The 72,089-nt window shown below is 40.7% G+C and overlaps 2 protein-coding genes across 5 annotated transcripts; both read right to left on the bottom strand.

Moving 5' to 3' along the window:
- Positions 1-12,670: 12,670 nt before the first annotated feature.
- LOC130714163 (formin-like protein 4) lies at positions 12,671-15,977 on the bottom strand. Its single transcript, XM_057564056.1, has 2 exons — positions 14,631-15,977; positions 12,671-14,368 (listed from the first exon to the last, which is right to left on the bottom strand). The coding sequence occupies exons 1-2, from the start codon at positions 15,740-15,742 to the stop codon at positions 13,162-13,164; spliced, it is 2,319 nt and encodes a 772-aa protein (XP_057420039.1). The 5' UTR covers positions 15,743-15,977; the 3' UTR covers positions 12,671-13,161.
- Positions 15,978-21,237: 5,260 nt separating this feature from the next.
- LOC130713767 (probable serine/threonine-protein kinase At1g54610) lies at positions 21,238-47,652 on the bottom strand. Of its 4 annotated transcripts, none has more exons than XM_057563563.1 (9): positions 47,356-47,652; positions 46,560-47,095; positions 40,376-40,660; positions 36,229-36,546; positions 35,701-35,928; positions 35,134-35,234; positions 34,316-34,427; positions 21,960-22,427; positions 21,238-21,802 (listed from the first exon to the last, which is right to left on the bottom strand). In XM_057563563.1, exons 2-9 carry the CDS (start codon positions 46,971-46,973, stop codon positions 21,614-21,616), a joined length of 2,115 nt encoding a protein of 704 aa, XP_057419546.1. In that variant the 5' UTR covers positions 46,974-47,095; positions 47,356-47,652; the 3' UTR covers positions 21,238-21,613. The 4 variants fall into 4 exon arrangements, with proteins under 4 accessions (XP_057419546.1, XP_057419547.1, XP_057419549.1 ...); XM_057563564.1 differs by having other exon boundaries at positions 47,450-47,652; XM_057563566.1 differs by lacking the exon at positions 46,560-47,095 and having other exon boundaries at positions 47,404-47,651.
- Between the last annotated feature and the right edge of the window lie 24,437 nt (positions 47,653-72,089).

Here is a 72,089-nt window from a genome sequence, read left to right as displayed (position 1 = left end):
TCTGAAGACCCACGGTTGGATCGTTCTAGTGCCTCGGCCGGGTCGAGAACGGCTTGCTCCTTATCAGGTTGGCTTCGAATCTTACTTGGCCCGCCGGTACTTCCGGGTCGTCGTTCACCCTGGTTACCCCTCGTCATTCACACAGAGGGATGGGAGAGCCCTTTTTCCATTTTATTGGACACACTGTCCCAAATCCATATCCGATTCTCCCAAAACGTCTCCCTCCTTTAGAGAAAGTTTCGTCATTGGGGTCTTATCCCGACTTCCCCTTTTCAGTTGCGCTGAACTACTTGGCGCTCCTCCGGGCTCCAAACTGTCCCCCCGATTAGGTTTTCCCCTTTACCGCCTTCTTCACACCTTCCTCTGAATCTTTTCGTTTCTGATGATTTTCCCCTTTTGCTTTTCAGGAAATATGAAGTTCTCTACTGCCGATCTGCTAGAAGCCTTCCTCTCTGGGAACGTTAAGGCGCCCTCTCCGGTCCAGGTGGGGGAGAAAAGGCGAAGCTCACCGATGGGTGATGGTTCTCCCAAGAAGAGGAAGCTAGGCGAGCCAAGCTCCCAGTTGCACCTTTGACCGTCCCGGGCGATGGGTCCATTGCGCCCGACCCCATTGTTCTGGATAGCGCACACAACTCCTTGGTGCCCGATCAGCACGACGAGGTGAACGCTTCCCCAGCTGTGGGTATCTCTCGCCCCCTAACCTCAACGGCGAGCCAGCAGCCACCGTCCTCTGTCCGCCCGCCGTCTTCCCTGCCCGTCCAGATTACTCATGGCTCATCAGCCCCTAGCTCTCCTAGGGTTGGTGGCGGGGAAGAAAATCTTTCCTCGGACCGCCCAAAGGACCCTTCCAGCAGCTCCTCTACCGACCCTTTCTCCTTCCTGCTTTCTCACCCTTATCTTGAAAAATTGAGGGAAGTGCCGAGCCAAAACCCGCAGGACGTTGCCCAAGAAGCAGTGTCAAATCTTCTCCGCGCCGGCTGTCTGTTCGCCCAAGTGGCTTGGCAAGCTCGGCCCCTTACCGGAATTGCAGAGCTTCGCCGGGAGGTGGAAAAACTGCATGCCATCAACCTTCAGGCCAACAAGACCTGCTCAAGTTTGTCCAACCAGTTGGCGTATGAGGTGGATAAGACAAAGAAAATGCAGAAGAAACTCGCGGAAGCAAAGCTTGCTCAGATAGCGGCGGACGAGAAAGAGAGGAAGCTTGAAGTCCAGGTCGAGGAGCTCCGTAAGGACCTTGGCACCAAGGAGACCATCATTGTTTCTCAGGAGGAAACCCTTGTTGCTAAGGACAAGGAGATTGTTGATTTGCGCGAAAAACTGGCGGACAAAGGTAAGATACTTGCTGAGACCCAGTCGGATTTGGAATCGAAATGCAACCTCTTGGCTGAGAAGGATGTCCAGGCCATCGCATTGGAGAAGCAGATAAGGAAGGAGGCTGCTCACGCGGCGGCTAATGAGCGCATCCGCGGCTTCCTAATTGCCAAGGCTCAAGTCAAGTACCTTCATCCTACTATTAATCTTGACCTCCTGGAGCTTTCAAGAAGGTTACCCCCACCGGACTGGTGGGTCCAGAAGATCCGCCGGAAGTTGTATGCGTTGACCTTGGAGACGCTGTGGAATAAGAGAAAAAGATATAATGTTAATGTATTTCGAGTTATTGTAACGCTTAGTACTTTTTTTCTTCGTTCAAACTTTTTATTTGTAGTTTTCTTTCAAGTTATTCGATTCAGCTTTACTTCTTTATGTTTTATGCTTGTTTTAGCGCTTTTTAGAGTTTTTCTCTCTCGCACCCCCATAGTTCCCTTGTTCCTGAATTACGTCTGACGACATTGATGGTGTGCCTTGTTTAACTAGGACTTTTGCTCAGTTTTTTAACCGAGGCTTTGTCCACCCCATATTTCCCGTAAGAGCAGGTGCGGCCTCGCCAGTTTTGTCTTGTCGAGGACTTATTGCTGCTAGGGACCCAATGGCCATATAGGTTTACCCAGACTTATGCCTAGTTAGGTTCGCTCGCTCATATTTCGGGGAGGTTTTTAGGATAAGAAGCTTATCCGCACACATCGCCAACGAGTGACGGCGAGCTACGTCGGCTTTTCCGGAGCGATCCCCAGACATCAAGGTCGTGTTGGGATCGCCACCTTCAGAGAATTTTTCCCACCTAGCTCTCGCCGCAATTCAGTGTGATTGAAATTGCTGGATACAATTTTTGTATTTTCAATCAGACGTGATAGTCAACAAACTCCCGAGATGGAGAACAAGAACGTGTCTTTGTTTTTACCATTTAGGCGCTTTGGCCAACAAACTCTCGAAATGGAGAACAAGAACATGTCTTTGTTTTTACACCTTCAATCTTCGCGAGACGCACCTAGCTGTTCATCCTCGCGCCAAAACCAGCTCCTTGTCAATCCTTTAGCTGTAATAGTATTTCAGGCTCGCCGCGTTCCAGGAACGGGGCACTCGCCTTCCGTCCAAGCTCTCCAGGTGATAAGCCCCCTTCCCTAAGGCCTTTAAAATTCTGTAGGGGCCTTCCCAGATTGGACTCAACTTATTCCCAGTGCTCCCGGTTCGTTTCTTTAGCACCAGGTCCCCCTCCTGCATCGCCCTCGGTCGCACTTTCGAGTCATACTTCACCGCAGCTCGCTGCTTCATCGCCGCCTCTCTGATGCGAGCCTCATCGTGTGTTTTCGACAACAAATCTAATTCCATCGCCATGTTGGAAGAATTCTCTCCCTCAAACCGCGGCGCTGTTCGCCAAGAACTGTTGTCTATTTCTACAGGCAACATGGCGTCCGCCTCATAGGCTATCCTGAATGGAGTTTCCCAGTGGTTGAGTGTTGCGTTGTGTTGTAGGACCAGATTACAACTGGGAGTTCATCCAACCAGGCTCCCTTCGCCTCCGAGAGCCGGCGCTTCAAACCCCGCAAGATTACCTTATTCGCCGACTCTGCTTGCCCGTTAGTTTGAGGATGTTCCACTGAAGAGAACCTTCTCTGAATACCCATCTCTTCGCAGAATTCGCTTGTTTAGTTACTTGCAAACAACGTCCCATTATCTGAAACGATCTCCCTTGATACCCCGAATCGGCATACGATTCTTTTCCAGTAAAAACTTACGATCTTGGCTGCAGTAATGCTTGCGAGGGGCTCGGCTTCCACCCATTTGGTGAAGTAATCCACCGCTACGAGGATGAACTTCATTTGTGACCTGGCGGTGGGGAAATGCCCGACGAGGTCAACTCCCCACATGGCGAAGGGCCATGGGGAGCTAATCGTGGCCACCTGTTCCAGCGGGGCCTTGGGCAAGTCTGCAAATACCTGACACTTTTCGCATTTCTTCACGAACTCTGCACAGCCTTTTCTTATTGTGGGCCAATAAAACCCTGCCCTGAGGACTTTGCTTGCCAAAGACCTTCCTCCGATGTGACTAGCGCAAACCCCCCCGTGAACCTCTGCCATAACGGCCTCATATTTCCCGGGTGGAAGATACCTCAGGAGGGTCGAACTAAATCCTCGTCGAAAGAGTATCCCATCGAGTAATGTGTAGTGTCCCGCCTCTCTCCTTTGTTCCTTTGAGTACTTCACTACCTCACTAGGCTCTCCCGCCAAGATGTCTACGAAGGGATCCATCCAAGTTTCTTGGCGGTCAACTGAGGCTACCAACTCTCCTTCTATGCTAGGATTGGCTAGCGTCTCTTGGATCACACTTCGATTATTTCCTGACTTCCGAGTGCTTGCCAATTTCGCTAAGGCGCCCGCCCTTTGATTCTGTGCCCTTGGCACGAACTCAACTACGACCTCTTGCAATCGACCCATCAATAGCCGTACGCATTCTAGATATTTTATCAAGGCCGGTTCCTTCACCTGGAATTCCCCATTTACTTGGTTCGCTACTAACAGCGAATCCGTTCTAACCAGCAAACTATCGATTTACACCTCAATTGCTAGCTTCAGACCTGCGACCAATACTCTGCCTGATTATTGCTGGCTTTAAACTGGAATCTGAGGGACTGCTCTAACACTAACTCCCCAGACCCTTGTAGCGTGACCCCTGCTCCACTTCCGTTGTCGTTCGATGACCCATCAACAAACAGCGTCTATTGCGTGCTTACCTTCTCACCGTCTTCTGGCGTTAGCTCTACCACAAAATCAGCTAAAGTCTGCGCACCGACCTTCCCCCTTTTGTCATATTGCAAACCGTATTCCGATAACTCAACCGACCACGCGACGAGTCTTCCTGACAAATCTAGCTTCTGCAACACCTGTCTCAGAAGAAGATCAGTCCTTATTTTTACCTGAAAGCTTTGAAAGTAAGTTCTTAAGCGTCTGGCGGTAATGAGGACGGCGAGCGCCGCCTTCTCTATCTTCTGATACCTGATTTCCGCCCCTTGGAGTGTATGGCTTACAAAGTAAACTTGTTCTGTCCTAAGGTAAGCTTACGTAAGAAGAGGAATGAAAAGCAAACCCTAGAAGAGCACTAAAATAGTCAAGATGTAATAAAAAGGGTATATTCTCATTAATTGTTCAAAAGTCTCCAGTACAAGGTGATGACCTTCCCTTTTATAGAGGGTATGGTCATGATATGGACTTTTCCTACATTTGGGCCTGACAACTAGGGCCCAAATCCCTATGCATATAAGACAAATCCAACAGAATCTTCCAGCTGGTTTGCGGGTCCGCTTAAAGGAGAGGGCGAGAATCCTTGGTGTTCCACCAGTTCCCGCCATGTCTTCCTTCGTCCGACTGATTGCTCGTTTTGGGCGGGAATGGAGGTCTTTATGCCCCGCCCGGTCCACAACTATTTTTTGTTCTGCCAATTATCATGTTGTAAGATCCCTCCGCTCCTAGGATTAAGTATCTCACCTTCAGCGTCTTAGCGTTCTCACGCTCACAAAATGTGGTGTCAAGGTCAAGGACGCCTCTCACCCATACTTGCTCGCCTGCAAATCCCACCAGAGTCCCTGCATAAGGAGTGAGGTCTCCCTCATTCAAACCAAGCCGATTAAATGCTTCGCCGTAAATGATGTCCGCTGAACTCCCCTGGTCCAAAAGTACTCGTTGTACATTGAGTTGGTTAATGCGAAGTAGAATTACAATCGGATCGTCCAGATGCGGCTTTACTCCGAAGAAGTCATTGGATGAAAAAGTAATGTCTAGGAACCTCCGTGACTGCGTTCACGGCCCTGGCGTGGCGCTTTCTGGCTGCACTAGTGACTCCTCCTCCTCCAAACCCTCCAGCGATCGTGTTTATTCCTTTAGGTGTCAAAGCATTTCCGCCCTGTATTCTAATAGGTTTTCCTGCCTTTATCAGCTTTCTCACCTCGCGCTGCAACATGCGGCATTCCTCCGTGACGTGGCCTATGGCCTGGTGATAAGCACACCATTCACCTCCCGGTTTGCCGCTCATTCGCGTCGCTCGCGGTTCCCGTAGATTTTCTGCTTCGCGCTATTTGTCCAAGCACGCTAGCTTTCCGTTTGGAGACGAATTCTTCCCCTCCTTCAAGGACTTCCAATAACTTTTCCTTTGCAGTGCCCAAGGCTCCGCTTCTGCATTCGCCCTTCGGACCTCCGTGTCCTGCTGCTTCAGGCGACTATTGACATCACGAATCAGCTATCTCCAATCCTTGCAAGCGTCCACCGGCTGAGATGAGGGCAGTCCTTTTCCTGAAGGTTCCATCAAGGAGACCGAGGACTCTGCTTCTTCACCTCGCCGCCTTCCATACGCGCGGCGCGAATCACACATGTGTTTCATCCTTCTCTTACTTCGTCGACGTTGTGCTTCCATCAAGTGTCACTAGCGAATCAAGAATTTGAATCGAAAATCAAGAAACCAAAAAGGAATTGCACGGAAAATCGAACTTCTCTCAGCCAAATCACAATCCACATAGTCCGGGAATCGAAATCTACCGCTCCCCACAGGCGGCGCCAAATGTTCTATCCATGAACATTGAGATGAGGTATAGTACCTAGAGTGTAAGGAACGTGATGTGAGATTCCTAGAGAGAATGAGAGCGTAACCGCTTTAGAGAGAGAAAGTAACTGAATTCAAATCTTGTTATTTCTCAAATGAGTTAAGATTCCTTTACAATTGGTTTTCATCCCCTATTTATAGATGTGGGGATGGGCTTGGCGCCTCTAACCCTTCCTATTGGGCCGGTTGGGCCTCTAGGAGGAGGGACCCTGGGGTCTCGCCCAGTCCACCCATGAGATAGTGTGTTTTATCTTCTAAACTAATCTTTTAAACATTTGTCTCCAAGGTCTATTATTTCTCCATATACAATTTTTTTCAATTCCAATACCATGAACGATTTCAAGATTATAATATTATACTTTAGGATTTAATTTAATTTATAGATGTGGTTTCAAAAATTTTTTTTTATAGATGTGATCTATGTCTCATACAAACATCATAATCATTCACTTTAAAAAATCTATGTTTTTGAGTTTTTTGGTATTTGTTAAATAATACTTAAAAATTATATGAAATGATTTAAATATACTATCAATTTTTTTATAAATGACAAAATATATGAGATTACTTAATTCAATTCTTCAATAATTATTAAAAAAAATAGATTCAAGTGTTAATATTAGACAAAATATATTATGTATTTTGCTGGTTTCCGCCTAATTATAATTGATTATTAGAGTTAGATCATGGCTTTAGCGTGATATGACTTACGTTAGATCCTATGCTAGCCGAGAGCCTATTCTTGGAATGGGATGTTCATATTTGCTATCCACGGGATTTTCATCTCTGGTTTTTGAAACAGGTAGTCTTTTGTTGAAGGATGGGCGGAAGTCACCAGTGGCATCACGCTCCTACTCGCGGATGATTGTGGAGGATTTTTTGGACCTTAGTTGAGTTTTTGCCTCCTGCAGTTTGGTTCATGTGAAGTTGTTCGCTAACGTGGTGGCAAACTGTATATCAAAGTTAGCTTTATGTAATTATGTTCATGCATGGGTTGAGGAGAGTCCTCCGATTTATTTTCTGATTAAAGAAGTCTTACTATACCCTAATAAAATTTATTTCTAAAAATCATGTCTATTAGAAAGAAATATGAAAGGTTTTACGATTAAATGCATATTTAAACTCTTATATACTATTCATTTCAAAAAAAACTCTTATATACTATATTTTAAATAAAATTTATAAAAGTTAATCTAAAAAGATATTGAAAAAACTTACGAAGAACATAAAAATTATAATGTTTTTAAAACTTTTAACAACAAATGTTACCTTTAAAAAAATAACAAATGTTATTATTAAAAAAAATTATTAAAAATTCGAATTTGAAGTCCTATAATTATTTTCTTTGCCAAAAAGTAATTTTATACAATAAGCTCTACCTTATTTTAGAAATAGTCAAGTAACCTAGAATCTTGGTTTCTTTGGTATGCATAGCTGGCTTAGATCTATTTTGCAGTTGTCGTGTGGCTTGATAGGATCCCATCCGGTTGAACCTGTTGCGGTTTACAATTTCAAATGGGGACTCTCCTAGAGGTGTAGACGTTTACATTAGGGGTTGTTGATTTGGGTGTTAAAGCATGGTTGCATGCTTGTGGGTTTTTTAGTGGTGAAGGGTTTTGTTGTAGTAGCTGGATTTTTAGTCGGCTTTCTGTTGACTTGGTTACTTTACCCATGTTGAGAGGGGTTATTTCCCAACATTATATATATATATATATGTATGTATATATATTTCATTTTCGAAAATAAACTTTATCCTAGAAAATCAAAAAACAACTTACTTTTTAATTTATTTTATTTTAATTTTTCATCATATTATGTTAGCTTAAGTGGTAAGTGCTAAAAAGGTTCCGGGATCAATCTCTCGCAAGTGTAATTTATCTTTCTGATGTACCATAAAATACTATAAATTCAACAAAAGAAATGTATATATATTTTTAAAAGTTCACACTAGCAAATCAAGCTCATGTTCGTCATCTACGGAACTTAAATGCAGGTCACACCAATTTTATATATTGATAATTATGAAAATAATTACCAAGCAAGTTTATCATTCTAACCCCTTAATTTTATTTCTTTTATTATTATGATATAAAATTGAAATATCATACGTAAAATTATCATCCTAAAGATCTTTCCAAATTAACATTAACATCTATTATTTTTAAGAAAATATTAATATACTAGTGTTTTTTACCCGCGCGTTGCACGGGGAATACATCTATTATATTTGATAGGTCAATTAATATCTTGATCATTAAAAATATAATAAACAACTGATGAAATATTGAGTATGAAATGATGAGCAAAGTGGACAAAAAGTCTTAAATTAAAACCCTTGTTGCATAGATTGAACTTCGTACAATTGAATAACTAATAAAAAAATTGGTTAACCAAATCTCAAATTATGCAAAACATATTAGGGGATGTGGTTTAATGATGGCTAATAAACAATAGCTGATTTAATCTACAATGAAAAAAAGAGAAAATATTCTTTATGTACGTGATTATGCGAGTTCATTTTTTACACAATAAAATAAACTAAGTTTGACCCATATCAACATGAAGTCGTTTCACATTCTTCATGAGCCTAAAAACAATAACACAAATTATAGATATGAAGAATCACCAATAAAGCATTCAGAACACATTTTAATCTTAGAAAAAAAAAAGAATGTACCGCGAAATTTGTTATTGTATTTTATACATTAATTAATACTTAATGAAGGTACTTTCTTGTTAAAATATATTTCTTCCCGTAGGAGAATTTAACTCCTATAATAATTTGTACAAAAAAATTAAAGTGGATTATATTATTATGTAGTAAAAAATTAACATCAAACTATATTATATTATGTTTTTCTTGTAACAAAAAAAAATTTCGATGAAATCTTATTAACATTTATTTTTATGTAGAAGTATTTTCATGTAAAATATTCTTCCTGTATATAAAAGCTTTTAGGCTCTTTCTAATACATTTAGATCCAGCTTCTCCTTACTCTCAGGATGCCTGAAAGTCTTTTCTCAAGTCTATCTGGTGGGTAATATCGATGAAGATGATGACACCCACCATACCTTGCTTGCTTCAAGGTCGATCTCTTGTATCCTCCTCCTGCCGAAGACTTTAAGAGTAAACCTTGCTATTCCAACTTTCATCGATCGAGTTTCAGTTGCTTTTTCTGTTGATCCAGGTGAGAAAGCTTACTAAGGCAACCTCTGCTTTTGTCTATCTCCCAATATAAGAAGCATGTTGCTTTGCTCTTATAGTAGTACTAATAGGCGTACTTTAGAACAAATTTCTAGCGAAGGTCTTGACAGTTTGGAATTGAAAGGTTTGGTTCATTAATAATATCTAGTAGTTTCATCATGTTATTCTGCTTTTGAGCTTGTTGTACATACCGGCATTTCTGCGATAAAAAAATTCAAAATAGTAAAGCAGTCGTAGTATGCTCCCTTTACTTGCTCTAGTGCTCAAGTGATAGCTGAATGCATACTGTTTGCATCTGAATTATATATAAAAGACTCTTAAAAACAACTACTTAATTCTCCATTACAAAGAATATACATTACATCAGAACCTAATTATTATTTGTCAGTGACATAAGTGTCGAAAATAATAGTAATGAAAATTTCGAATGGTGTGGATAAGGGTTAAAAGTCCAATCTCATAAAAAAGCAAAATCTCCATTTACATCAAAATCTCTCTCAGATTTCTCTACCTCACTATCACCACCGTTTTTCTTATAAATTATCCACAAACACACTCACAAATTCCACACAGTACCTAACATCATATGCAAATTTTGTTTTCACTGCAACCAGAGTCTATTCTCTGGCATAAAAAAGCACTTCATAAAGTAAAAAGGTATCACATTTTGAATTTAAATCTTTAAAATATTTATTTCTAACTAAAAAATCAAATGAAACTTGCTTCCAAATCAGCAGCTTCCAGCCGTATCTGCATTCTAAGTAACAGAAAATCAAGAACTCATGAAGTGAGATTGATAGACATGTTAGAGTAGGATAGACTAAAGACCACCAAACATAATAGAAATATGTGCAACATCAATCTAGCTATGATAGTGCAAAGATAGCAATCAAATTTGCAGACAGATATGAAAGCCAAAGAATGAATTGAAGCCACTTTTTGGCTATGGCCTTCCAGTGGTTTCCATAACCAATCAGATCTATTTGTAAGGGGAAACTAATCACATGCTACTAAAGAAGATGAATGGAAGAAAATCCCTCTAGAAATTTTAGACCCATTATATTTGTTGAACGGCTAAAACAACTCTTTGCTTTATGTAGCACTGTTGTTGAAAGTACAATAACCAAATCAAAAACATATGCTGATACTAAATCGTGATGTGATAATTACACACTCATGCAAGCAAGACTTCCAATCACACTAAAGTTTGATTAATTGAACCATAGTAGAACGATGATTAATTATAAAATCTAATATTGCCTTCAAAAAGTGACTTTCAATATATGTAATGATGATAGATAGATGTAGAATTGATGAACTAAGTCAGTAAAACTATATATGCATCACAGTAGTGCAACACCAAACACACATCTCTATCTCTTATCTGGTGAATATATACATATGCATCACAGTAGTGCAACACCAAACACACATCTCTATCTCTTATCTGGTGAATATATACATATAATGGACTGAGAAAAACCTCCATGAGTACTGGTCTCACATGTTTCGTGGCTTACTTGAAATGAGAGCAAGATAAGATCTTGAGTCATCAATCATGTTTCATCTTCAGCTAGCTGAGAATCAGAGAGTGTAGTCAGAAAGAGGTATGCACCTCATTGTCGTTCTGTACCTACGGATAAATTCATGTCAAATGTTTCCAGGGAAGCCAAGGAAATCAATTTATTGTTAGAACATTGGTTTAGGCGTTTAGCATATTAGAAAGGATAGCACCAGTTTTAAAAGTCTAACCTCAATAGTATAGCTTGAGCGAACAAAGATAAGCAGTAAAATCTCATCCATGATATGTAGTTCTGTAGTTGTAACGGCAAGCACCAACAGTAATAATTAATTTCCTCGGTGCAAGAAGCATGCAAAAAGAAAAAATTACCAAATAAAAAAGTTGCAAGGAAAAAAATCTACAACTTCTCCTTTCTCTCCCCTCAATTCTTTCACTCCCTCAATCCACTTCACTGACAATGATTAGGTTAATCAAAACATACACAGATCAATGTTTCACCTCCTATAACATAGGACACAAATTTTAGATGCAAATTAAGAAAAACGAATAAAATAGAATCACATACAAAGGAGAATCAGAAAACATAAAAAACAAATCAAAATATTGCAAAATTCCATATAGAATATAAAATGGACTCACCATCCATGGCTTTCAAAGAATCTCTTTTGGTGGAATATCTATAAATAAAAACCTGAAGAAAAGAATTTGAAATTAGCATGGCAAGTGATGGACGAAATTGACCTTGAAGTCAAACATGAGTGAATGAAAGTTAAAGGTAAAGTAAAATAAAATTGAAAAAAACCATAACATATTGTGCAAGCAAAGGAAGAAAATAATTTGAAACCTCCATCTGCAACCTTCCCAATCAGTCCAAGGCAGCAAATCGGAGGGATGCGATTGCAAGTCGATGGCAAAGTGGTTCCGTTGAGAGATGAGACGATTTTGTGGGGGTGGTTCCGTTCAGTGGAGAGATGAGATGAAAATTGCATGGAGGAGATGAATTCCATGGAGGAGATAGTGGAGGTAGGCAGGGTTTTAAGAGGGTTTTTGCTGATGGGATGTATTATTGATGTAAATCACTTATCACAGATTTTATATTAAGATAAAATCATGAAATAAACAACATAAATCCTAATCAAATCTAAAATTTAAAAATGTACTAAATAAAAATAGATAAAAACTATCAAAATCTAGCAAATCACAATAAAAACTCATAAAATCTGGAATTAATTAAAAATCCGAAAATTCAATAAAAATACCATAAAAATTAATTAATACTCTAAAAATAAATCAAAAATAAATTAAGATAAAATCAAGAAATAAAAAACCTAAATCCTAATCAAATCTAAAATTTAAAAATGTATTTTTTTATTAAGGAGAAATAAGGTAAGGAAAAATCAGGGCACATGTGGCAAGTGGGGCCAAGGAGAAAGAGCTTACATGTAAAATATTATGTGAGAATTAATCTGGGAGCGACACGTCACTAACTTGGCCTGTGAGAGCGACACGTCATGCTAGAAGTTGTTATTTTCTAATATATATAGATAAATTCATAAATAAACTAAATTCTTTTTTACGGTTTAATTCATTAAATATATATTTCTAACAAACATTTATAAATTTATGCAATTAAAAAGTTATTTAAAAAATATTTGTGCAATTAAAATTACAAAACTTAAAAAAAGATAATACTACACAAATTTAATGATAAAGTAACCCGTGCAGTGCACGGGAATTCAACTACTTAAGGCTATGAAAAGTGGGTAAAATATTGCTCATCAATATACATCAAATATATTATTAAATATTAACCCTATAGGAAGAATAAATGCGACACATGTACTGATTCCTTCCTTCTAATCTAAAGTCATATCATTGATGACATTATTTCGGTTCTTCATAAAGTCAACCCTGTTTTGCATTTGACCTCTTCAATGACCTCTGAGATATGCCAATTGGCAATTGGTTGCGCTTGATGACTTTTTCTAAAATCCATTTAGCGAAAAAAAATTAAAAATTGACCAACATGTTATGTACAAGTATAACAGGAAGTCAGAGGTAGACAACCAAGTTCTGGTTGATGCTAAAAGAATCCAACAATTCAATAATGATGTACACGGTAATTAAAATTAAACGAGGGCTAATATAGTTCTTTATACTTTAGACTTGCAGGAGTGGAAAAATGGCAACATCACCAACATGCTTTCGGCTTCTGAATTGTAAATCGTAGCCTGCTTTCAAGCACTTCTGAACTTGTAAAGGTTAGAAGTAGCACTTTTCTTTGATTTCCTGATTCACAAACTCTTCTGGTGCCATCAGAACTTGAGTAAGAGTTAAATCACTTAGGCCATTATTAGAGTTATATAAGCCGAAATAGACTGAGTCGTGAATTAGATTCGCTGAGATTATTAGAATCAGATAATCTCATGACTTCTTTCTATTACTCTTCTGGTGATTAGCCAAAAATTTACTTGAGGGTCTTCCTCTTCTGCATGTCACGCGCAATCTCAATGCAAGCTTGATCAACCATCCCCATAAAATCCTTTACTATAACAAATAGTTTGAGACTTTGTGCTGCATTGTCTTTTGAAGCCACTACTTGATAATATTGTGTTGTTCTATGGACAAGCTGCAATGTGCTTGCTTCTTTGTCCCTCACTAATTTCAATTCTTGTTCAGCATTTCGGAGAAAATGGTTCATTTCTTTTGCAAAACAATCTCCTTCACTATTTCCACACTGAGAAACAAGTTCTTGAATTTCAACTAGCCGCGTTGAGAGGGCTGAGATTGAACCAACTATACTGTTGTAATCTATATGTGATGCTTTCTTAACGTTTGACAACTCAGAACTGATCCCTCCTACAATTGGCAATCCTAGCTTTGTAAATTCCCTTTCTCTTTCTCCATTTGAAGCAGCATTGCTCGTGGAGTCTCCGCTGATGTTGCTAGTACTCCTACTGCTACTACTACGGCTCAGGCTGTGATTGCGGTTCAGAACAACACGTTTTCCTTCCGAACGAACTACCTCTTCAACCACAAAGTGAAGTAATGTGGTATTTCCATTGCTGCTCTTGACATCAGAAAGCTTTCTTAGAGAATCCAAGTTAAAAGCTTGAGCATTACCTCTAGCAGTTCCTGCATTCATTCTATTTCCTGCCTTAAGCACTGCTTCAAGAAGCTTCGCAAAGATTCCATGGCTTTTAAGCTCCTTACACCCCAGTTCAATGGTCTGTAGAGATTCCTTGATTTCTAGAATCTCATAATCATAGTTCAATCTGAACAACATCGCATTCAAGCGCTTGAATGCTGAAGGAACCGCTTTAAGGATGTGATAGATGAAAGACTCAGCTGCAGCAAGTCTTGCTGGGTCTCCTTTGTATTGAAGGATCAGTGATTGCTCTTCTTCTGCTGTGGAAACTCTAGATAGCTTTTCAAGGGTTTCCATGTTGAGGCCTTTACCATCGCCGAGCGCATCAAGAATTTCACCTTGTGAGACTGCAAGAGATTTCAATATAATAGAAATGTTCTGTGATTTTCTCTGGTCAAGAAGGAATATTTTTGTTGATGGAGCAGAGGTATCCCTGCTTGGACTTGTTGAGTGATTCTTTCCTTTTGGGGATCTTCGGTTCGTGGCCACATAACCAAAGAGAGCTTCCATAAGATCTTGATCCACACTGAAATATTGTATTAACAAAACATGAAATGGAATGATCAGTAAATTCTACCTAGTGTGATAAATAAACACATTTGTTTAACAAAATTTAACACATTTAAGAATTTAAGATTACAACTCCGCGCGTATGCGCATAGCCGGTCCCAAGTCTGGGTAAAGGAGGAGGATTTTGTGTAAGGACTTCGGCTGGCAACGTAAAACTAGCCGATATTTTTAATATGGATCAGACATTACAGATGTAATAGTAAGGAATTTAGGATTACCTGAAAGATCCACGATCAACTTTGTCCCAAACCATGGAGTGATCAGCATTAGTATTCACCTTATCCCAATGCAAAGGCTTCAGCTTCACTTGATCATTGCTTGTTTCTGGCATGCCTTTCCCTGAAGAGTCTCCTTGCTTGCTGGTGGAGATAACTGGCATTTCAATGGGACCAGGTGGTGTTTTTGATGATGAATTCGAAGCACCTGTCTTCGTCGTCGGAGGAGGTGGTGTTGGACTCTGTCTAGCTGGGATTGAAGGAGGGACAGGTGGTGCTGGAAAAGAAATGGGGGATGGTGTTGATGGCGAAATTGGAGGGGGTGGAGTGGATGGTTGAGAAGGAGAATCTGGTTCCTGAACACCCTTGATAGCAACTCCACCTAATACCCGAGGAACAGAAGAAGATGAAGGAAGAGGAGAGGGAATTGTTGCAAATCTACATGGCTGATCCTCTTCTGGAGATATCTTCATGTGGGAAGATGAAGATTTCCCACGAAGCAGAGGAATTTCTTGGATGAACTTGATATTTTTTTTCCCTTGACGTTGATCATCTTCTATTCCTTCTTCATTTTTGGGACTTTGCAAGACCTCCTTATGAAGATCCATGTTGTTGTTGTTGTTTTTCCCTTCAAGTTTTCTCCAATAAACCACATCCAAACCATCCTCATCAACAATCAGTCCCCTGACATTCCCATCAATTCGTTCAAACGCATTTCCCTGAGGAACAACACGCCTATCTCCACCAGAACCACCAGTGTTACTCACCATGATTTCCTTTCTTTTTCTTCTTCCCCTTAAGCACCTCTGGACTAAAATGAACATTAAAACACAAGCAACCAAAGTGCTTGCTGCAGTTACAGCCACCGCCTTTGCGATCTTACCATTCGATGAAGTACTCCGGGACGCCACCACTGGTCCCGGAGCCTGCCCTTGTGTTGGTGGTGGTAGTGGTGGCGGCTCCGGCGGTTGTGTTGCCGGGGCTGGTGCTGAAGTTTCATTGGGGTAGAAAGTTTCAATGTTCGTCTGGCAGTGACAGGTTGGTACTGATAAACCGTCTAGTACTAAAACAAGGCTCAAAACTAACCATGATTGAAGCATCATATTCAAAGCCATGAAAGGAGAGAAAAGGCTTGTGAGAACAAATCTTGGGTTGTACTTTCTCTGTTCATTGGTAACTGCAATTTTGTCCTTCTTTGTCTTATGCTTTTGGTTTTGTTTGCTTTTCAAAAGAGTTGAAGCGGTTGATTCTTGTTGGCTTTCCGAGCTGGATTGGATAGAGTATTGACAATGCGGATGAGTGATGATTTGTTACTTGCAAAGGAAGAGTTGGTGGTTGCTTGAGTCATAATTGGGGCTTGCGGTGCAGCTCGGTTGAAAGGGACTGGTATACATAGTCAAACATATAATTAAGGCACAACTGTGAATTGTGATGATTGTTCACCTCATCTCTTAACCATAATGTTAGGAATTTGATTCTTGTCCATCGGAATTGAACATGTTTCGTTACCTGCTGGCTTACCACTTGATAACAATATCACCATAAGAAATTAAGTTATTATTATCAGAGGTGGATACTTGTTTAAAAGTAAATAAATTAAGGCACACGTGTGAAGTGGTGCTATTGTTCAAAAATGTTTTTGTAATTTGCCCAAAAAAACTTGTCACAGTCTTCTGAGTTTTGACTTAGTTGTTGTTTGCAACTTAAAATCTAACAACTCCTCTTACATTAAAGATTCTGAAGATTTAAAATAAGAGAATTGAAACCAATTCCATTATAGAACTTTTTAGCTCAAGGAATTAGTTGTGACTTAGTAGTCCGTGTGGGGACCATCCCGAGTATTCAATGTTGAAAATTAAGGAAAGTGGCTCACCAAATTGGTTTTTAGTTAGGACGATGTCATGGCACTAAAAGCCACTAATCATTTTTTTTTCTTGATTTTGATTTCATGTTTTTCTTGGATTCTGTTCTTTTCCTTGCTTGGATGATCATGAGGATAAAACCAGTCATGTTACATTCATTATTAATTTGATTCTTCAGTCCCTTCTAAGGTTAGATTTATCCTCTCTTTTTTGTTTATGTTATTTCTTTTGAGGTAAATAAGTTTTTAGTCTTGAGCCATATTAAGGGTGTGTTTGTTTTTCAGTTGGGGCATCCAAAAGTACTTTCAGATCTTATGTAACTTTGTGCCATTATGTTTGACAAATTTAAAACCACATTCACCCAACTCACTTTTAGCCCCAAACCAACTTTCATCTCAACTCTCCAAATTGTCACTTCTATATTCATCCAACATACTTTCAACCCCAAACTATATTTTGAAATAAAAGTATCCAAACATAAATCACATTACAACCAACTCATTTTAATCCAAACTCTGTTTTGTTAATCCACATTCACTTAAATTCTGTTTTGCAAACTGAAATCCAAACACACACTAAATTGTTGGTATTTATTTGTCTATAGATTAATTTTTCAACGCAACAAATACCTTCATTATGGAAATAGTCACATTTTAATCCCTCCACCCATTTGAGTGAGATCATGATTCATGTGTACGCATAGTAACTTAACCACGTAGATAATTTAATGATGTGGATCTTCAGGTATAACTATAAAATTTTGTAAAATGCATACATGGATTATTTGGGCATTAGTTTTAATGTCTTTTTTTTTAACTTTAATTTTAATGTCATCTCTCTTTTTTCATAAATCTAAAATATCCTTTGTCAAAAACATAAAATTCACACTTATAAGTGAAAAATCATAGTAATTTTCACACTTTAAAGTGTGAATTTTATGTTGCATTTATGATCCTTGCAGTTCGGATTTATAAGTGCGAATTTAAGTTGATTTTCGCACTTATAAGTGAGAAATCAAGGCGATTTTCACACTTAAAAGTGAAAGTTTTATGTTGCATTCGTGATCATTGCTGCACACACTTATAAGTGCGAATACAAGGTGATTTTCGCACTTATATGTTCGAAATTAGTGATATCATGTATTGTTACAAAAAGACTAATAACCTGTAACAAAAATGAATCAAGCATTCTGACTAAATCTGAATGAGTCATAAATATACAATAAATATCCTAAGTCATACGTAAATAATTTGTGCACATCTCAAATAGTCATTCATCAAGTGCGGTCTACTATTTGCAGTTCTTGTGCTCGTGGTTGTCAACTTACTCTTGTATGGCTTGTATATCCCACCATGCTCACACCCAAGAGTTAGAAATTATTTCCTTTTGACGCTTCCATAATTAGATTTTCCCGAAATAATAACAACATTGTTCTCCTTCCCCACCATCCGAGCCCAATCAAATAGTTCAAGTCGAGTTTGCAATTTCTACAAACAATAACAACACAAAAGACACTTAACTATTGAATATTCAATAGTAACATATGTAGCGCAAGTTATATGCAAACCTTATCAGTGGTAAATGCTTCTTTACAATCAAACCGACAACAGAAGATAATCCATAACCAGAGGTTGCATTGGTACTATGTTTTTTTTGAAAGTGCATTGGTACTATGTTGTTCAGACTTTATTGAAGTTTATTAAAGTAGCACAAGAAAAAGGGGTTTAAATTCTGCCCCACTTAAATCTTGATTTCCCAAACGATATAAAGATTTATCATCTTCGTTGGTATCGTTTGGTGCAGTGGAAGTGTAAGAGTAGATGATGCATACACACATAGACAATTTTATCCTGATTTACCCCCAAAACGATAGGGCTATGTCTAGTCCTTGGCAGCACCAAGATTTCACTAAGCACAAGTATCAAGAACTTCTCCTTACAAGTATTCGAAAGGACTTCGCCCAATGAGTATTCTTGTACATGCCTCTTCAGGCATAGCGAGTATTATTGTACATGCCTCTCCAGGCATAACGAGTATTCTTTTTCCACAGCCTCTCCAGGCAAAACACAAGTATTATTTTCCTAATGCCTCTCTAGGCATTAGCGAGTATTCTTTCATCACTACCTCTTCAGGCATTGAGTATTAAACATGACTCCTCCCAACAGGTATTATTGTACATGTCTCTCCAGACATAACGAGTATTCTTGTCAATGCCTCTCCAGGCATAACGAGTATACTTGTACATGCCTCTCCAGACATAACGAGTATTCTTTTCCATGCCTCTCCAGGCATAACAAGTATTATTTTACCACTGCATCTCCAAGCATTGAGTATTCTTTTACCACTTCCTTTTCAGGCATTAAGTATTCTTTTACAACTGTCTGTCCATGCATTGAGTATTAGAAAGGACTCCTCTATTACAAATATTGTATAAGACTTCTCTCAAAACAATCTTTCTCAAGATTTATTTCTTCTACTCTAAAATCTCTTCTTGAAAGAGGGATAATAGATCAATTAAGTTCATTAATCATAAAATGTTATGGTTTGACTCTTAAGTGAATACTTTATGTTCAGTTACATGATAGAGGTAGAGATAATTTGACTCTAAAGAATATCTACTCTACATGTTGAAGCATATGATGATAAATGATCGAATCAATTAAGGTTCATCATTGATCTCTGATTGTTGAGCTTTGAGGCTTCTTTTCACGCTTAAGTGATTTGAGCATAAAGCTCAATCCATGAGAGCCTAAACGCTACATCTTCAAGTCTTCACTTCTTCCCTTCATACTCTTGAATCTTATGTGAGTGAAAGATAGTCGTTGCGGCCCGTTGAAGAGTGTAGTTCATAGAACTTATGGAGAAGAAATCAAATGCTTTTTACCTCAGAGGTTTCATCAATGTCAGCAGACGATGTATTACAAGACGAAAGATGGACCTTGACTACACAACGTCCATCTCAATGAGGTCAAGCTTGAACTTTTCAAAAGCCCATGCAATAGACCTTTCTTCCAATTAGATGAATGTCAAGAGATGCGCTGACTGCCTCGATGAGGAACTTGAAAGCGGAACTGTAAGTCAAGATAGTCAACACGTTGGGTAAGCTCTATCGTCCTGGACTGACAAACGTCAAAGAAATCTTCTCACTGTCTGCTACTTCAAGCCGGATTCTGCTGCACTCAAAGATTGTGGATTCGTGTCAACCAGAAGTTTTCAGAAATTAGCTCAGTACCTCTGATTTAAGCATGTTGAGAAAAAACTTCAGCCTTTGAGAACTCATACTGCAACTAAGCTTCTTTGGACATCACTGCCAACTTATGCATTCACAATACTTGTCTCTGAAAAAAAAAACTTTCACATTATGTGAAGAAGCTTCAGTATGCACCCTGCTCTTTGATATTTATTCTTATTGGAACGCTAATCAAGCGTTGCAGGAACTATCTGATGAGAAACCGTCTAAGCTCAACTTGCACCGTCTAACGAAGTATCGTTTTGAATCTCCTTGGTTTGCCTGCTCCATAACACTTGCATCCTAATCTGCTGACTTTGCGAACTTCAAATGTAAGTGATGCAATCATCCTTCTCTGACCAGAATAAAAATGATGGTGTTCATTGACTCCTTCTCTGCTCTCACATTTTCGATGCACCAAACGACAACCTCTCAAGCATTTATGCTATTAAGTATTAATCGTTTGGAAATCCAAGTTTTTGGATGACAAGATTTAAATCCCCCTTTTTTGTGCCATTTCTGATCAATTTCAGAATCAAATGAAATTCTCTATGCATAAGAGGTGTAGTGGTTGAGTGATGGTCGTGCGGTGGTGAGAGGGACGAAGAAGAGAGTGGATGAGGAATGGTGGTATTTACCCAAATCGAGCCACCGTCGCAATCCTATGACTGCAAATTACTGATTTCAAATTGATTTCCACTACACCTAGTTGAAGTAACCCTTGATGTAAAGCAATACTGCAATAGCAGCTACTATGTCGATGGTGTTGGCAATTCCTTTAGCCATTTCTATGGAATTACACAGTAACTAGTAACTAATGTTCCCCCCATTTTGAGTTTCTTTGTAACAAATTAGCATTAGAAACTCAACAAGGCCCAATTGGGGGAAGAGGGGTGTTGCTGGGTTCTGGGCATCTACATGAAGATGGTGGTGGGAAGTTGGGAGTGAAGGTTGAAGATGGTGAAGGGGATTAGGAATTTCAAAATTATGTTTTAGGATTTTTAATATGTTTTAAGGTTTTTTTTTTATTAATTATGATGTGGCATATCAACATGACACATACATAAACATTCACATCCTTTTTAATGAATACCACATGAGCAAGTCCATTGAAAATTGGAACAGAATCTACAGACCAACCAAAATCTCTAACATCACAAAAATCAAAGACCGAAAGCACTCATTTTGAACATTAATTAACCATTTTGCACAATCACATTAGATCAGCAGATGAGCAATTTAAGCCAAATTTTTTCTGATCGACCAAAAAAACATGCAATATTATTTCTTTAATCGTTTTACATCACATTATTAATATATTCTACACTCCCAAGCCAACCCACCAACTCGCCAACCCTCCATTGGGCGAGCGAGTTTTCCAACTAATTCTCTAGCGAGCCAACTCAACTTGACCCGTTTAAGGTGGGTTGAAAACTGGGCGACACAGGATGAGTTAGTCCGTATTGCCGCCCCTAATTTATGTAATCTAATTCTCTTGAAAATGTTATCAAGGCAGAGATAAATAATACTTCCAATTTAGTTTGAAAGTTGACATTTCCAACTAATTCTCTAGCAATCTTCCAGTGATAATTACTCTATAGTAAGTTAAACATAGAGAAGACATTGCCCCCAGTTTTCTGCAGCTTAAGGCTGATAAGCTTTACAACAACAATGACCACATAAATTGCAGCTGTAAGTGGAAAGAAAACAGGTGACGTGATGTAATAAAGTGAGAGGGAAGATTTTTAAGCTATAGAGTTACCTAACATGGCCGGAGTAGCATTGTGCGAGGGATACTTACTCGCTGTACAGGAAAAATAAAAAATAAAAACGGGGGAATGGACGGGGAGAATCAGATATTCTTAATGATGCTTTGCTGCATTAGGCTCTACATCTTAACGACCAGAAACAAATAATGAATTGTCAGCTTGAAGTCTTTTCATTTTCGCCTTGTCCAGACGCGCTCTTCTAACTGCCTCCTGAATTTGGCGATCATGGTCTTTCAACATCTGATCCATGTTGTTTGATGGAACTAGCAATGGACCAGAATAATGAATTTTATAACCCTTGGATCCATAACCAACCTGCAGCATTGTGAAAAAAGAATAGATAGAGAGAAATATTAGACAAAACTAAACCAGAGTCAGAAACTAGATTCCACTTCATACCATTACAAAATACACAAACAAGCTGTTCTTATCTAGGTAGAGAAGATGGAAAAGCAAAAAATGTCCAACTTACAAGATTTGAGTCTTTGTTGCTGCCTCTTCCTTCTTCATTTTGAGAAGCATGTATATGATGATGCTTCTGATCCTTTTGCATCAACGAATCAGAAGCCTCCTTGAAAGATCCTGGGAACCTGCTAATTAGTTTTGGAGCCTCTGCTTGTGACGATCCAGACCTTTCTCTGCGATCATCAGACAACATACTCCTTCTGGCTGCGACTAAGCCCGAAACTGCTGATAAGTCACCTCCGGCTGAAATCTTTTGCACGTCATCCTGGTTCTTCCCAGCTTTAGCCCATGCAGAGCGGTGAGTCAGTGGACCTGAATGAGAGGCTCTTTTATGTTGAAGCATCTGGGGATCTGCATTTGCTTCTACAGCTTGTGATGGTCTAGGTGGGTCAATGGGAAATCCAGAAGCAGCTTCTTCAGGATGAGGGTTAAACTTCTCACTCCGGCTTTGAGAACTAGTCAGCCCTCGTCTCTTCTGTAGAAAAAAATTTATTTATATTTTCAGCAGAAGAAAAACAGATGTCAACAAAAATGAGTTGAGTAAACAGGATGAGATGAGTGTGTAGTTTTTCACCTAGTTCAGTTTTGAATTTTGACAATTGCACAGATTTAGCGATTTGTAAAACAGTAATAGGTGCTTCAAATAAGATTTCTGTAATTGATTCATACTGCCCAATAAAACTTCAATCTCTCTCGCTGTAATGTCTGAATCCTAAGATCCCCACTACCTAGTGGGAATGCGTGATAAATCTTCTTTGAATACCCCAAGATAATATGACATGCGCATATTGAATGGATGACCTAAATAAAGTGCTTATCTGATAGGAATAGGGGAGTGACAGTTATGGCGTGATAGAGGTTGTTATTGTAATAATAGCTAACTAACCTAAAGTGTGAATGTGTTAGTGAGTTAGCAAGGAAAAGGGACTCAGTGGGAGTCATCTAGATTGTATCAGGGAATTATAGGAGAGTGCTAGTTCTCTCGAATAACCAGCACGTATTATTCATTTATATTCTTTAATAATAGTCATTTTCTTCTCCTTCACTACCGGTTCTTATCAATTGGAATTAGAGTCTTCCACCTTGTCACAGCTGGAAATGAGCGGTGTGGGTGGTGACGTCAACATTGCAGTGTTCGTGCAGGACTAGTCAAAGGGCTAGTGCATAACCAGCCCAGGATGGCACCAGGGCTGCTGAGCATGGTGCAATGTTAGGACCCAATTGTAAGGTATGGGACTTGAGTCCCACATTGGAAGTATGGGATTCTAATATGGGGTTTGTAATGAGGCCTTGGGCTCTCCCGCTACAATAGCTAGCTTTTTTGGTATGGTTGTCCTAAGGTTCTTATCAATTGGTATTAGAGCTCCAATCTTGGAGATGATTTCAACATTTGATGGATGGGATGCTCATTGGTGGTTCATCCATGTGGATCAGCATTACGAGGCCAGGAGTATAGCTGAGGAGAAGTTCTCAGAGGGGCTGAGAAGGCTTTGGAAGGTGATGCTCACATTTGGCGGTTTTGCTGGAAAAAAAGTAACCGAAAAGCAAAATGCTGGGAGTTTGTGAAGGCCTTGGTGAAGAAATTCCAACCAGAATTGTAACCTTACATACCAGTACAGGTTCAAGATTCTGGGAGGAAGAAAGCCCAAGAAAAGATGACGTCTTGGAAAATGCAAACGCAGAGATGAAATTCTGTGGTTTCAATGGATGAAAGGTTTCTCTCAAAGGAGGAGCCGAGAAAAATTCTGAAGAACCAGAAAAGGATACAAGAAATCAGAGAAATATGTAAAAAAAAAAACTGCGAAAATGAGCGGGTCAACCCCACCAAAATTGTCGTACCATGGTGTAGGCACAATGGTCATAGATACTCTTCTGAAGAGACTCTGAAGTATGGAAGTCAGAAATGAGTGTAGAAAAGAAACAGGAATAATGGAGAGCAGAAATCATGGAAAAGAAAGCAACCGGCTTGTCAAAAAACCAGCCAAGGCTACGGATACAGCAGCAAGGTGGAGAAAAAAGTAACAATGGCCGTAGAGGAGAAACACATGATGATGAAGCAAGAAAAGTGAAGGTTGAGCACCACGAGATCCACCTGACATGGATGGTCGTCGAATGACAAAAGCAACGTCGATGTTCGAAACAGTGACAGAACAAAAAGCAAGGGTCTGTTTGACTGCACAAAAGAAAGTTTCGAACTGTAAGACCAGCCCAGAAACACCTGCAGAACAACCAGATTTAGGGCTGGGCAAGGATGAAAATGGGTCAGCAGTTGTGACATGGTCCTCGACCAAGGAGTGCCCGACCTTAAGTTGGTAAAACAAGCAGCCCCTTCCGAAACCGTTATACTGTTTTGCACGTAAGGTTGTCCTAGATGAAACGGCCACCGTTAGAACTGCCTAACCGTGGTGGTTGATGTTTTGTTGGTGACGGAGCTGACGGAAAGATACATGCTACCACGAGGTAATTGAACAGTAACAAAAAGTGGGATAAGACAAAGGCTAAAAACTTCAAGAGGGAGATAGGTGAGCCAGGTGTCCTGTTTCCGATGTCTCTGACTTGTTCGGTGGCAGCCAATACTTGTTGGCATGGAGGAATTGACAAATGGGTGAGTGGAGATAGAGCACAGTGCAGAGGATACTCCCTCCAAGCCCTTGATAAACAAATAGGCCAAGCTCAAGTCAATAGAAAAAGTTAGCAAGCTGAAGAGGGAATTTTGCAGCTGCTATGAGAGAATGAAAAGAGCTGAAAATATAGAGCGCACTGCTGATGGAGGCTTAGAAGAAGATCAATGGGACCTTGGGGATAGTACTATTGCCCATTTGTATAATGGCTCACTTCTTTCAGTGGCATTTAGGTGGAATTTTGTTTCAGCTATCACTAGTGGCTACCATGATAGGGGGCAGAACCAGAAACAACTAGCGGAAGTGTGCTGGATTTATGTAGAAGCTTGTCCTAGATCCCACCTTGAGGACAAGGTGAATCTTTTACGGGTGGACTATTGGGAGTCATCTAATAGAACCTACAGTGCGAATGGGGGTGACAGTTATGGAGGGATAGAGGTTCATATTGTAGAACCTACAATGAGAATGGGGCTATTGTAATAATGTCCAAACTCACTTTAACTCCCTCTTATTTATAGGCAATGTTCCGTACTAGGGCTTATCTAGGTATGAAAGGTACAATGACTAACCCTAGCAGAGCACAAATATAGAAATGATGTAATAAAAAGGGAATATTCTCATTAATGGTAGTAAAGTTGTTAGATACAAGGTAAGGACCTCCCTTTTATAGAGGGTGTGGTTCTCATCTAGATTGTTCTTACATTTGGGCCTTACAATCAAGGCCCAAATCCCTATGCAAATAAGACAAACCCAACAGAATCTTCCAGCTAGCAAGTGAGACCACCAGTAGGACGATGGACCATCAGACCGTTCATTATCGCCCGTGCCTCCATTATTGATGCCTCACCCTATTCTATTGGTGTCTTGGGCGGTCATAGGGTAGCTTGTGCCCCGCCCGGTCCACAAGCCCCCAAGACATGAGGTTCAATATACTTGAGTCGAAATGTCTTTATCATGCTTGAAAGTTTAGCTTCTTGCTACTTGTGTCGCCTGGGCGAGGAATTCAGCCACTCTGTTGATTTGATGAAGCCTTTGCTTTTTGGTGTGAAAAGAACAAGATCACGTGACGTAATTGTATACCTTGTCTTCATAATTGATCAGCGGCGCCCTATTTATATGTTGCCATGTGTCGCTGCTTACCTTGAATCTTCATGTTAAGGTTCCGTTGATCGCCTGGCTTTCTTCTATCAGATGTCAATCAAACGTCAATCATGCCTTCTTACTGACACACGCATCCCCATTTTCCCAGATTTTGCCATCATTAGTAATGAATGTGATTTTGCACGTGTGTGCTTCTCGAGGAGTTTCCTTGTTTGGTGTAAACCTAGGATCATGGGATACCTTTTCATTTTTTCAATATCTTTTCAAAAAGTTTCAAATCTTTTCAAAATCTTTCCTAATCCGTCGGTTCATCCTCTTCCCACTCATTCTCTCTCTTAACCGGTCGTTTCATAATCCTTTTTTCCACTCATTCTCTCTCCTCTTTTTACCTATAAAACCTCCCTTTTTCTCCCTTTTGCATTTTTACTTTTCAAACATTTCAAAAAAGCTAAAACTCTTGCTTTCTCTCTGAAGATCAATTTTCTCCAGTTTCCGATCAAGTTTGTCTTTCCGGCCGTCGTCATTGCTCGGTGCTTTCCTTTGGCTCACGCTCTTGTCATCTACTCTCACGATCCTTCCTCCAGTGAGTCCTTTGCATCTTGCTTTCCCGTTTTTGATTTCTTTTCTTCTGTCTTTGTTCTGTTTATCTTCTCCCTTCAAACCGTTCATCTCCTTGCATGAGACTACCCAGGATGTCCCTGAATAGCGTTAGCGTTTCATCTTTAAAAATTTCCTCCCCTTATCAGGCGGTGAAATGTCTTCGCCTTCTGTTGTCGTAATTCCTGACTCGCCCTCCATTCGTGATGAGTCCGGTCCCGCCAGCTCTGTTGACTCCGTTCTTTCTTCCAATGAGGGTCTATCCTCGCCGGAATGGCGGAAAAATTTGCATTTGGTTGAGGATAAGTGTTTATGGCGCTCCATTTGGGGTAGTATTGGGAGTATCAACTTCCATCGAGTATCAGCCCAAGGGTTCACGAAAGTGAATCCCGCCACTTCTTGTAATGATGACTTGCATCTAAACATTCTCCCCTGCGGCGAGGATGATTGCGTCACCTTACGAAAGGAGACGTCAGATGAGTCGCCCGACTTTTTCTATGTATATGGTTACTTCTTTACTGATCTGAATATTAAACTTCCTTTTTCTCCTTTCATATGTCATGTTTTATCTTTTTTAAATGTGGTGCCTTGCCAACTCCAGCCCAATGCCTGGGGCTTTATTCGTTGTTTTGAAATTCTGTGTGAACATCTAAGCTTCACACCCACTTATCCTCTATTCTTTCTTTTTTATAAGTCTGTTACTACAAAACCTACCTCAATCAAGTGGGTTCCACTTCTAGACCGTAAGAAAATGAGCCGATTCACCGCGCTTAAAAGTCATTATAAAGTCTGGCAGAAAAAATTCTTTAAGATTGTTGAATCGCCAGAATTAAGTAATTTGTTCCGGGATTCCAACAATTGCCCTCTTTTTCCCTTTTACTGGACGAAAAATCCTCACTGGAAAATTTATGTTTCTTATGAGGCTTTAGATGATTCCGAGCGAGGGGTTGCTGCCTATCTTCAATCGTTGCCGGTATTCTCTGGTCATGACTTGATTGAGGCGTCGAAAACTGGCACCTTGAATCAATTTTTTAGTAAGTTAATGATTCCTGTGTGTAACTTTCAATTATCATCTACTCGTCATACTTAACTTGTCTTTTTCTTGTGCAGCTAAGATGGGTAAAAGTAAGGTTGATGCTGGCCCTTTGAAGATGAAGGAGTATCTCGCCCAAGCTGCTGAGGTTGCGAAAAAGAAGACTGCTGAGGCTGAGCAAAAAAGAAGACAAGAGGGTAATTATGTCTTGGGTAATGTCAGGGATCCCAAGCGTCAAAGGACTTCAGCGCTTCTGAGAAAGCTTCTGGTGACAAGCTTTTGCACCAGGCGACTTTGAACCAATCCGGCCTGGCTTCAAAGGTCAAATCGGCTGCTGAGAAAAAGAAGGGAAATGGCAATCTCCCGCCGCCCCATCAGGATCCAAATGCGTTGATTGATCGCCCACGACCCTTTGTTCATGCTGGCTCTAGTTCAGCCATTGGAGGTGAGGCTCCTCCTGCCTTGCTAAATTTATCTGACCCTTGTTTTGACGGTTTAGACTTTATGAACCGAACTTTTGACAACAAAGTCCACAAAGACGTCGTTGGTTAAGGTCCTCCCAACATTGCCTCTTTGGCCATCCATCATGCCCTTCTGGCCGCCAGTAATGTGGCGGGAATGATCCAGTATGTGAAGGACATACATTCGGCTAAGCACCGCCTTGAGAAGAAAGCGGCTGATTGGAAGGCTGCCTATGAGCGGGCAAAGGGTGACGCTGACACTGCCAACAAGCACTTGAAGTTGGCTGAAGAAAAATGCGCCAAGGTAACTGAGGAATTGGCGACTTCTGACTTGCTCCTGCAAAAGACTAAGTCTTTGAAGGACACAATCGATGCTAAACATACTGCTGCTCAGACAAAGTGCCAAAAGATGGCGAAGAAGTATGAGCGCCTGAAGGCTTTCATCCTTGGGCGTGCATCTCATCAATTTGCTCAAGGCTTTGTCAAAGCTAAAGAGCAGATTAGTGTTGTGGACCCTGGGTTTGATCTCTCCCGCATTGGTTTTCTAAACGAGATTAAGGATGGCCAAGTGGTTGGCGATGATGATGTTGATCTTGACCTCCTTCCTAAGTTTAATTCTGAGAGTGAGTCGGAGGAAGAAAATGACGAGAATGAGAATGGCGAGGATAAGAATGGCGAGGAAGAAGGAAGAGACTCCAATGCCTCTGTGAACCAAGACAACACCACCAACAACGAAGACCTTGCTTAAGTTACTTTTATGTTGTTTTGTTTACCTTGTACTGGGCTCCGCCCGATTTTGTTTTTGTACGTGTGGGCCGCGCCCTATTTATTTTAATGAAGTTTATTTCTTTAAATTATGTTGTTATTGCTTTTGCTTTTGGTTGTTGTTATTTATTGAGTTTTTGAGGCTTAGGTTTATGTTACCTTAGTCGAATTATCGACGAGGCTTGGTTTCTAGTGGCCACTAGAATTGCCAAGGCTTTGTGTACTCAGTGGCGACGCTTTCTTTCAAAACATGGGAACTATCGTCCCTTTCTTTACATTTGTCGCCTCATTAAAAACCTCATAAAGGAAAAAAGAGAGCGACTTCTTTAATTTTTTGTTGTTTCTTCTTAACTAAAATATTGCTTCAAATGCGAGGCATTCCAAGTTCGAGGAACCCTTTTTCCATTCAATTGCTCCAATTCGTAAGCTCTGTTCCCTATGTCGCCGATCACCCTGAAGGGTCCATCCCAGTTGGGCGAGAGTTTGTTGTGTTTGGTTGGTAATGTTCTTTTCCGAAGCACTAAGTCTCCCGCCTTCATTGTTCTTGGCACTACCTTTGTTGCAAATTTTCGTGTGATTCTTCCTTTTCTAGCCTCATTCCTTAGATGTGCCTCCCTCTGTTCTTTGGGTAGCATGATTAAATTAGCTATCAGATTTTCCCCGTTCTCGGTTTCATTGAACCTAGATACCCGCCAACTTTGATTCTCAACTTCCACCGGTAGCATGGCATCAGTCCCATAAGCCAACCGGTATGGCGTTTCTCCCGTACTTGTCTGCTCAGTTGTGTTATATGCCCATAAGACGCCTGGCAGCTCTTCCGCCCAAAGACCCTTCGCTTCATCTAACTTCTTCTTCAAACCATTCAAAATTACTTTGTTAGCTGATTCTGCTTGCCCATTGGTTTGAAGATGTTCTACTGATGCAAACCGCATCTCAATCCCAAAGTCTGCACAAAACTCTCTTGTCAAATTACTGGTAAACTGAGTCCCATTGTCCATCACCAATGCCATTGGGACACCAAATCTGCATATTATCCTTCGCCATAGAAAATTTCTGACTTTAGCAGCTGTAATGGTCGCCAATGCCTCAGCCTCTATCCACTTAGTGAAATAATCCACCGCCACAATGATGTACTTCATTTGCGCCTTCGCTACTGGAAATGGACCTAGAATGTTCGTTCTCCACATAGCAAATGGCCAAGGTGCCATCATGGTTGTTAAGTGTTCTGGCGGGGCTTTATGCAAATCAGAAAAGACTTGGCACTTCACATTTTTTAACATACTCTAAACAATCTTTCTTTATTGTTGGCCAGTAAAATCCTGCTCTCAGTACTTTCACTGCTAAAGATCACCCTCCTATGTGGTTGGAGCACACACCTTCATGAACTTCCGCCATGATACCCTTGGCGTCACTGATGTCCACACATTTGAGTAATGGAGACATTATTCCTCGCCTGTACAATTCGTCGCCCACTAGTGTGTAGAAGCTGGCCTCCCTACGCCTTTCTCCTGTGTTCAAATTGTCTTCTTTTGGGGGATTTTGAAGAAAATTTTTAATCGGTTCCATCCATGAGGGTTCCCCATCTGTTATAGCCTTCACCGCCCTTATCTTTATCTCAACAAGGTCAATACTTGGGCGAGGAAGAGTCTCTTGAATGACTGTTTGATAGTTGCCCAATCGTCCAGTGCTAGCCAACTTTGCCAATATGTCTGCCCACTCATTTTGACTTCTTAGGATGTGCTCTATCCTGACTTTTTTAATCTCCATCATTAGCCTGTGCACAATTTCCAAGTATTTGGAAAGTTGTGGGTCCTTCACTTGGTATTCCCCTTTTACTTTTTTAACCACCAACTGTGAGTAGCCTTTGATGAATGGCTTCTGAACTCCCAACTGAACGGTGAGTCTTAATCCGGCTATCAATGCTTCATACTCTGCTTGGTTGTTGCTCGCCCTGAATTCAAATTTCATAGATTGCTCGATGAGCATCTTGTCCGGGCTTTCAATAGTTATTCCCGCCCCACTTCCTTTGTCATTTGAAGATCCGTCAACAGACAAGATCCACTCACCTATTACTCCCTTGCCTTTAGAAGGTGTCATTTCCGCAACAAAGTCAATCAAACTCTGGATTGTAACAGTTCCTCTTGGCTCATACTGGATGTCATATTCAGATAATTCTACCGACCAACTGACTAATTGGCCTGACAAGTTAGGTTTTTGTAGTACTTGCCTCAGTGGAATATCAGTTTTAACCTTCACTTGGAAACTTTGAAAATATGGCCTGAGGCGCCTTGCCGTTTTCAGAATTGCCAAAGCTTCCTTTTTGATTTTTTGGTACCGCAATTCGGTGCCTTGCAGGGTATGGCTGACAAAATAAACAATCTTATACTTTTTCTCCTCTTCTTGAAGTAATACTGTGCTAACTGCTTTGTCTGTGACCGCCAAGTAAAGAATTAAAGGGACATCTAGTGTAGGCTTGGATAACACAGGCGGTGTTGCCAATAACTCTTTTAACTTGGTAAAGGCTTGCTCGCATGACTCAGTCCATTGAAATGTTGAGTTCTTTTTAAGCATGTAAAGAATGGGGCTACTTTATCTCCCCGCCATCGGCAAGAAACGAGCTAAACAAGTCAAACGTCCTGTTAGCCGTTGCACTTCCTTGATATTAGCTGGACTTTTCATGTCTAAAATCGCCTTGCATTTGTCTGGGTTTACTTCTATTCCTCTTGATGTTATCATGAACCCTAAAAAATTTCCTCCTTGGATCCCAAAGGAACATTTCTCTGGGTTCAACTTCATGTTGTATTTTCTTAATTGAGCGAATGCTTCCTTTAGATCTTCACCATGGTCGTCCGCCCTGGTAGACTTGACAATCATATCGTCGACATATACTTCCATGTTCCTTCCAACTTGGTTTGCAAAAATTTTGTCCATCAGGCGCTGATAGGTGGCGTCTGCATTTTTCAAGCCAAAAGGCATGGTTTTGTAGCAGACTAGCAGTAATTAGCCTGATTGGTCATGAACGTCGTGCTTTCCTCATCTGGGGGATGTATCATGATTTGATTATACCCGGAATAGGCGTCCATGAGGCTTAGAAGTTCATTTCCAGAAGCCCCATCCACCAATTTATCAACATTGGGCAAGGGATAAGAATATTTTGGACACACTTTGTTCAAACTTGTGTAATCCGTACACATTCTTCACTTCCCATTAGCTTTTTTGACCATCACTACATTGGCGAGCCACATTGGATACTGTACTTCACGAATAAACTGAGCTTTGATCAGTTTATCGGTTTCCACTTGCACCGCCTTATCCTTTTCTTCGCTCATTCGACGCTTTGTCTGTATGACCGGTTTCACCCCTGGTCGTATAGCCAACTTGTGAGTGATTATACTGGGATCAATTCCCGGTACATCATTGATTGTCCAAGCAAATAAATCCAAGTTGTCGCCCAACAGGGCGATTAACCGTTCTTCTTGGACTTTTGACAAGCCACTACCAATCTTCAATACCTTGTTTTTGACTTTTGCTGATTTAGTTTCTTCCAAAGGCTGAGGGCGAAGGTCATCAATGTCATCCCTTGGGTCCAAAGTAAATCCTTCTTGCGGAAAGATCTCAGTGATTCTATGGCTTTCCTTAGCGGTCTTCTTTCCATAAAGAGCCACACTTCTAAGGTAGCATTCCCTGGCCGCCTCTTGTTCTACATGTAAAATTCCAACCTTGCCATTGCAGGCCGGATATTTGATGGTCAGGTGGGCGGTAGAAATTACTGCGCACAACTTGTTAAGCATATCTCGGCCGAGTAGAGCATTGTAGTTTGCTCAGCAGGCGAGAACAAGGTACTTAACTTGGAACTTTTTGACGAAATCTCCTTCGCCAAAAACGGTTGGAATTTCCACATAACCCCGTACATTCACACGATCACCCGTGAAACCAACAAGGGTTCCTGGGTAAGGCTTCAAGTCTGCCTCTTTGAGTCCCAAACGATCGAGAGGAATAGAAGTAAACCCAGACAAATGCAAGGAACCACTTCTCTCTCTAAACCCAAATTCCAAATGAATACATAGATACCCCTAACTCTCTAATGTCTGTTATTTATAGGCTACATGCCTCAATAAAAACACGCAGTCCTTTTCCAAGTTGGGTCCAATCTCCTGCAAGGCCCAATTCCTCTCATCTGAGATTTGGGCTTGGCCCATTGATTTTGTAAGTCCAAATTTTTCCCTCAGCCCTCTCAGCTCAACACATCCAGAATTTGCGCCAAGTTACGACTGTCACCACCCCACAAGTCTGGCAGTTTGGCCGGTGGCCGTTTTGCCTCCTCTGGCCTGCAAGGATATGGATACAGCAACTTTGATTGTGGTCTCCTGACCCACTCATTCGACGACCCTCTGGCATGCAACGACTCCACCTTTGCTGCCCACGAAGACACACAAACCGCTGAATGCACCTCGATGTTAGGTGGTTTCGGTGGCGGCCATTTGAGCGATCTCATCTTCCTCAACAGAAAGTCATGCTATGGCGGATCACACAGTAGTGGGGGGTTCTTCGCCTACTTGCATTCTCAGCGAGGACATTCCTCCTCGTCAATAGGTGGTTTAGTAGGAGGACGTCTATGTGTTTCCATCTTTCTCTCGCTCAACGTCTTCTTCCAAATGGATGCGAAATGTTGTCGCCGGAGCTCCACCGTTGACGGTACCTTGGCTGCCCCTCTATTCAGCGTCGGTGGCGAAGGATGCTTGCGTTTCTCCATCGTCTTAGGTTGCTGATGAACCTTCCAATGTTGTCTCTGTCAGAGTCAAAGCCTCTCCCCAACATCTCTTCTTTCATCGTTTGCTTCAAAATTGAGTTGCTGCACCTCAGATTTCTGCGATTCTTCCCCAAGATTGGGACTCAACCCTGTTCTTTGAAGCAAATTTCCACCCTGTGCTTCAAGATTGGGTTTCTGCATCTAAGAGGAAAAGTTTTCCTCTGTTTCAGATGATTGCTTAACCATCGCTGCGACCTTCGATGGCCTCTGAATCGCCTCCGCTGCCGCTAGCTGTCTCCGGTGCGGCCTCTCCCTCCGTGACACCTCTTCCACTCTCCCTTCTTGTTTCCTCTTTTGTCTTCTATCATCAAGATCTCTCAACTGATCTTTAATCAACACATCTTCCTTTCTGAGCTCTGTGATCTCCTTCTGCCGTTCCTCCAAAAGATAAATGATTTCCTTCCTTGCCTTTGGTGAGTGAGATTGAATTCATGAAACCTCCAGCTATCTCCTTCTTGATGGTACCCCCAGCACCTGGAAAGGTGCTCTGATACCAATGATAGAACCCTGATATTATTCACCCAAATCCCTAATTCCCAATTAGCGAATCAGAGAGAAATACAAGAGAGTCCCAACCCTCTTCCTAATCCCAATTCCCAAATGATACAAAGATGTCCAAGCTCACTCCAACTCCCTCTTATTTATAGGCAACATGCCTCATTAACCCTCTAACCAATTAACAATGTACTAACCTTCCTAACTAACCAGAGTACTTATCATCATCTATATTGTTTCAGGGAATTCTAGGAGGGAGAGTGCTGGTTTTCTCAAATAACCAATAAGTGTAGTTCATTTATGTTCATGAATAATAGTCATTTTCTTCTAATTCGATGCTGGTACCTATCATTATTCAAAAGATATTCATGCACTAGAAAGTCTAATGGATCTAATCAAACAAAACAATATCATACATAAACTGCAAGGCCATATCCATGACCTAGTTGGTTTAGAATCACGCAATCCACAATTATCTACCTGCATTGACAAAACCAGTTCAGCATTGGCCTCAGGTGCGGGAATTGCTCGAGATTCTCTTACTCTTCTCTCAGGATCATGTCTTTGGGCCTTGCTTCCTGCTGCTCCTTGTCTGCATAATATCATAACCAACACCGTAAACAAAATTCTTACACTAAACTTTAGAAGCGCTCCAAGAAAGCGAGTAAGAGAACCTAAGAGAACACTAAAGTATAAACAACAAGTGTCGGTATCAGCCTGATTATAAGAACAGATATAATTCAGCATGGTTGATTGATAACTTGTACACCCATATCATGAATCATATGGATTGTTAAAAATAAACTACGCCCACTCTATATATTTATTAGCAAGTTGGGGCAAACACGATAAGCCGTGAATGGAAGTACTTCCATAATAGTTTTCAAAAAGAAAGCAAAATGGATGGTTGTAAGCAAAGTATTGGGTACATCTCTTCTTTTCTTTTCTTTTTGTGTGTGTATGTGGGGGGCCGTGGGGGTGGGGGGCGGGGGCCTGCGGATTGCATGGAAGATTTATTCTAAGGATAATATAGAAGATTCCTCACTGCCAGTACGCCAGAGTAGGTCATAACTCAAAACATGAAGCAATTGCATTTTGAAAAGAAAGAATCAATATTTTAAGCAAAGACAAGCAGCAACAGTAGTTGTAGAGATTATTTAATTAGATAACCTCAAAAAAACTGAAATCAAAACACTCACGCATAAAGGGACCCTTCAGAACCGCAATTTTTAATAATACATTCGGCCAGACTTAAAATATATAAGTACTATAATTCCACACAAAACTTGAACACACACCTTCTAGCTTCTTCCTCCCGTACTTTGGCATCAAATTCTTTGCTAGGAGGATACTTTGGCAAGCTTGAAGGATCACAAGGCAGAGGCTTTGTTGAGAAGAACTAAATTGCAAGTAAAACAAAAGGAAAGTCATGAGCAATGGATGCTTAAGTTTGAAAAACCAATATTCTACAACCAAAAAAGCAGTGCAAAACTTTAGTTCAGCAAGAGATACAGAACAAATACTAACCAATAAGTGATAAACACATAAATATAATAATAAATTAATATTAATTTTCTACCATATTAAGGTGCTGGAGACAATACTAGTGTACACCTTCAGGAATACACATGATATAGAGACAATACAGGAGCATGGGTTTGTTTATATAACATAAGCATACTGTGCAAAGATGACAATATAACATTTTTACGTTGCAACTTTTAGAGGAACTCAAAACCAACGTTTGTTAAGTTAAACTGATGCTTTTTCCAACACCAACATCAAATCTTCATGTGTACTAATAGAGTTGCATTTCATTAAAATAAGAGAGTAAACAGTATAAAGGACACTCAAGAATTTCACACCTCGCTCTTCAACGCGGATGCTGAAGTTCCACGATCAGTAGGATCTATGGACAAAAGGGTCTTGATCAGTTCTATTGCAGGTGCAGGAAAGTCCTTGAACGTTTCAGCAACACAGCGCCTATAGGGTTGTTGAGGCTTAAATATTGTGGCATGAGGTAATTTAGATTTTCTCCAATAGTCCTCGGAAGGTGAACCACAAAGTTTAAAAATTTTATGCAGTTGCTCCACCTACAAGACAGAAAGTTGTAGGTTCGCATCATTTTATTATAGAACCAAGCACTATGCATAAACTGTATACGAACGTGAGTAGCATATTATAAATAACATAATATCTATGTATTCGTGAAGACGACCTAATTGGTGTTTAATGAATTTTTAAAAGCTACCACAAGTAAAACACTAGTACAAGCTAAATTTTCTTAAAAAATGGGAAGTATAGATATACATAGTGCACCTTAGTTATTTTTAACAGTTGAAAACAGAGATGATAAATGCCACATTTGAACTGTAAAATCTATGCATGCATACCTCAGTTCTACCAGGCATTATAGGCTTGCCTGCATATAGCTCAGCAAGTATGCAACCTGTACTCCACAAATCTACAGCAGTGCCATAATAAGTAGCTCCGAGTAGAAGCTCAGGCGGCCTATACCAAAGAGTGACAACTCGGCTTGTCAGTGGCTGAATTTTATTAGGATCGAAAAAGCTTGCTAAACCAAAGTCTGCAATTTTCAACATTCCATTATTGTCAATCAAAAGATTGGATCCCTTAATGTCACGGTGCAGTACACCACGGTCGTGGCAGTGATCAAGTCCGTGTAAAAGTTGCTGCATGTAACATTTAACCTGCCAAGTTCCAATAAGAAATTAAATCTCTGTCCGAACTTTTTTATTTGTCTTGTAGCATTCTATCTTCAACTAAGTTTTGGGTCTCTCTTTTATAAAGTTTCTTCCTCTAAATTTTAAATAAATAAATAAAAATTCCAAACCCAAAGACAGAAAATTAAACTTTCATGATTACTTACGAACATGTGTCTTGTAGACAAGGATGGATGCTTACATTCTATTTTGGGGGAAATTTCCCCCACATGAGTTTTATATTTTCTTTAACATTCTATATTATATGTATTAATTGCTCCAGTAAAAAAATTATATTTGAATACTACATTTTTATGTATCTGTGTGTATATATGCAGCCTCAATAATTTCATGCTTATGAAATCCATCACTGCTTGTAGCTTTTTCCTTTAACTATGTCAGTCCACAGCGGAAATTTGATCCTTGCATGGAGTTTCTTCAACTTATTTTCAATTACAAGAAGAAAAAAGGAATTAAAATTCAGTTAATTCATTTAGGAAGTAAATAGGAAAATAATCTTCAACTGTTAGCTTAAAAGTGCAAATAGCAGAATTAAAAAAATGGATGATCATCACATTAAAAATTGAAGAGAAAGTAGTGGCAGCATCTTCCCTGAAGTATATAATAAGTTATATTTTCAGTAAAAAGAACAGAGAAATAAAAACCAATAAAGTGATAGAAACCTGATTTTTATTGATAGAAAACACTAATTCCCAATTGGAAACTAGGGAGAGATACAAGAGGAAGGGATACCAAACACCCTTCCAAGCCTAAGAGAGAACCACTTCTCTCTCTAACCCAATGCCTAAACTGAATACAAGATGATTCCTATTCTCTAACCCCCTCTTATTTATAGGCAACAAGTCTTACGGACCCTCTTAAGTCTTAACTAACTATCTAAACCATGTGTACCTATCAATACTCCCCCCTAAAAATTCACCTTGTCCTCAAGGTGAAGGATTGAATCCAATTGAATGCCAATGCAGAAAATGCACCACTATTCCACCAGATTCCCATAGCCGAAAGCAAAGAGTCCAAAACATGTATGACATGGGAAAAATCTTCACTGTCCTGCTGAAACTAATGTGGCCTAAGTACCATTGCTGGAAAAATAAGTAACAGAAGTTCCAATTGATGCAAAGAGGTTGAAATAGCACTGTAGCAGCATCTTCAAAAGCAAACCTTAGACATGAAAGAATTGGCAGGTATTGTCCCAAAACTAGCCAACAAAGGCTCAAGAAGTCCCATACTTGAGCCAGCACTAAAAATCAACCCTCTACTATCATGTGACTCAAGTTGTGAAAATGTCCAACTATCACAAATATGTTGATACCTCCAATTCTGTTTTTGCCTCCCAACCAAAACATTGAACTCAGAACTGTGAGAGCCCAAGCTTTGAAAACTAGCATCTAATTCGATGGAAGCGTTAGATTGACAAGACATAGTAGCACTTGGTTGTCTATGAATTAGAAGTTCTGGAACTGAATACCACTCCAACCTATAGTTTTGCTCCCTTTGCAAAAAGTCAGCCATGTATGATGTGTTGATGCAATCCCTGGAACAACTGAAATAAATTCTGTTGTGGTCCCTTAACCGTTGAAGTATCAACGTAGCAGAATTTCAAAAACTAGCCACCCCAAGCTAATATACCCCAAGCCATTTCTATACATAGTATCAGTGTTAGCTTGAAAAGTGTGCAGACATCCAAGGAATGCAATGTGGCCACCAATCTGCTGAGTTTGGCACATAGAGTTCAAATCATTCTTGGCTTTTACTACCAAGTGTAAAAAGTACGCCATGCATAAAGAAAGAGTTGGGCCATAATCCCAAATAACTGGAACAAATCAAGCTCTGGCCCTTCACCCATTGAAGTAGCAAGCAAGAAAAATCCTCAAAAGCCAACCCCTCCAAGCCATTAATCCCCAAACCACGTTGATACTCAATTTCTGCTACAACCTCTTGAGGAATTGGTGAAAACCATAGTCCCCCTGGATCCCACTGGTTGTAGTCCAAAAACATTACAATTATTCTCCTTTGATCCACAGAATGCTTGACAGGCTGGACTTGGCCCCATGAGCCCATGCAGAGATATTCCTCTTAAACTCTCCAACTTTCTTCCTTGACTTGGGCTTGACCCACTAGCTTAGCAAATTGCTGAAGTAAGCCTTCTCCCCCCACTCAGCCCCAAAACCAGGTGTCACTCTTCCCTGCCAACATGTATTTGTCCCTTTCAAACCATTCTGACAGAGCAGGAAGAACCCACACGACTCACCAATCTCCTTAAATCTTGCTATCCTAAGTCTGTTCCCCAAAGCTGCAGATTTTGGAAAAGAATCGCAGACCAGAAAATCTATCAATAGGAACGGGTTTACCTCCTCTCCTCTTCCAGCACAACTTGGACATCCTCCTCTGATGAATCTTCATGCAATTGCTGGGAGATGACGACCTCCTCTGCGTCGTCCGCAGATTTCGCTGTCGTCGTGCAACTCGCGGCAATGCCCACATGCTGCGACATCAAGACCCAGCTGCAACCACCCCTAAGTTCCGGCGGTTTCGCCGGTGGCGGAACTGGCCGCGCCACCGTCCTACGACAACGAAGGGGAAACTTCTCTGCCTCTTCCAGCGCATTACAAGGTGGGCTCGGTGGTTTCGCCGGCGGACGAATCGCCTTCTCCGGCCACATGCTGAATCGACGGAACCCACTACCCTTTTGGAGGCATAGGTTCTCACTTCTCTTCTCCCTGGTAGAGCTTGAATCTAGTGGTTCAGGCGGTGGATGCTCGACCAGTGATTTTGACTTTCCCATTCCCGTCCTCTTTCCCCCTCGAAGGTATTGCGTCTGGATTTCCGCCATTGGCGAACCTTCTCGCCGGTGCTGAACGAGAACGGCCACCCCTGTTTCGTCCTGCACGTGCGTCTGCGGCTCATCTCGAAGATCAGGTTTTTCACCTTTTCTGAACTGGGTTCTGATTCCTTTCGCAACGCCACCGTCGCTACTCGTTCTTCCTTCGCCGCTTCAAGATTGGGTTTCTGCCTTTCCTCAGAGGTCAAGTCTTCCTCTGCTTTAGATGTTTGCACACCCACCGTACTGTCTCTCTCTTCTTTTGGTGAAGTTTCCGATTCACCCTCTGTTCCCAGGTTGGTTTTCTGAATCGCAGAGGTTGAGTCTTTCTCTCTGCTTCAGAAGCTTGCCCGGCCACCGCTGCGACTTGCTCCACTTCCGCTGCAGTCTCAGTTCCCGTCAACAACACCGCCACCGTTCGCTCCGCCTCCATTGTCGCCTCTGATTCTTGCCTTTCTTGTTCCCTCTGTTTTCTCCTCAGTTCAAGTTCTCGCAACCTATTCTCCAATCTTGAGATTTCTTTCTCTAGATCAGGGTTTGCAACAAATTGCACCCCCAATTTCTTCGTAACCGCCGCAAGACGTAACTCGTTCGTCACGGCCCTGGCTTCAAGCGACTCCATTCTTGCCCTCAATTCTTTGCAAACCTGCTCCATCAAACACAGCACAGGAAAATCGTGGTTCAGGCACCAAATCGGTGCTCTGATACCAAAGATAGAAACCTGATTTTTATTGATAGAAAACCCTAATTCCCAATTGGAAACTAGGGAGAGATACAAGAGGAAGGGATACCAAACACCCTTCCAAGCCTAAGAGAGAACCACTTCTCTCTCTAACCCAATTCCTAAACTGAATAACAAGATGATTCCTATTCTCTAACCCCCTCTTATTTATAGGCAACAAGTCTTACGGACCCTCTTAAGTCTTAACTAACTATCTAAACCATGTGTACCTATCATAAAGCTTCTCAAATTACCTGGGCTTCAGTAAACTTCAGTCCAGGATGTGATGCTAGCCCAGCCAAGTCATGCTCCATGTACTCAAAAACAAGGTATAAGCTGCATGACATCCTTGATGTAACCAGGCCTTCAAGTTTTATGACATTTGGATGATCAAGCCTACGCAAAATGTGAATTTCCCTTGCCATGAAGCGAACACTCTCAGGCTCAAGATTATCAAACCTCACTTTTTTTAAAGCAACAATCTTTTTTTGTTCAAGATCACGAGCTCTATAAACATTACTATAAGTTCCCTGGCCAATCTGTATACAAGAGAGAGGAAAAATGTATCATTAATGGCAAAACAGCATCCAGACGGTAATATTCACATTGAAGTCAAAAAGACAAAGATAACCACAGAAACATCTAAAATCAACAAGTATACAAGTCCTATATTCTAACTTATATGTATCTCCAACACATCAGAGCATGAATTCAGGAATATATGAAATCCAAGTATAGACAGTAGTTGCTTAGCTTGGTCTTACCAATATAATGTAGTAATAAATGAAGTATCCTATTAGCATGTCACATTCAAATTCAATCAGTAATAAAATTCCAGAATTTATGCCAAATATAATGAGATCACAAACATGAAAAATCAATTTCACAAAGATAGCTTGCATGATGAACTGCTTAGGATTATCAGCAAAGGATTTGGCTCCTCTAAAGTGAGAAAATCATTTTAGAGGGTAAAGTAAGTCATCACAACCGTTAGTAATGATTACCTACTTTGAAAAGTCAATAAAGCAACTCAATGGTAGTGATGACTTACTTTACACTGTAAAGTGAGTTAAAGTGAATCTCTTACTTTAGAGGAGCTGGACCCATCAGCAAACATCAGAGACTAATCACATTGACTACAGTAAAAAAGAGTTCTATTCCACTAGTGAGTTTACCACTAAGAATTGTTAACAACCAGGAAATTTGATAAGTTTTAACATAGAAATTAAGCAATTTAGGTCAACTATTTGAATGAAAAGCACACAATTAAGTTAGAGAATTCAGCCTAGCATAATGGTAACCTTTATACTCATAGTCAAAGAAGTAAGTGACGAATTATAAGTAGAGTCATTTTCCTTTTGCTTTATAGTTTATTGATTCAAACTAATTATTACAAAAACGTAACCTTGTTTTCACTTCATTTGCTCTTTTCAATAATTTGCAATGGAATTGCTGATAAAAACATAATCTTACTTTCCACTGCTTCCTTTGCACGAAAAAACGTGAAAACAGCATAATATTTTTTGTAGTTATTAAAAAAATATTAACTGAAAATGAAAACAATATACAAACCAAACACACATTGGTATTCTTTGCCACCACAGGCATGTAGTAGATATTGACCTAACTTTTGCGATGAAGGGCTTCAATCTTGCATCAGAGGTAGCAATGCCGCAATTGGAGATGAAGAGTGGCAAGATCCTGCATGTCCAAAATGGTGATGTGTTGGGCACGATGTTTCGAGTTGCTGCGGAGGCCACGTTGACGGAAACCACCATGCAGCCACCATGGAAGCGACCACACACATTTGTTGGTGGGCCGGAGAAGACAAAACGTTCGCTGGTGAAACCACCAAACACGTTTGTTTGCGTGCCGGAGATGATAAATCGTCCACCGGCGAAACCGCCTAATATTGGGGCTTTGTGGGCGTCGACGTCGGCGGAGTTTATCGTCGCAAGTCGTGCACCAATGGGGAAGAGAGATGACAGATTGAAGATGAGTCTTCTCCAATGTCGCAAGGAGGATCTGCCTCCATCATTGGATCCGTCAGAGCACAGTACTCCTGCAAAGTTCGCTACTTCGCAAACGGCAAGAGAGGGGTCGACGAGAGCAATTCCACAAGCGAAGGAGATGAAGGCAGCAAGCATGCAGGTACAGTTTCTGCCACTAAATTCATCGAAATCAACTATATGTGTGGTGAACAAAGGGAAAGTGGAAGATAAGAGACAAGCTAAACTGATCACTGTAACCATGCGTGAGTGGTACTGTTTCTGGAATGATCTCAAAACAGAGACGAGGCCAGCAAGGATTGGGTCTGAGTTGAACATTTTTTCTAAGCGAATGGGACAATCCCAAAACACTAAAAGGGGGGATTGGGCCTTACAACAGAATAGTGGAGTCAAATTAATAGATTGGGCCAACTTATCAGCTTTTGGGTCAAAACCCAATTTACCCATGTACTTGAAGCAAGGAACTAGAACTCATTCCAAAGAGTTACAGAGAACTATGCTGTTGACTACAAGTGTGAGCATTGAAGAGGACGGGATTGCTGTGTCAAAAGTATACTTCAGCTCTGATTGTGAGTTGCAACACAGGTATGCATATAAAATTTTTGGTAGATGGGAACAAGGCCATGGTAGTACAAACAAATTGAATATTGAAGTTTTTACTGCTAGTTTAGGCCATCTTGGTACTGGACAGGAGCAAGACAGTATTTTGGGGTTATTAATTGATCCGGGGGGACACATTATGAGGATGGGGGGAGGAAGTCGCAGAACAGTGGTGGCTAAGGACAAGTATTTAGGTGATTTGTTCCATATTGTCATTCTGTGGAGTATAGAATATGGGGGTAAATTTGAGTTCTTGGTCCAAAGAGTTGATAATGAGGTTTATAAGCCTTGTGGTTATTTCCCTGCTGAGTTCAAGTATCGACTTTTCAGCAATTTAGGGATCCATGATGATGAGTCAATTTTCACAGCCACCATAGCAAGAAAATGGGGAGATTATGCTATTTGTATCCAAGACATGGCTAAAGTAATGTCAGTGACTAAAATGAAGGATAGGAACAAGCAATCTTCCAATATCATATTGCTCCTTTGCAACCTTGATCACACTACAGTACCTTTGATAATTTGGCATTCAATAGATCCTTATATTCCGGTTTTCACTACTGTGAGGGTGATGCTATGCTAAAGGTGGGTCATGCCCAGGTTAGAAGGTGGGCACAAGAGGTAGAAATTAGAGCTGTGTATGAAATGGGCTTGGATTCAGCTGAGTTAGCTGCTGGTTTTTACAGCATGGGTTCTCAAAGTGCTGGGTTATATACTTTGGGGTGGCTTGGACTCCTTCAGAACTTGTTGGTTTGTTATGGGATCATACCTGTCAATTCATTCATATTTGAGTTGCCATTTCAAGATGCCACTACCTTGCTGCCTCAACTTGTTTGTTTCAGCTGGAACTTCTGCCACATGTTCTTCCAGCAATGGGACAAAGACAAAATTCATATTAGAAGCTCAAGGAAGAAGCTAATTAGTGCATTCATGGCTTATTTTTCTTGTTACAGCAGCCCATGGAAGATGTTTCCCAACATTTACTATGCTTGGATTTTGTGCTTTCAGCCATGGGATCCGGGTGGAAGCTGCTTTGATTGTCACCTTTTGATCTGTGGAATAGCTGTTCATTTTGTTGCTTGTATTCAGTCCTTCACCTTCACCTTGAGGACAAGGTGAATTTTCAGGGGGGGAGTATTGATAGGTACGCATGGTTTAGTTAGTTAAGTGAGGGAATTATCATATAATTAGATAGTTAGTTAAGAGGGTTAGTAAGGCTTGTTGCCTATAAATAAGAAAGGGGTAGAGAACATTAGTCATTCGGATATTCAGTTAGGAATTGGGTTTAGAGAGAGAAGTGGTTCTCTCTTAGGCTTGGAAGGGTGTTTGGTATCCCTTTCTCTTGTACCTCTCCCTAGTTTCCAATTGGGAATTAGGGTTTTCTATCAATAAAATCAGGGTTCTATCATTAGGATTAATTATATTAGGATTTAATTTATTTTAATTTAGGAATCTATCTTTATAGTATCTTTTATATTAGGATGTTATCTCTTATTCTAGTAGTATATCTCATGTATTTCTTAGGGATTAAGTTATTGATATTAGGATTAGTTATTATAAATAGGAGTGCCCTCTTTAGGTTAGAGTTATGGATTAGATTATTGAGTTTGTAAAGGGAACCAGCCCTATTGAAGAGGAACCAGCCTCTTGGTTCTAAGAGGAACCAGCCTCTTAGTTCTTATCTATCTTTATTTTCCAGTCTTTTATAATAAAATACAAAAATATTAGCCTTTATTATATTTTTCCCTTATGTTTCACCACGTTAGGATTTTCGGGTCCTCACAATTGGTCCGACCTACCGGATCGAAATTCCGCCAGCTACCGCATGCACCATTAAACTTCCTCTTTGATTCTACCACACCTGCCACTTACAGTTGTCACTTCGCTGCAACAAAACAAAACGTCACTGTTCACGTCACTGTTCACGTCACTGTTCACGTCACTGTTCACGTCACTGTTCACGTCACTGTTCACATCACTGTTCACATCACTGTTCACATCACTGTTCGCGTGCCAAATTGGGTTTTGCTTACACGCACCTGTCCATTCACGCTTTGATTGGCTGTTCTGGGCGATAATTTTATTTTATTTCCAGAAGTTCTTGCCATCATGGTCCTTTCAATGAAAGAATGGCAGTCTATTGTCGAGGAGTTTCCCAAGTTTGACGGAGTGGATCCGGTGTCTTGGATTGCTCGGGCCGAGAAAATCTTTGAGGTCCACAATTTGCAGCGGGATCTAGATAAGTTGCAATTGGCATCCGTTAGCATGGACGGGGAGAAGGCCACTAATTGGTTTTATTGTTGCTGTTATCAAGATCTCGATCTCACTTGGAATCGCTTCATCTCCCTCTTGCTTCAACGTTTTGGTGTCGGGTATCGTGCTAACGTTTACAAGAGGCTGAACACTCTCCGACAAAGCAGTACTGTTGACGCTTATGTGCGGGAATTTGAAGCTTTGGTGGCCCATATTCCTGATCTTTCTTAAGAGCGGTTGTTAGAGTGTTTTCAGCGGGGCCTCAGACTGGTGGTTCGTCTTAGGTTGCGTTCTTTCCATCCTACAACTTTGTTGCGTGCCATGGAGATTGCTCGAGAAATTGATTCAGAATTTTGCCGTGCTGAAGAACAATCACTGACTCCAGAGGCTTCTCTCCCCTCGCCTTCTAACACCGAAGGGGAAACCGTTGCTAGTATTTCGGTGGAAGAAGAAGGCATACTCAAGGAGGACTCAAGCGAAGACGTACTGACGGAGGACTCAAGCAATCAACATGTTGCGCTTACTTCTGAGACTTCTAATGAGTCCAAGCAAGACACTACTTTTTCCGCTAGAAGGTCCCCAAGAAGATGTTGCCAATATGCCTCACATCAGCACAATCTCTATGGTAGATGCTCCGTTGTCAATGTCTGTGAATGCTGTTATGATTGAAAAATTTGGCAATACAGACGATTTCAAGCATCTGGGTACACAATTAACATTGGTATTTGTGGACAAAGTTGGTCATTCAACGCGGAGGGGTGCACCCTCAATACCGATGCCACTATGGGTACTCAATGTGTTGTCCAAGCGACCTCCTCCAATGCCGCCAGATCTGGACACTTGGACACTTGCTGTTCTGGCGCCTCGCTCGGATTGCCGCCTACAATGGGACCCGGGAGGGGAAGATTGGATCTACTATGCTACTTCCAACCTTGAGGACAAGGTTGATTTTAGGGGGGGAGTATTGTTAGGATTAATTATATTAGGATTTAATTTATTTTAATTTAGGAATCTATCTTTATAGTATCTTTTATATTAGGATGTTATCTCTTATTCTAGTAGTATATCTCATGTATTTCTTAGGGATTAAGTTATTGATATTAGGATTAGTTATTATAAATAGGAGTGCCCTCTTTAGGTTAGAGTTATGGATTAGATTATTGAGTTTGTAAAGGGAACCAGCCCTATTGAAGAGGAACCAGCCTCTTGGTTCTAAGAGGAACCAGCCTCTTAGTTCTTATCTATCTTTATTTTCCAGTCTTTTATAATAAAATACAAAAATATTAGCCTTTATTATATTTTTCCCTTATGTTTCACCACGTTAGGATTTTCGGGTCCTAACATATTGCAAATGTAGAAAATTAGATGAAAAAAGGAGACCCAAGAACAGGAGGGAAAATTAGCATGAAATAATAAAAGAAAATAAATTTAAATATTTTGTTAATGTTTAAATTAAAACTCTACTGGAAATAGAAAAATATTAAAAGAAAGCAAATAATGAAGAACAGATTATCAGCATCAAACCAAAGCACTGTCACAATGTAAACATACTCCCAGATAAAGGAAAGAATCATACTTTATCCAACTTCTCAAAAGAATCTGCACGCCGTGGTAGCCATCCCTGGATAGCCTCTCCAGCCACTGCTGCCAACCATGAGGGCCATCCAGCAGCGACCTGTTCCCCTTCCATGGCTTTCGGAACAATAGCGATCCCGGGATGTTGAACAACAGCATATTCCATTTTCTCACTCTTCCTTTCAAAACTATCACCTTGCACTCTTACAGGGCCATTCCCTTGCCCTTGCTTATCAATCAATGCAGTTCTCCCATCATTGTTATCATATCTATTCTTTACCCGATACACTTCCTCCCTCCTTGATGAAGTTCCCCTAGATACATGTGCGTCCAGCACAGCCTTGTTTGATAAAGGTTCCCTTGGGCTCTCCTTACTATCATCAATGGCAGAGGGCTTGCAACACATGCAACCCATTATACCCCCCTCCCAGAAAATAAAGTTTCAATCTCAATGTTCACCCCTTCAATACCATTTTGAAAATCCTTCCCTATTATCCTCTTCTTCAGTACCAATAACCACCATCCTCAACCACAACGCTTCTCAAATATAACACAAATAAAAGAATTTGATATTAGTTACAATAGCAACTTACCCAGCATTCATGCAACCTCAAATTTGGTCACAAATCAGCAGAGAAAAGACAATTCATCACTAGAAGCCAAAAAGACATACAGCCTAGCTAGCAATAAAACCCTCAAAGTTAACAAATTTTACTCTACCCCCACTTGAAGCAAAAACAAAGAGCTTGAAATGAGAGTTCTTTGCAATGAAGAACAACTTTGACAGTAAAAACTACCTAATTTCTAATCCAGGAGATATTAAAGCTTGGAAATTTAGACAATACCGAGATCCTCAGAACCATGTGAAAGTGGGATTCCAAGGCATGGTACCTTGAGTACAGAACACCAGAAGGCTTTCCCAGCACCCAAAGGGAAAAAGTACAGAAAAGGGACGCACTGAACTTAGCAAGAGATGCGTGGGTTAGGCATGGAAGCCATGGATCTAGGGCAAACAGGTTTGAGAAAACCGTGGACTCGTGGAGTGTGTTTTGGAAGAAGAAAGAAAGGGAACAGACTTGGGGGAAAAAATTAGATTTATAAATATTCAACTTGGGGGAAAAAATTAGATTTATAAATATTCAATTATCTATCATCTACAACTGTACATGTAAAATAAATAAATAAGCAAAATTTTAGAAGAAAAATGAAATACATATTTAATGTTGTCGCGGCGCACATTTATGTTGCAACGAGGGAGTGTCCCCTGCACTGCAGCTTTTTGTGAACTCAGGCATTAGGCGGAATACACGTCCACGCGCCAAAAGTTAAAATAAAAACAAAGTTTTGAATAGGCTTTTGGTTTCATCACTCAATCAATATCAATATCAATATCAATATATATTAGAAAAGAAGAGCTGTTATCAGGCTGATTTAGTGACGTGCCAGCACCAGGTTAACTCATATAAAAAAAAATTCACGTGTCATCCATTAGATAGCTTCTCTTCTGTTGTGTTATTTTATGTTGAAACTAAATTTTAAAAGATTTTCCCTAATCAATATCTATATACTTTATAAAAGAACAATGTTATCCAGAAAGCATTAGACACGTGACATTCCAAGGTTCACTCTTGGACCGGGCAGGCTGTTACAAGCCTAACCCCGCACCTGACCTAGCGACTACTAAGGCAGTGAACGGACACATGGCTAAGATGTGGTCCCAAGTGTCAGACCCTACTTTGATGAATAAAATTATTTATTTTAGAATAAATGATAAAATGTGACTTGCTTGTGAATGGTGAATTTTCTTGATGCATTGAAGTGTGTAGTATTATTATAATTGAAATGATAATACTTGGGGGCTAGGAAATAATTATTTGTAAGGTCAAGGACTCCAAGATAAGTGATTTTGGGTTGCTTGGAGGCCAAGAATTGTGTTATGGCTGAGTATGTGAAGAGGGGAGGAGAGGAGACTTGTTTGTTGACTAGGATTGCATGAGTTAAGGGGAATATTGAGGGATTATGGCTCCTAGTCATGGCTGATCAGTTTTGGTCAAGAGAATAATGGAGAATGATGAGCCATTAAAGCCTTGTCTCCTTTCAAATTGGTGAAAATTTTGAAGGCTCTTGCATGACCTAGTGTGGCCGCGAGTTTGAGTGTAAAAGGGGAAGGATTTTCAGCTTTTTGAGAGACCAAAAGGGGCTGAGTGAGAAACACAATTCCACATTCTCATTTTTCACACACATTCAGAAAAAAGAAAGAAAGAAAGAAAGAGTGAGAGAGTGAGAGAGGGGCGGCGGCAAGGAAAGAAAGAAGAAGAAGAAGGAGAGAAAGCAAGAGAGATCAAGAAAGAAAGAAGTAGATCAAGCCAAGGCTGAAGGTGCAGCAAGGAGAGGGCTTCTCCATTCATCTTTTCCATCATATTTCTATCATCTCTTTCACACCCAAAAGCCAAGGTCAGGGGTGGATCTAGTGGGTAGAGTCTAGGATCAAGATGATGAAGGTTACATGATTTACATGACTATAGTTTGAGTTTTGTGATGATGATGATGTATGAGGGTTGAGGGCTGATCATATGCTCTAGGAACTTGATATGTGCTGCCTTAAACATGATCAAAAGTTGATGCCATGATCACATGAAATGGATACCAAACTTGACAATTTTGCCATGATTTTGCCTAGAACGAATTCTTTGATGTATCATATGCTTAGGATTGATTATGTTGATGATTAACATGATGAGTTGCCTGCTGTATGTTGGCCTAGAGGATGGCCAAATGGTTTTTTTAAAAAAAAGGAGAGAAACCCTAGAGCATTGGTGCTCTCGGCCACACCCAAAACAAGGGTTTTGGTGGACTTTCCTTTAGTCTTTTGTGCTATTGATTATTGTTGATTACTACTGGAGTTTTACCAAATTTGTGATGCATGTATGATGATATAATTCAGATGTTGATGCATAACAAATGACCCTACGATCTATTGTATGAAATCCATGATTATTTGCTAAATTTGACTAGATTTTCACATGATTTTAGCATGAAAGTTGATGTATGTTCAGTTCTAGATTTTTGAGAGAATATGTGTGATTGTTGTTGGCTGGACATTGGCTTGTGAAGTTGAAATGAAGGAAAGGAAAAGTTTTGAAAACCCTTGAGCCCTTTTAGGGTTCGGTCGAGCCACTTTTGTGGTCGTCGGCGAGTTTTCTTTCTTTCAATTTATGCACAAGTTTATGTGATGGCTTGATTGATGAATTTATCATGATTAAAGTGTTGATATGCATGAGGATATGACTAAGTGTTTTGTTATAGCTTATATGTTGCCTGACTTGGATTTTGCCAAAAGGTCGCTCATCCAGCTGTAATTCCTTTTGGTGCTGTGATTATTTCTGTCGTTTATGTTTCATTATTCGATGTTATAATTGATAAGACTCTAGGTTGACATATTAGAGCCATGAACAAAGAGAATTGAGAACTTAATCGCTTGCAAGTAAAATGAGAATGTAAATGGAACATAGGTCTAGTTATGACTATGGACCATGAGAACGATGGTGCCGTTAGAGACAAACGGTTACTTGCACGCGAGGGTGTTTGTGGGTTGTACTGTGTGTCCCCACATGATGAGGTTGACTGCGGTCTCCTCGAGATTTATGGGTTGTACTGAGTGTCCCCATGTGACTTGGGTTGTACTGAGTGTCCCCTTGTGATTGTTCATCTGCGGATGGTCGTGATTTGGCCATGGTGTTGAGGTTGTGTGAATGGTGAGGTCGTTAGTCTAACTAAACTTAGGTGACTAACTGAGTTATAACTTAAAGATTTCCTATTAAATCTAGCTATGTATGAGAATTGTGAATGTTTATATGTTGAACATGAGATCTGACCCGGTTTATGTGTTATGTGTTATTCTGGGGGGGGGCAGATGGTGAAGATCAAGAGCGCGGTGACTTCATGGACGATCGATCTTCCTGATCAGGGGAAGGACAACGCCTGGCAGACCGACTCTAGCCAGGTACGTTGCTTGTACATCGGCAGTGCTACGATCACCGGACGCGACCGACATGGAAACATCATTCAGATTCAGAAGATGGAATGGGGCAAGGTGAAGATGCCCTTTGCGCCTTGCCGCTTTCTGCACCCAGGTGATGAGAGCTCCGGCTCGAACTCTCCACAGTTGGCTGATGCAGAGGAGGATCCTTCCGAGCATGCGGAGGTTGCTGCCCCACCGACCATTGCTGAAGCTGTTATACGAGCGGAGGTAGAGACGAAGGGTAACTGTGCTGAACCAGAAGTCAAGGCCCTAGTGAAGAAGCGGCAGAGACTTTGTGGGTGGCTCGAGGAGTGATTGATGTTTGTTTTCGAGTGACACGTAGTCCTGAACTATCCTTTACTAGTTTTATTGTTCAGAGATTATTGATGTATTATGATTTAGGGCTTTAGCCCGAGGTTTCAGTTTATGTACTGTTGAAGCATTATTGTTCTTAATTAAAGAGTTGTTTTATTCAGAAATTTATGTTTTATTTATTCCGCAAGTTTAAGTCGTAAAGTTTTCAAGAGTTTCACAATAATTGAACTTTTGTCATTAATTGAAGATTAATAATTGAATCGATGAAAATTCTTTACGAAAATTGGTGATTCGGTTTCTGTGTGACACTCGAGAAATTGGGGCGTTACACCAAGTCTTTTTTTTTTGTTTTGACCAAGGTATCCCAAAGCCGATAACCGTGAGACTCTAATCCCAAGTCTATTTTGTCCTATTTATACTTGTCTTATATGTATTTGTCTTATTAGTATTGAGATTTGGGCATTGATTGTAAGACCCAAATCTAGGAATATTCTAGATAAGGACCACACCCATTATAAAGGGGGGTCCTCACCTTGGACTGGGTACTTTTTTCACCAATAATAATGATATACATTTCTTATTTTACATCATCCTTACTCTTTATGTTATGCTAGGGTTTATCAAGGACTTAGAATATTCTCTTAGTAGACCTTAGACCAAAACATTGGCGTCGTCTGTGGCTCTAACTGAGAGGTTTCTTCCACTGACGTGATAGAGGCAGACTTCTAGGTAGATGGAGACGCGTTCTTGCGGTGGACGTGCACCACGTCGACGTGGTGGTGGACGTCACAGCGGTGGTAGGAGTCAAGTTCATGCGATCCAGCCTGAACCGGAGGGGGAGCAGGAGGCGTGCCACCTCGGTGCCGGAGGTTCCGGTCCAGCACTCACGTTTGGCAGCAAAGTCAGACCTGGACCTCAAGAGGAAAATTTCTACTCCATACAACATTGGTTTGAGTGATCAACAGGTAGAAACGCATGTACAAGCCCAAAACCAAGTACCTGGAGCTAGCTCGATGGAGCTGAAACAAGTGTTGAACACCATCCAGGCGGTACACCAGAACGAGCATTTGCAAGCTCAAGTTGAATATCTTAATCAAATGAGAGATCTGAGGCGTGGCCAGCGAGTGGACGCGGAGGATGTGGTGGACTTTCAGCCTTTCGCGCCCATGGTCACCGCGGTAGAAATCCCGGAACATCTACAAACTTTAACACTGGATATGTATTCGGGAGACTCTGACCCAATAGATCACTTACGGTATTTCAACACCAAAATGGTCATTGGTGGGGCGACTAATGCTGTGAAGTGCAGTTTGCTACCCTCCACGTTTCATGTTTAAGGGTGTGGCGATGACATGGTTCATCAAGCAGCCCCCATATTCTATCTGTAACTTCACCGATTTGTCAACGAAATTCTTAACTCAATTTTCTGCCAATCAAACTCAAAAGGTGACCCCTGCTGACTTGTTTAACATTCGTCAGCAGTCGGGCGAGCGAATCAAAACTTATATGGCATGATTTAGTAGAATTTCGGTTCAATTGGAAGATGCCAGTCCCGAGGTGTGGGCTCCGGTGTGGCTCATTAAACAAGGACCTGACCAGAAGGCCCGCTAAAGACATGATGAATTTACGCGCCCGAGCGCAAGAATTTATCTTGGTCGAACAAGATGAACAAACAAAGAAGGATAGAGACAACTTGCGTAATCAACCAGATTCTACAGCAGAAAGGGGCCGCGCATCCAAGGAACAACGGCCAGCTCAAACGTCACGCCAACCTCGACCGGCGCCCTACTAATCTGCAAGGTAAGGACCACAAAGCAACACTTGGCACAGGAATGCCCAAGCTACAACGACAAATCAAGCGACACAGGGGGGAAACGCGCCCACACAGGGGCCGCAAACAAAATTGAACACTCGATTTTGTGAGCAGTTGGACAGACAAACACAGTTCAGTACCCGAAGCCACCCAGGCGACCTCCGGCGAATGTTGATACAACAAAGTGGTGTGATTTTCACAAAGCTGTGGGACACACCACAGATAATTGTTGGACGTTACGTAAGGAGATCGAGCGATTGATCAAAGTTGGGCACTTAGCAAATTTTGTGTCAAATGAACCCGCTCAAACTGAAGCAGCTAAGGTCACTGAGGTGGGAACTTCAAAAGGCAAGGAGGTAGTGGAAGATCTGGGCGTACCTGCTGGGTCATGCTCATCAATCGCCGGAGGATTTGGTGGTGGGCGATTATCTAGCAAAGGAAGGAAAAGATATGTAGAAGAAATGAATTCGGTGCACAAAGCCTATGAAGGGGAGTGTTGGTTGAACCACACTCCTATTACTTTCACACCCAAGGACTTTGATCATGTTACTCCACATGATAATGATCCTATTGTGGTGACACTCTGGGTAAACAACTATATTACTAAAAAAGGTATTTTTAGACCAAGGAAGCTCTGTAGACATCATATATGGCGATGCATTTGAAAGATTGGGCTTAAAGGAATCTGACTTAAAGCCATACACGGGTGCCTAGTTGGATTTACGGGCGACCGGGCCAAGGTGCGAGGATACGTGGAATTAGCAACAGCCTTCGGCGAGGGAGAATTTGTGAAAAAGTTCCAAGTCAAATATTTAGTCCTCCCCTGCCGAGCAACGTACCATGTGCTCTTAGGGCGAGACGCTCTCAACAAAGTATGTACGATAATCTCAACCACCCATTTGATGGTGAAATATCCAGCTTGCAATGGAAATATTGGAGTTTTGAGGGTGGACCATGAAGCGGCGAGAGAATGCTACGCTCAAAGTTTAGCGTTGTATGGCAAGAAGGCGGCTAAAGAGAGCCATCGTGTTACTGAAATTTTTCCACATGAAGACTTTAACTTGGATCCTCATCATGATTCCGAGGAACTAAGACCTCAACCTGCCGAGGAAACAAAATCTATTCAGGTGGCGGGGCGAGCGTTGAAAATTGGAAGCACACTTTCCAAAGAACAAGAAGATCGTTTGGTGGGGCTACTCCAAAGTAATTTGGACTTGTTTGCTTGGACAATCAAGGACGTTCCGGGCATTGACCCCGAAGTCATTTCTCATAAGTTATCTATCAAACCTGGAGTAAAGCCAGTGGTGCACGCTCGAAGAAGGATGGGCGAGGAAAAAGACAAGGTTGTGCGAGTGGAAACTCAAAAACTACCCAAAAGACGTTTTATCAGGGAAGTGCAATACCCTACTTCGTTGGCGAATGTCGTTATGGTACGGAAAGCAAATGGAAAATGGAGAATGTGCACAGATTATACAAGTTTGAACAAAGTGTGCCCAAAAGACTCATATCCACTTCCAAATGTTGATAAATTGGTGGATGGAGCTTCTAGAAATGAAATTTTAAGTTTAATGGATGCGTATTCTGGCTACAATCAAATCATGATGCACTGCCCCGACGAGGAAAAAATGGCGTTCATGACAAGTCAAGCCAATTATTGTTACAGGACAATGCCGTTTGGGTTGAAAAATGCAGGGGCAACCTATCAACGACTAATGGACAAGGTCTTTGCAAATCAAGTAGGCAGAAATGTGGAGGTCTATGTTGATGATATGATTGTTAAGTCCGTCAAAGAGGGCGATCATTACCAAGATCTGGAGGAAGCGTTCGCCCAACTGAGAAAGTACAACATGAGGTTGAATCTAGAGAAGTGCTCTTTTGGAATTCTGGGCGAGAAAATCCTTGGGCTCATGATTACATCAAGAGGCATTGAGGTCAATCCGGACATGTGTAAGGCTATCCTGGATATGAAGAGTCCGACTAGTGTTCGCGAAGTTCAAAGGTTAACAGGGAGATTGGCGGCCTTATCTCGTGTAAGACCCTAGTTTTTAAGATAGGTTAAATAATTATTTTCTTATTCACGCTTAGGTTTCCGATGTAACGTGAATGAAACTTGAACAAGTGTTCACCGATTTGGACGAGTTTATGAAGAAGAATGTTCAGGAATTGACTAAGGATGATGCCATAGACAGTTTATGTCGAGAGTGTCCAAAAAAGACTATTTCTGCTCTTAAAGCACTGTATACGCAAGATTCAAAATCTTTAGAAGAATAACAATCTCTTTTTATTTTTCCCATGACCAGTGTTTCGCTACAGAACTCTTGACTGTTCACACGATAGGTTTGGCTTCCCGGAAGTCCGTCGAAGCTAGGCTTTAATCTCTCGGAGACATTAATTAAGACCCTTAATGAAACGTTTTTCTATTCGAAGCTTTTAATGAAGTCTCCATCCGCGTAATCACAATTCTTTCAGCAATTGCGACATTTCTTCAGAAGGAAGTTTCTTCATCCGACGTCAACTGCAAAAAGTAGTTTTCCGGCATATTTTTGCCAATACTGTGTTTATATCATTTTCTTCAATTCTGAGAACTTCATTTGGAGTTCTGGCATTCTGTCGCCAAATATTCACTTCTTATCGTTAGACGGAGGTACCGGAACGATTGGTTTCGAAAAACCTCGAAGTTTGCTTTTCGAGCATCCGCTATAAAAAGGCGGGAAATGAGACACCAACTTAGAGAGAGGGTCGCGAGTTCTCAAGAGAGAGAGGGAGAGGATTTCTTCGCGAGTTCTTGTCCAATCGTCCTGATTTCAGTTTCTGTGGATTGACAGCGAGGTATTCTTGCTATTCCATAACTTTGTTTCTACTTTCTGTAGCTTTAAACCATGTTTTTCTGTGCTCCTTTAAGTTTGGAGAAATTTCCAAAACTATCTTTTTACTTCGATTTTTCTTTAGATCTACCTTCTACTACTACCCAACAACCTATATTCATCGCCGATGTGCATCGATTTCGATCGAGTCGCCGTAGATCTGAAAAACTGTCAAAATACCCATATTCACCAAAGTTTCTCTTTTTGAACCAAAAATTCACGACTTCCCCTTGTGCCTTTAGGATTAGTTGTTATAAACGCTACGATCTACAACCCTGTCAAATTTGTTTTAAAAAATTTTAACTTTGAGTTTTGAGCTTAAAGTTTGGACCCAAAAACACCTAGTAGCTTAGAAATTTCTAAAAAATTTCCGAGCATTGATTTACCCTAGTTATACCCCTAGATTACCATTAATCAAGTTAGATCGAAGAAAAAGCGTCGAAACGCAATTTCCATGGGGAGTGGCCGAGAGCTCCAAGGGGGTTTGGGGGAGTTTTCATTTTTTTTTTGTAAAACTTGTCTTTTGTCCTAGATTCTCATACTTTGAAACTTCTCTAAAGTTTCGTTAAATGTTATTTAGAATTGTATAAGTTGTTTTGATTGATTCTGACTGAGTAAATTGGTTTTTACTCAAAGGTTTGAGTTTGGATTTGGGAGCGTTTGGAGTTGCTGAGGATTCGCTTGAGGAGCTCGAGGATCGTGAAGCTGGAAGAGACACTGATTGTAACACCCCGATTTCTCGAGTGTCACACAGTAACTAAACATCATGAGTTTTCGTAAAGAATTTTCGTCGATTCGATTATTAATCATTAATTAGTGACAAAGATTCATTTTACCAAAAACCTTAACTTTAATCGTAAATCATTTACGGTCGAATCGTGCGAAAATTACGAATAAACGAATTAAATGAAATGATACTTGTATTTAAGAATAAAAGTAACTGTGGCCACACCCATGTGTGTAAAAACCAAGTATGGAAATTGTCAACTGATTACAACTGAAAAGAAGTAACTAAACCATCATAAAAGTTCAATAAAATAAAGAGTAAACAAAATTCGATGTATTCACTCCCGGGTTTCCAAAGTAGACTACCCTCATTCTCTACCCTCATCTTCACTGGAGATCTCAACAAGCTCAATCCCGAATAAATCTTTGTTTCGGCGGCGCTTGTTCAAAGGCGGCTCGGCAAGTGGAAGAGACTCTAGTGGGAGATCAAGAGAACCAATCGCACAACAAGCCTCCATATCGCCCCCACCAAGAAGGCACTTCCGGCACTCGATTATTCAACACCACGTTGTCATCAAACTTTGGCTCTTCAGCTAATGCTTGAGTCGAGACCACAATCTGCTCCGCTGGTCCTTGGGATCCAACAGCTACTTCTTCAGTAGGGTCTATCTCCACTGAAGCGACTTGTGAACCTTCATCCTCCGGGTAGTAGAACCTTGGAGGTGGATAAGGCATGGTGACATTACCTGTCATCCGCTGAATCTCTACAATGTTACCATGCTTGTCCTTTCCCGTGAGCTTAACATCGCCGACATAGACTCGGCGAACCCCGGACGTGTCAGACGTCCAGCCCGATCCTTCTCTTCGTCATACAACTTCATCTCCCAGGAATGGGGCGTTGACGTTGTCTTCAGAACCATCTACCCCCCCCCCCAACAAATAACACAAAAACAAATAATGCAAGGGTCAGGTTACAAATCAACATAATTAATAAGCATTTCACAATATGTATTAACCATTCGCTTTATAGAATTTTATATAACTGTTAGTCATCTAGATATCGGTTAATCTAACGATTCTCACATCACACCACCCACCAAAACACCTTGGCCAATCTCGAACATCCGCAGATGCACAGTTCTCGGATGGGACACATAGTACAACCCTCAGTTCACGGGGAGACACTCAGTCATCCCAAGGGGACACAGTACAACCCTTAATCTCAAGGAGACCGCAGTCAACCTTATCATGTGGAGCCGCAATTATCCACAAAAACACCCTCGCGTGCAAGTAACCGTTTGTCTTTAACGACACCATCGTTTTCATGGTCCATAGTCTTAACTAGACCTATGTTCCATTTAATTCTCATTTACTTGCAAGCGATTAAATCTCGTTTCTCTTTGTTCATGGCATTAAGATAGTCAACCTAAAGTCTTACAAATCAACGTCGAATGAATTACAACTTAAAACATTCACAACCACAGTGGGAATTACAGCTGGATGAGCGACCCTTTAAACGATTCCTCAAATAAGCATTATACATGGCATATGGATAGTCATGATCATATTCGCATGCCTTTCAAACACATAAAACTTGGCAACTTCATCAAACGAGGCATCAAGCAACCTGTGCATTGAAAAGAAAGAAAAGAATGCTCGGAACCCCTGAAATTAGGGTTCGGCCGAACCACTTCATTGCCTTAGGGTTTGTAAATTTTTTTTTCTTTTTTTTTTCTTCCAACCCCACAAGCCTTAGTCCAGCCACCAAACATCAACTTAATCATCAAAAAATTTCAGAATTAAGCATCTATCATCATTCATGTTGAAACATGTGAATTACAAGCCAAACATAGCAAGTAGTCATGAGATTTTTACATAAAATCATAGATCCATAGCAAGTACATCAAATAGAGATTAGTAAACATGGTATTCAAAGCGTAATGGTCCAGCAACCATCATGTTCACAAAACTCATGCAAAAATAATCAAGATCATCACTTTCCTCATAGAATTTCATGGCAAAACCCCTAGACATCTACCCATTCCTAGACCAGCCCTTACCTTGAATGAAAGATGATGGAAAAGCAAAGGTTTGTGATGGAAAGGAAAGCCAAAGAGCTGCTGTCCAAGTTCCTCTCCTCCTTCTCCCAATCGGTCTCTCTCTCTCTCTCTCTCTCACGCTATCCCTCTCACGCTCACTCTCTTTCTCTCTCGATTTCTCTCCTCCTCTCACGGCCCTCTCTCTTTCTTTCTCTCTTTTCTCTTCTCTTTTCTTGCTGAGTTTTACGTGAATGAGTGTATGGGAGGCTTCAAGTTCTGTTTGTATGAAAAAAAAAAAAAAGTTTCCCCCCTTTACCCCTAGCAAACCGGCGGCCAAGCAAGGGTGTGGACTAGGGTTCTCTTTTTTTTTTCTTAATTCTGGCCCAAGCCCAAAACCAAACAATTACAACTCTTAATTACTCATTAACCAACAATAATCAGCCTTTAAAACAAATAAACCCCTCCCCCAAGCAAGATATGTGGCCGGCGGCCACAAGGAGCTTTAGGGTTCCAAAACCCTAATCTTCTTCATCTCCCAAGCCCATGCCAAACCTAGCCCACTTAGGTTTTTCTCATGCTTTCTTAAGCCCACAACCTCTGACTTTAATTAAATAATTAATTAGATAATTAATCATTAATTAAAAGAATTAATACAAAATACAATTCCTTACTTTTAGCAAAAATCGTAAGAACTGTACAGCCAGACCTATAGTCACTAAAACGTATTCACCTCGGCCTACAGAGGTCGGAATGACATGAAACACACGAGAGAATTTAGCTAACGCAGAGAGCTACAACTCTCATGAAGGAAGCTTCTCAAGATTAAGTCGTTAAGACCCCTCAAAAATTCACACAAAGTCACAGACAGATTTGCAAATAACTCAAACTTCACTAAAAACTTCACTTTTATTCATTAACTCACATAAGCAATACATTAGAAAGTTTAGGGTCTTACAACACCACCCTCCTCAAAACAGTTTCGAACTTGAAACTAGGGTTCTACAAATAACTCGGGATGTGATTCCCGCATCTTACTCTCAAGCTCCCAGGTAGCGTCACCCGTCGCTTGATTCCAAATCACTTTCACCAAGGACACCTCCTTGTTTCTCAAGCGTTTGGTACTCTTGTCGACGAACTTGATGGGCAACATCACCATCGTCAGATCATCCTTTAGCTGAATATCTTCAGGTTCAAGAACATGAGAGTCATCAGCCATGTACTTTCGCAACTGCGACACATGAAGTACATCATTGTTCTATCCAAGAACATAGAGATGTACGGTACCCATAGTGAAAGGATCGTGATGTGAGAATCTAGAGAGAGTTTAGAGCGTAACCGCTTAGAGAGAGAAAGTAACTGAATTTCAAGCTTTTATTTCTCAAATGAGCTAAGAGTCCCTTACAATTGGTAACCGTCCCCTATTTATAGATTTTGGGGGTTGGGCTTGGCGCCCCTAATTTCTCTTAATGGGCCAGCTGGGCCTCCCGGGAGAAGGCCCCATTTCCTGGCTTGCACGTCGCCTCGGGCTGGCGCACCTGAGCGAGGGACCCTAGGGTCTCGCCCAGTCCACAAGTCCACAAGACACCGAGCTCGAAGCATGAGAGCTGAGTGTGTCTTTTAAGAAGAAACCTAAGGCGACGATCATGAGTAAACTATCTAACGCCGAAGCCTAATGACTTAAAACAATTGCCAACATGGCTTGCCAACTAGAGCCTAAGACTAATTTTAGTTCTCTTAGGAAGTTCCTTCGATCCCACGAGTCCACAGGTTGGCTCGTTGGGACAGCGCCCGGCTCCCTCGCCCCGCTTCAGCAGTGATCACCGTGGACCATGATGGATTGACGCGTGTAAGCCACATGCGATGCACTGAAATAACACAAAAGCCAACGAATCCGTAAAATCTCAACCGCTATCTCCGATATGTCCCTTCAAATCATAATAAAGCCTGTCAATTCGAATTCAAACCAATTATTGCATTATGAATCTGGCGGAAGGTTAATAAGTCAAAGTTAGGAGAGCTATCACTGAAGGTTTGAATGGTTTGGTAGACTTTCTCTTGCATTAGTCTCGGAAGTCCAGCTATGAAGCGTTACCTTGGTAATTCATGAAGAAAGATTTGACATTGTTGCTCTAATAGATAGTGGAGCTGATGTCAATTGCATTCAAGAAGGATTAATTCCTATCCAATACTACGAAAAAACTACAGAAGGAGTTAGTAGTGCCACAGGGTCAAAACTTAATATACGATACAAATTATCTCAAGCAAAAATATGTAAAAATAAACTATGTTACACTACCTCATTTGTTTTAGCAAAAAACATATCAAACAAAGTTATATTAGGGACACCTTTTATAAGCCTACTATACCCATTCAAAACTTCAAGAGAAGGAATAATTACAAAAGAATTGAAGAACAGATTTGTCATTTTGCCATGATTTGAATTTACATACTTTTATATTGCCATGATTCTTCAGTACAAATTCCATTCATTGATTCCAGATCCTGAGAAATGATTTTGAACAAGTTCTCCTCTTTCTTCGAATTGGACATCTGGATAGGTTGGCCTAGTGTAATAATTCCTAAGTTTGGGATAATGTTGTTGGTTTCCCTTTATCTTATTAATCGATAAATCTTCTTTTTCAAGATGATTTACTGTTGAATCCTTCAAAGTAAGTTTTTGCAATTTTGAACTTCAGCGGTTGCAACTTTTCATTTAATGTGTCGTTCCCATTCCCCAAAAACCGCGTCACGTTCTCCCAGTGTAATCATTTCATCTTACCACGATGGGACACGATTTCCCAACCGCTACTCACCTTAACTTTTAAATTTCCCCTTGCTCCATCACTCTCCACTTCTGGAATCCTCCTAACCTGCTAAAATTAATACCCTAGAAACCCTTCCCATCTTCATTCCCATTTTTTCCTTCAGCAAGAATGGCTTCCCCACGTCGTACTGAAAAATCTTCTCGACCCCGAAGCACCGCTCCAGCATCTCTGCCTCCGGTCTACCCTCCTCCCTCCGGAGGACTTCCCCTTGGCGAGGGGGAAATCGTTGCCTTATGGCGCCGGGTGTTTGCCACCCTTCCAGAGTCCGCGGATAAAACCCCCGTTCAAAAGGCCATTTGTCAAACCTCCGAGTTGTCATCCGATGAGTCCGTCACTGAGACGGTCCGCCAAGCCGGTGGGCTTTGTTACGAGAAATCTCTCGAAGCCATTCTTGTCACCGGGAGGTGCCCAACGATTCGTCGGCCTTGGCAGCACGGTGCGGTTGACCATGGCGTGGAGAGACTCCACTTATTTTACGTCTACGAATATCCTCGACCTGGGAATCAAACTGCCCTTCTCCCCTTTCCTTCGCCAAGTTATGAGGGAAATCAATGTGGCCCCATGCCAACTCCATCAGAATGCCTGGGCCTTCATTCGTTGTTTTGAGATTCTCTGCAATGTCGTTGGTCTTGAACCAAAAACCGCCCACTTCTTTTACTTCTACGCCGTGGAGCCAAAGTCTTTAAAAACCAAAACCCCAGGGTGGGTTTCCTTGAAATCACGCACAGGCCGCCAATGTCTTCACCCCTACAAGAGCATCGTCAAGATAGGGCCTGGGCGCCGGTACTTCCGCATAACCGTGCATCCTACTTATCCTGAAGCTTTCACCCTTCAGGACGGGACTGCCCTGTTTCCCTTCTACTGGACCAAGAGCCCCCGCGTTGTTCCGCTGCCATCAGATGCGTTGCTGAGTGATGAAGATAAAATCGTCCTTAGCTTTCTTGCTGGGCTTCCGGTCCTTGAGTGCTCACAATTGCTCGAGGCCACTCGCAAGAACACCCTTGGTTCATTCCTAGGAGGAATGAATTTCACTAAACTTGAACTGGAGCGTGCCTTGGCCGCCAAAGCTTTCGAGTTCCCTCCCGTCTTCAATACTAGCGGAGGTAAGAGAAAGCGCGCCGCTGTGGATGCTGACACTGAGACCACCGCCCCCTCCCCCAAGAAACGGGTAAGAGGGTCCACATCGGTTGAGCATGCGCCCGGATCCACAGTCAACACTGCCTCTCCCGAGGCCGGGAGGACAACGCCATACATTGCTGCTCTTGGGTCCAGCCAGCCAACGCCTGACGCCGTCATTCCCCCTGAGACTGACGAGCCAGCGCCGGGCTCTACCAACAACACCGCTCTCCCCTCCCTAGTGGAGGAATCCCACAAATCCAAAGAGGATGACCTTGGCACGGATGGAGGGACTAGAGCCACTATCCCTCTGCTGAAAAAGAAAAAGAAGAAAGCCCAAGGGACCAAAACCGGCAAGTCATCCGTTCCTCGCCATGGCGTGGTGGGCGAGGACGAACAAAACCCCAAGGGCGAGGCGGAACCCTCGCTCCTTCCCAAGGAGACTCTTATTGGTCAAGGTGCCTCCGAGAACGCTGCTTCTGCTTTCACTCAAACAATATCCCCTTCTGACCATCATTCCCAACAAGCTGAGGTATGCTCACCCAGGGCCTCCCCAATCCACGAAACGGTTCGTAATGACGAGGATCAAGTTCCTACTGTCTCACCTTCTCCTCCCCCCTCTTCTCCTGCCGTCGGCCACCTGAACATTGACGAGAAAGAGAGTTCTCCTCCAAACCAACAACCTACTCCCGTCGACTTTATGCTGTATGATCCCTTCTTTGGTAACATGAGAGGAGCTGAGAATTCCGACCTTAATGGTGTGGCGGAAGAAGCCATCTCGAGTCTCCTGCGCGCGAGGTGTCTCTTCGCCCAGTTATCCCAGGATTCAGCCTCTGCCGCTGAAGTTGAAGAGCTCCGTCAGAAGCTTGAGAGTTATCGCCTTGCCACACTCGAGGTGTAAGGCCCTAGACCTTATTTTTGTAATGCTTTGATGATGGATTGAATAAAATGAGATTTTGGTTAAGTTTGAGTTTTGACAGATTTTAGCTGTCATCTTGTGTGAATTTTTAGAGGGACTTAACGACCAACAAAGTGACCGTGAAGAATCGTTATCCGATGCCTCGGATAGATGATTTGATGGATCAACTTCGGGGTGCTGTTGTTTTCTCGAAGATAGATCTGAAGTCAGGATATCACCAGATCCGTGTCAAGGAGGCGGATACCCAGAAGACCGCATTCAGAACTCGATACAGGCATTATGAGTATCTCGTGATGCCGTTTGGACCACAAATGCACCCGCAGTGTTTATGGACTACATGAACAGAGTGTTCAGGCCATTCCTGGACAAGTTCGTGGTGGTGTTCATTGACGATATTCTGATTTACTCGAAGAGTAAAGAAGAACACGAAGAGCATTTGCGTCAAGTGCTAGGAGTATTGCGGGAGAAGGAGCTATATGCTAATGGCTCGAAGTGTGAGTTCTGGATGGAAGAGGTTAAGTTCCTAGGTCACGTCATATCAAGTTAGGGTGTGGCTGTTGACCCCAGCAAAATTGAATCGATCATGTCATGGGAACAACCTAAGACAACAAGCGACATCAAAAGTTTTGTTGGACTTGCTGGCTACTACAGACGCTTTGTGAAGGACTATGCAAAGTTGACTTCACCGTTGACTCAGTTGACAAAGAAGAATCAACCTTTTGCATGGACGGAGATATGTGAAGAGAGCTTTCAGGAAATGAAGAAGAGACTGACTACCGCACCAATACTAGCCTTACCCAAGGAAGGAGAACCATACGACAACCCGTCCTTGTCATGACGAAGGTAAGTGTATTCTACACTCCAAAAGTGGCATCAAAATGCACGAATATAGTCAGCACAATTTAATCATAAACGCAAATACATTAAGCTCTATCGAGCGATGAATCAATATGGCAGTGCTGTAAACATAACCTTGTCATATCCACTAGAAAGCGATAAGACAGAAACCAGTAAACGGCCGAAGCCTCTCAGAAAACGGAGACACACGTCTCATATAAGTTCACCCGGCCGAAGCCTCCAGAAAACATTTTCCAATTCAAAGCGATAAACAATATCCAAGCAATATTCAATATCAAGCAATACTCAAGTCGAAGTTATCGACGCCTACAATACAAATAGCTAGTAAGTAAGTTGCCCTAACCTCGAGTTGTTCTAGTCTCGCGGTGCAGGTCTCGCTCACAAGCTTGCTCAGTCAATCCCAAGGTTTCCACAATTGAACCTTTGAGCAAACAAAGCAATAATGAATCAACACAAGTCGATACAGTCGAAACAATCCTAACTAATGGTCGACAAAGCTCGAGAAGCTTCAGAGTACAACATTTAGGCACGAATGGAAGGGCTTCCCCCGAATGGATGAGTTTTGACTCGATTCAAGTTTTGTACAAAAACACTTTATTCGCTAAAACGTGCATAACTCGAGCTACAGAACTCGGAATGACACAAAACCAGCGCCAAAATTTCGACAATTGAAAGAGTTACGCAATGGCTCAGGTCATAGAGACTCAAAAATTATTTTTGGACACGGTACCCAAGCAAATAGGTTTCGGCCACTATGGAAAATAGGGTTTTCAAACTTTTTCTTCGATCTAAATCAATTCCTAGGTATTCTTAGGCGATATCTAGGCCAGGGAAACTCTCAGAAAAATTATCGGGTCGAAAACTGTCGCAGGGGTATTTTGGTCAATATTTTTAGCTCGGAAACTCAAAATCAGAATTTCGAAAAACAAATTAGATGGGGTCGATCCTAACGACATTTATAACAACTAATCCTACTAAAGCTAAGCTCAGTCGAGAGTTTTTGATCCAAAAAGCGGAACCTCAGCATAAAAATGGGTTTTTGAGCAGAATTGAAACTCGGCGGCAATTCGGCGAGATTCAACAGAAAATAACCGGATATTCATGCTCTAGAGCACGTAGGCAATAACTTTAGACACTGAAATCAAGTTATTTGGACAGTTTTACAAAAAGCTCCAAACTTTGAGCTCAGAAAAACATAGAAAAAGTCGACAGATCTGACGATCAGAAGTGAGGGATAGTAACTATACCTCGATGTCTTCGATTAGCAACGAACGGAACGACGATCGGTCAAGAATTGGAAAAAAAACACTTTTCCTCCTTTCCTCCAAGAGCTCTCGGCCGTGTGTGTGTGTTTTGTTTTTTTTTTTTCATTTTTCATACTATATATAGGAAATGGAAAATGCGGAAAAATGAAAATTTCGCAATTCCGATTTTTCCTACTGATTCCAACGTATTTTAGACACGATATTCTTCCCGCTGAATCTTCTAATTCTTCAAAGAAATATCAGTATGATTTTTGGTTTTCGAGGCTTGTTTTTAATGCTTACCGGCATTAAAAATGCACTTTATGCACTTTATGATATTGACCTCGGATGCAGAAACTTCCTTCTGAAGAAAGATTTGGAACGACGATTAGAGTGGGCGTGCATGGATGAAATCTTTATTTGAAGCTCCGAATAGAAAAAGTCTTCATCGTCCGTCGATTTTAGGGTTTTTGAACTATCAGGGATTCCGTTTCGGCAAACTTCCGAGAATTGGAATTTGACGTTCGTACATTCCAGGGATTCGCATCGAAATACTTGTTTATAGACGAATAAGAGAAATTCTAACATTTCTCTGAAGATTTTTGGAATCAGTTTCCATCGCGTCCTAAAGTGTAAATTAGCTATTTACTAGTGTCTTTGACCTAGGCTTAGGCGAATATTAATCGTGCTATAACTCTTATCGGTTTTGATACAATCCTTGAACTTTTCCTGAACCTTCTCCTTCATAAATTGATTTCATCCAATAAACTCTTGTTCAGGTTTCCCTTCACGATACATCGAACTTATTCGTTAATAAGGAATTCACTAATTTATTTTAAGCTTAAAATCTTGGGTCTCACATAGGACAAAAGGATAAAGAGGCCAACATACAGCTTTTGAGAGGACATAAATTATAAATCGATGTTATTAATCCATTGTATGTCATATGAGTTCGTTGAGCTCAACTAAAACTAACTACAAATGGAAAATTGTAACGAAATAAGTACAGTAGAACCAAAGGAGAATGAGGCCAACATATAGCTTTTGAGTGGAGAAATTACTCTCTAACGACAAAAAGAGTCTTGTTGTACCACAATAAGTTTAAACTCATGATATTCCTCCACCGAATGTGATACTAGTTCGTAGAGCTCAACTAAATGTGGGAGTTTAGGGTTTAGGGTTTTGGGTTTAGGGAAGGACAAAAGGATAAAGAGGCCAACATACAGCTTTTGAGAGGACATAAATTATAAATCGATGTTATTAATCCATTGTATGTCATATGAGTTCGTTAAGCTCAACTAAAACTAACTACAAATGGAGAATTGTAACGAAATAAGTACAGTAGAACCAGAGGAGACTGAGGCCAACATATAGCTTTTGAGTGGAGAAATTACTCTCTAACGACAAAAAGAGTCTTGTTGTACCACAATAAGTTTAAACTAATGATATTCCTCCACCGAATGTGATACTAGTTCGTAGAGCTCAACTAAATGTGGGTGTTTAGGGTTTAGGGTTTAGGGTTTAGGGTAGGACAAAAGGATAAAGAGGCCAACATACAGCTTTTGAGAGGACATAAATTATAAATCGATGTTATTAATCCATTGTATGTCATATGAGTTCGTTGAGCTCAACTAAAACTAACTACAAATGGAGAATTGTAACGAAATAAGTACAGTAGAACCAAAGGAGAATGAGGCCAACATAAAGCATTTGAGTGGAGAAATTACTCTCTAACGACAAAAAGTGTCTTGTTGTACCACAATAAGTTTAAACTCATGATATTCCTCCACCGAATGTGATACTAGTTCGTAGAGCTCAACTAAATGTGGGTGTTTAGGGTTTAGGGTTTTGGGTTTACGGTAGGACAAAAGGATAAAGAGGCCAACATACAGCTTTTGAGAGGACATAAATTATAAATCGATGTTATTAATCCATTGTATGTCATATGAGTTCGTTGAGCTCAACTAAAACTAACTACAAATGGAGAATTGTAACGAAATAAGTACAGTAGAACCAGAGGAGAATGAGGCCAACATATAGCTTTTGAGTGGAGAAATTACTCTCTAACGACAAAAAGAGTCTTGTTGTACCACAATAAGTTTAAACTAATGATATTCCTCCACCGAATGTGATACTAGTTCGTAGAACTCAACTAAATGTGGGTGTTTAGGGTTTAGGGTTTAGGGTAGGACAAAAGGATAAAGAGGCCAACATACAGCTTTTGAGAGGACATAAATTATAAATCGATGTTATTAATCCATTGTATGTCATATGAGTTCGTTGAGCTCAACTAAAACTAACTACAAATGGAGAATTGTAACGAAATAAGTACAGTAGAACCAAAGGAGAATGAGGCCAACATATAGCATTTGAGTGGAGAAATTACTCTCTAACGACAAAAAGTGTCTTGTTGTACCACAATAAGTTTAAACTCATGATATTCCTCCACCGAATGTGATACTAGTTCGTAGAGCTCAACTAAATGTGGGTGTTTAGGGTTTAGGGTAGGACAAAAGGATAAAGAGGCCAACATACAGCTTTTGAGAGGACATAAATTATAAATCGATGTTATTAATCCATTGTATGTCATATGAGTTCGTTGAGCTCAACTAAAACTAACTACAAATGGAGAATTGTAACGAAATAAGTACAGTAGAACCAGAGGAGAATGAGGCCAACATATAGCTTTTGAGTGGAGAAATTACTCTCTAACGACAAAAAGAGTCTTGTTGTACCACAAAAAGTTTAAACTCATGATATTCCTCCACCGAATGTGATACTAGTTCGTAGAGCTCAACTAAATGTGGGTGTTTAGGGTTTAGGGTTTTGGGTTTACGGTAGGACAAAAGGATAAAGAGGCCAACATACAGCTTTTGAGAGGACATAAATTATAACTCGATGTTATTAATCCATTGTATGTCATATGAGTTCGTTGAGCTCAACTAAAACTAACTACAAATGGAGAATTGTAACGAAATAAGTACAGTAGAACCAGAGGAGAATGAGGCCAACATATAGCTTTTGAGTGCAGAAATTACTCTCTAACGACAAAAAGAGTCTTGTTGTACCACAATAAGTTTAAACTAATGATATTCCTCCACCGAATGTGATACTAGTTCGTAGAGCTCAACTAAATGTGGGTGTTTAGGGTTTAGGGTTTAGGGTAGGACAAAAGGATAAAGAGGCCAACATACAGCTTTTGAGAGGACATAAATTATAAAACGATGTTATTAATCCTTAGTATGTCATATGAGTTCGTTGTGCTCAACTAAAACTAACTACAAATGGAGAATTGTAACGAAATAAGTACAGTAGAACCAAAGGAGAATGAGGCCAACATATAGCATTTGAGTGGAGAAATTACTCTCTAACGACAAAAAGTGTCTTGTTGTACCACAATAAGTTTAAACTCATGATATTCCTCCACCGAATGTGATACTAGTTCGTAGAGCTCAACTAAATGTGGGTGTTTAGGGTTTAGGGTAGGACAAAAGGATAAAGAGGCCAACATACAGCTTTTGAGAGGACATAAATTATAAATCGATGTTATTAATCCATTGTATGTCATATGAGTTCGTTGAGCTCAACTAAAACTAACTACAAATGGAGGATTGTAACGAAATAAGTACAGTAGAACCAAAGGAGAATGAGGCCAACATATAGTTTATGAGTGAAGAAATTACTCTCTAACGACAAAAAGAGTCTTGTTGTACCACAATAAGTTTAAACTAATGATATTCCTCCACCGAATGTGATACTAGTTCGTAGAGCTCAACTAAATGTGGGTGTTTAGGGTTTAGGGTTTAGGGTAGGACAAAAGGATAAAGAGGCCAACATACAGCTTTTGAGAGGACATAAATTATAAATCGATGTTATCAATCCATTGTATGTCATATGAGTTCGTTGAGATCAACTAAAACTAACTACAGATGGAGAATTGTAACGAAATAAGTACAGTAGAACCAAAGGAGAATGAGGCCAACATATAGCTTTTGAGTGGAGAAATTACTCTCTAACGACAAAAAGAGTCTTGTTGTACCACAATAAGTTTAAACTCATGATATTCCTCCACCGAATGTGATACTAGTTCGTAGAGCTCAACTAAATGTGGGTGTTTAGGGTTTAGGGTTTTGGGTTTAGGGTAGGACAAAAGGATAAAGAGGCCAACATACAGCTTTTGAGAGGACATAAATTATAAATCGATGTTATTAATCCATTGTATGTCATATGAGTTCGTTGAGCTCAACTAAAACTAACTACAAATGGAGAATTGTAACGAAATAAGTACAGTAGAACCAGAGGAGAATGAGGCCAACATATAGCTTTTGAGTGGAGAAATTACTCTCTAATGACAAAAAGAGTCTTGTTGTACCACAATAAGTTTAAACTAATGATATTCCTCCACCGAATGTGATACTAGTTCGTAGAGCTCAACTAAATGTGGGTGTTTAGGGTTTAGGGTTTAGGGTAGGACAAAAGGATAAAGAGGCCAACATACAGCTTTTGAGAGGACATAAATTATAAATCGATGTTATTAATCCATTGTATGTCATATGAGTTCGTTGAGCTCAACTAAAACTAACTACAAATGGAGGATTGTAACGAAATAAGTACAGTAGAACCAAAGGAGAATGAGGCCAACATATAGTTTATGAGTGGAGAAATTACTCTCTAACGACAAAAAGAGTCTTGTTGTACCACAATAAGTTTAAACTAATGATATTCCTCCACCGAATGTGATACTAGTTCGTAGAGCTCAACTAAATGTGGGTGTTTAGGGTTTAGGGTTTAGGGTTTAGGGTAGGACAAAAGGATAAAGAGGCCAACATACAGCTTTTGAGAGGACATAAATTATAAATCGATGTTATTAATCCATTGTATGTCATATGAGTTCGTTGAGCTCAACTAAAACTAACTACAAATGGAGAATTGTAACGAAATAAGTACAGTAGAACCAGAGGAGAATGAGGCCAACATATAGCTTTTGAGTGGAGAAATTACTCTCTAACGACAAAAAGAGTCTTGTTGTACCACAATAAGTTTAAACTAATGATATTCCTCCACCGAATGTGATACTAGTTCGTAGAGCTCAACTAAATGTGGGTGTTTAGGGTTTAGGGTTTAGGGTAGGACAAAAGGATAAAGAGGCCAACATACAGCTTTTGAGAGGACATAAATTATAAATCGATGTTATTAATCCATTGTATGTCATATGAGTTCGTTGAGCTCATCTAAAACTAACTACAAATGGAGAATTGTAACGAAATAAGTACAGTAGAACCAAAGGAGAATGAGGCCAACATATAGCTTTTGAGTGGAGAAATTACTCTCTAACGACAAAAAGAGTCTTGTTGTACCACAAAAAGTTTAAACTCATGATATTCCTCCACCGAATGTGATACTAGTTCGTAGAGCTCAACTAAATGTGGGTGTTTAGGGTTTAGGGTTTTGGGTTTACGGTAGGACAAAAGGATAAAGAGGCCAACATACAGCTTTTGAGAGGACATAAATTATAAATCGATGTTATTAATCCATTGTATGTCATATGAGTTCGTTGAGCTCAACTAAAACTAACTACAAATGGAGAATTGTAACGAAATAAGTACAGTAGAACCAGAGGAGAATGAGGCCAACATATAGCTTTTGAGTGGAGAAATTACTCTCTAACGACAAAAAGAGTCTTGTTGTACCACAATAAGTTTAAACTAATGATATTCCTCCACCGAATGTGATACTAGTTCGTAGAGCTCAACTAAATGTGGGTGTTTAGGGTTTAGGGTTTAGGGTAGGACAAAAGGATAAAGAGGCCAACATACAGCTTTTGAGAGGACATAAATTATAAAACGATGTTATTAATCCTTAGTATGTCATATGAGTTCGTTGTGCTCAACTAAAACTAACTACAAATGGAGAATTGTAACGAAATAAGTACAGTAGAACCAAAGGAGAATGAGGCCAACATATAGCATTTGAGTGGAGAAATTACTCTCTAACGACAAAAAGTGTCTTGTTGTACCACAATAAGTTTAAACTCATGATATTCCTCCACCGAATGTGATACTAGTTCGTAGAGCTCAACTAAATGTGGGTGTTTAGGGTTTAGGGTAGGACAAAAGGATAAAGAGGCCAACATACAGCTTTTGAGAGGACATAAATTATAAATCGATGTTATTAATCCATTGTATGTCATATGAGTTCGTTGAGCTCAACTAAAACTAACTACAAATGGAGGATTGTAACGAAATAAGTACAGTAGAACCAAAGGAGAATGAGGCCAACATATAGTTTATGAGTGAAGAAATTACTCTCTAACGACAAAAAGAGTCTTGTTGTACCACAATAAGTTTAAACTAATGATATTCCTCCACCGAATGTGATACTAGTTCGTAGAGCTCAACTAAATGTGGGTGTTTAGGGTTTAGGGTTTAGGGTAGGACAAAAGGATAAAGAGGCCAACATACAGCTTTTGAGAGGACATAAATTATAAATCGATGTTATCAATCCATTGTATGTCATATGAGTTCGTTGAGATCAACTAAAACTAACTACAGATGGAGAATTGTAACGAAATAAGTACAGTAGAACCAAAGGAGAATGAGGCCAACATATAGCTTTTGAGTGGAGAAATTACTCTCTAACGACAAAAAGAGTCTTGTTGTACCACAATAAGTTTAAACTCATGATATTCCTCCACCGAATGTGATACTAGTTCGTAGAGCTCAACTAAATGTGGGTGTTTAGGGTTTAGGGTTTTGGGTTTAGGGTAGGACAAAAGGATAAAGAGGCCAACA

Source organism: Lotus japonicus, chromosome 4 (genome assembly GCF_012489685.1).
Source record: "Lotus japonicus ecotype B-129 chromosome 4, LjGifu_v1.2".
NCBI classification, from domain to species: domain Eukaryota; kingdom Viridiplantae; phylum Streptophyta; class Magnoliopsida; order Fabales; family Fabaceae; genus Lotus; species Lotus japonicus.
This window is presented reverse-complemented; position numbering and strand designations above follow the sequence as displayed.

Coding starts and splice junctions, on each gene's coding strand:
- LOC130713767 (XM_057563563.1), bottom strand. CDS start 46,973: ATGGGTTGCATGTGTTGCAAGCCCTCTGCCATTGATGATAGTAAGGAG. Junction 40,661..46,559: donor CTTTTGAGAAGTTGGATAAA/GTATGATTCTTT, acceptor TCTTGTATACAG/ATTGGCCAGGGAACTTATAG. Junction 35,235..35,700: donor CATCCGCGTTGAAGAGCGAG/GTGTGAAATTCT, acceptor CTTGCAATTTAG/TTCTTCTCAACAAAGCCTCT.
- LOC130714163 (XM_057564056.1), bottom strand. CDS start 15,742: ATGGCTTTGAATATGATGCTTCAATCATGGTTAGTTTTGAGCCTTGTT. Junction 14,369..14,630: donor GTTGATCGTGGATCTTTCAG/GTAATCCTAAAT, acceptor ACAATATTTCAG/TGTGGATCAAGATCTTATGG.